This window comes from Nicotiana sylvestris, chromosome 1 (genome assembly GCF_000393655.2).
Source record: "Nicotiana sylvestris chromosome 1, ASM39365v2, whole genome shotgun sequence".
Taxonomy (NCBI): domain Eukaryota; kingdom Viridiplantae; phylum Streptophyta; class Magnoliopsida; order Solanales; family Solanaceae; genus Nicotiana; species Nicotiana sylvestris.
Window position 1 is genome coordinate 185,644,676 of NC_091057.1, and position 72,089 is coordinate 185,716,764.

Consider the following 72,089-nt stretch of genomic DNA (forward strand, 5'->3'; position numbering starts at 1 on the left):
TGATGCGGCCTCTGAAGTCATCAGAATACCCTGCAAATCTCGCCCTCTTATGCTGGCCCCTATCCTGCTCCCTAACTGCCCTCTGCTGGCGCTTACGATCCTCTAGGGTCTGGGCATAAGCTTGAATACGGGAAATATCCATGCCCTCCACCAAGGAGGCTGTCGTACACTCATTTATCAGATGTGGTCCCAACCCATTCACGAACATATGCACCCTATCACTCATCTCGGCCACCATATGGGGAGCATACCTTGCCAAAGAATCAAACTGCATACTGTACTCTCGCACACTCATATTACCTTGTCTAAGGTTCAAGAACTTATCAGCTCTAGCTCGTCGTATCTCAACTGGCAAGTAGTGACGAAGAAAGGCCTCAGAAAATTCCTTCCACACAGCTGGAGGAGGGTTCGGACCCCTGGATCTCTCCCAACTATCATACCAGAGAACCGCTAAATCCCGTAGCCGATAAGAAGCCAACTCTACTGCCTCTGTATCACTAACATGCATAACCCGAAGTGTACGATGAACCTGGTCAATAAAAGTCTGTGGGTCCTCCTTGGGGTCTGATCCGGTAAACACTGGAGGGTCTAAATTAATAAAATCACGAACTCTTGTACTAACTGGTTTCTCAGCAGCACCTGTATTCTGCCTCTGATCCTGAGCAGCTACCAAGCTAGTCAATAACTGTAAAGTACTCCGCATATCCTGGTCTGGAGTTCCAGACGGAGGAACTGGAGGTGCTGGGTGCCTTCTAATATCCTCTAGAGGAGATGGAGTAGATGAGGTATGAGAGGGCATCTCACTTTGAGCCTCACTTTGTCCTGCTCTGACTTGGGGCACCTGACTGGTACCCTCTCCCGCTACTGTATCAAGCCGTCTACTAATCGTTTGCTTCCTAGTCGAAGGCATCACTGAAAAAAACAAGGTGAATATTAGAGACGAACACTTACGACTCAACTTTACGCACGATCTAGATTCAGGAAGAAGGTAACAACCCTAGATGTCATGTAGCCTCCTGATTATAAATGTGGCGCGCTACACATCCATAATCAAGACTCTACTAGACACGGCTCATAGACAACCCCTAGGACAGACTTGCTCTGATACCAAGTTTGTCACGACCCAAACTGAAGGGCCATGACTAGCACCCGACCACACTTGCCGAGCACCAACGTACATTTCATCTAACCTTCATTATTATCTTTTAAGGCTGACGAGATCAATATAAATGGTAGACCTAGATCATGGACAACCAGCAATAAAATATGACGGCATGAACATACATAGCAGGGGATGACCAGACAATCAAGAAACTACGTATAAGGTATGAGCTACCACGCTACTATGAAAGACTATACAACAAAAACTAGCCGACAAGGCATACCAAACTATACATGAGCCGACACCTGTCTATGAGCCTCTAAAAGAACATAAGTGTTGCAACATAGCCGGAACAGGGCCCCGACATACCCATAATGTCTATAACAAAAATTGCATACCAAGACCAAGGCAAGTCCGGAGAAGGGATCTCGCCAATCACCGCTGAACTGGACAGTCTACTGTGGTGGGGGAGCTGCACCTGCCTGTCTATCAGGACCTGCAGCACGACATGCAGCGTCCACAAATAAAAGGACGTCAGTACGAATAAAGTACTGAGTATGTAAGGCAAGGAACCATAAATACGATCAGTAATGTAAGCAAGGATAGAGAATATACAACCTGTAACATCTTAGTACCTCTGAGGGCTACTTACATGAAATGCATGATACATATGTATAAATACATAAACCTTTAAAGCATTCGCCTCTGTGGGCATCATCATCATCATATCGTACCCGGCCATAATAGGCTCGGTAAAATCGTACCCGGCCACGTGGAGCTCGGTAAAACCCAACTGATCAGTGGTTGCACAATAGGTGTCGTACCCGGCCAACTATAGCGTGGCTCGGTAGAGTAAAATAGATACATATATATAATGCATGCTCGACTCATGGAATCACATTCTAAACCTTTCGGAGTGACGTAAGGTCGGTATCCTCTGTACACGTTATTAGGACTAACTCTTCACTATGAACCTTATAAGAATCAGGAAGTACCAACAACATTGATAACATAAGAATAAGAGAAGCAACATTAACATCAATCGTTCCATAAGAGGGAAAACAATGTAAGTACTGCTAGCTTCTAAGAGTAGAGTATCTTTGGAAGCTCGTTCATTACATTATGTACAATCGGAGTCGTGCAAAAGAAGGAAAGGGATAGCCTCACATACCTTGTATATACTACCCCAATCTCAAGCTATGCAATTGTCAAAACTCCTTAGTCTACAATAAGAGAAACGATACTATCGTTATCATTTAAGCGTCATAACTATTATGTATCGACCACAACCTATTTTACGATGAAACGGACAGCACCTCCCCTATATATATGACCTCACACCATTCAAAACAGTCACCAAACAGCCCAAACAACATCAATAATAAACGTATTGAGCCTCCCAAAATAGTCCACACACAGCCTAATCACTCCATACATACGACGACCACCGTAGTCGTGTCAAACAACCTGGAAATGTTACGAATAACTATCAGCCCATAACCCTACATATATATGGTGTTTCTCCACACCCTTACTCCTCCAAAACTCCACAAGATAGTAGTAAAATACACAGCCCAACAACAACGCAAAACAGTCCACAAAACAATAACATTACTACCAAACCTTTCGATATATATCTCACAAGTTCTAGCTTCAATGGCTTAGCCGCAACTTGGATAATATTAAATACATATAGAGTAAGAGGTTCCTTACCTTTATGCAGAAAGAACAACTCCAATTTGACCTTAAATTTCCATGAAATATCCCTCCAATGCTGCCACAACAACAAAAGAGCGAAACTAGCGATCAATTAGTGTTTTTCGGCACTAGAATCACTTTAGAAGGCTTGAAATCACCTAGGATTGATATTAAGAACATGAGGGAGTATTTACAGAACATAAACCCTTTAAAACAACCTCCCACACGAGCTGAAACGACACAAAAATGAGCAACAACAAGAAGAACAAGAGACTTACTAGCGCCACGGAATTCCCGACACTTGATTTGTGTTGTTTGCCCTTTTTTGGGTCTTGAATCTTGAGAGAACCTTGAGAGGATGTTCCTAGGGTTCTAAGGTCTGAAAATAGTGAAAAGAAATGACTTAAAACGGGTTGGAGTCATCCTATATAGGTCCAAATATCTTAAACCGACTTAGTGGGCCCCATAGAGAGGTGCTTGGCGCAGTCTCGCGAAAACGTGAATATCTCTCTACTCCGAGATCGTATCGATGAACGGTTTAATGCGTTGGAAACTAGACTCATAGATCTTTAATTTGGTTGGTAGATCACCCCGTAATTCCTTGTAAATTATGAGAAAAGATTAGAAACATTTGACCTAATGTTTAAGTAAAATTATGAACCTAAGTTGCGACAACTTTTGTCGACTTTTGTTTCATAACTCGTTTGACTTCAAGACTTATGATACGGATATTATATGATTAAAATACCTTCATAAATGACCTCTTGAGTGTATTAAGCACCGCTAGATTACCTGAAAATTCGAGTTACAACATCCTTGATTCGTTTAACTTCTAATACTGGTTAATCACCCTTATACACTCTTGTATCACTTAAGACCAATAGGATAGACTTCTTATCATCTCAAAGATAATTCCTTCTTGGATTTATGTTAACTAATATATGGCATGAACTAACATATGTGGATATGGGTTGTAACACCTAGTCTGCTGAATTTTCTCCTAGGATCAAAAATCTTAGTCTGGTGAATCTTTCTCCTAAGATAACAAAAAAAAGGACCTAGTCTGATAAATTTTCTCCTAGGATCAAAATCTTAGTCTGATGAATTTTTTTCCTAACATAGAAGACCTAGTCTGATGAATTTTCTCCTAGGATCAAAATTTTAGTCTGATGAATCTTTCTCCTAAGATAGAAGACCTAGTCTGATGAACTTTTCTTCTAGGATCAAAAATCTTAGTCTGATGAATTTTTCTCCTAAGATAGAAAACCTAGTCTGATGAATTTTCTCCTAGGATAGAAATCTTAGTCTGATGAATTTTTCTCCTAATATAACAAAAAAAACAAGAAAAAAAGGACTTAGTCTGATGAATTTTCTCCTAGGATCTAAATCTTAGTCTGATGAATCTTTCTCCTAAGATAGAAAACCTAGTCTGATGAATTTTCTCCTAGGATCAAAATCTTAGTCTAATGAATTTTTCTCCTAAGATAAAAGACCTAGTCTGATGAATTTTCTCCTAGGATAAATATCTTAGTCTGATGAATCTTTCTCCTAAGATAGAAGACCTAGTCTGATGAACTTTTCTCCTAGGTTCAAAATCTTAGTCTGATGAATTTTTCTCCTAAGGTAGAAAACCTAGTCTGATGAATTTTCTCCTAGGATAGAAATCTTAGTATGATGAATTTTTCTCCTAAGATAAAAAAGGGGGGGGGACTTAGTCTGATGAATTTTCTCCTAGGATCTAAATCTTAGTCTAATGAATCTTTCTCCTAAGATAGAAAACCTAGTCTGATGAATTTTCTCCTAGGATCAAAATCTTAGTCTGATGAATCTTTCTCCTAAGATATAAGACCTAGTCTGATGAACTTTTCTCCTAGGATCCAAATCTTAGTCTGATGAATTTTTCTCCTAAGATAAAAAACCTAGTCTGATGAATTTTCTCCTATGATAGAAATCTTAGTCTGATGAATTTTTCTCCTAAGATAACAAAAAAAAGGGACTTAGTCTGATGAATTTTCTCCTAGGATCTAAATCTTAGTCTGATGAATCTTTCACCTAAGATAGAAGACCTAGTCTGATGAATTTGCTAGTCAAATGTTCTTGGTTTTACTCACAGGAGACGCACATCCCAGTCAAGTCTTTAGTTTTACTCTCATCATTGCATCAATAACATAGGTGATTTACAGTTTTGTTAATAACTCACGAATCTTCCTAGTGCAAACTGGGGCAGAAAATTCTGTTTGTTTTGTTGTTTTGATTGCAGGCACCTACATGGAGAACGAGGGAAGACATTTCAGGGTTCATTTCAGACTCATTTCAAGTTTCAAGTCAGTAGCAGGCACCAACCTGGAGAATAAAGGTAGTCATTTCAGAATCCAATTCAAGTTAGAATTAGCGGAAGCTCGCGGCAAAAATGCGAATCAACGGTCCGAGATTATTAATAGAAGTGATCTCAATCCAGAATTTAAAAAAAAAAGGAAGTGAATCCAAAATACAGAAGCTGAGACAAGAGGTGGATTGCTCATGACATGACTAAAGTCAGAAGCATGGTGTGTCCGGTTTTGATCCGAAAAGCTAAAGAAGAATGAACTAGCACCCGCAACTAGCAAGCATCAAGGTTCAAATCTAAAGTCTGCATGAAAAACCATTCAAGACTCAAGATCAAGCTTCAGAAGACTTATAGATAGGAATCTTGTAACTCATAATTGACAGGCTTAGTTAGTCTTTTTCATTTTTTTTTATTTTGATGTAATAACAGGACCGCGGATCGGAACCTCAACGAAACGGCACCTCGACCGGCTCTCCACCTCAGTGTACTCTATCACCTCATTCACTTCTGAACTACATGTGGCCTGATTCCTTTATAGCCAAGGATATGTAGGCAACTCAGATACCAGGGCTCGGTCATATTCTCTTCATTTTTCTTAGTTTTTGATCTCTCTAAATAAGGGTCAGGTCAAAAAACCTGTCTAGTCGTTCTTTGTCTGAAAATACTTCGTATTTTCAGTCAAAGAGGGGCAGCTGTAGACATGTGATTTTTGACCTTCCCCAAGATTTTACATATTTTAGCCTTTAGATATTTAGTTTAGGCCTAATATCGTTATTTTACCTAGTTTTAACTATTTTACTTTATTTTGTCACAAAAACAAAAGTTACAAAAATATTTTCTTTTATTTAGGTTATTGATATTTTATTTTGTTACTTTTAGTTTATCTATCTTACATAAAATTCAAAAATACAAAAAAAATTGTTACACTTTATTTTCAAGGATATTAGTGTTTTGGGTAGTAATATTATTTTAATTTTGCAATAATTTTAATCTAATTCCATGTTTATCTTTTAGTATAGTATTTTGCAATAATGATGTGGTAAAGATGGGAGAAATAGTGGAAGAGGGGCTGGAGTCAAGCAAGATCATGAACTATTCTACCTTAAAAGCCACAACACAGGCAATTCAGAACGACGCGGGAAGCTTGCCGGGTCAGAAGGAACATGATGATGTTGCCAAGGTTGTCTCAGGATCACAACATGGCCTAAAGGGTCCGCCTCGCCAATATACTCAGCCTCGACCCCGACCCCAACCCCAATCTTATCCCCGAGCTCCACATAATCCACCTCGGTACTATCCTCCTAACAACGTCTTGTCCTTTGTCCAGCCACTGGGTCACCCCAGAAGGCGAGTGCCAGCACCGCAAAATCTCCACCAGCCTCCACGAAATTTTTCAGGTGCCCTATAACCCACATCCAAGCCAGGGGTATAGAGGTAAACAAATGTTGAAAGATAAATTACACCAATATGAAAGTCCTATGCAAGCTTGTTTGAGAAATTAAAGCATTATGACCTGATTGCACCTATTCCTCTGAATCATGTGGACCCGCGTGCAAGAAGCTTTGATCCTTCTAAAAGGTATGAATACCATTCCAATGCCTAGGGGCACATTTTCGAAAGTTGTCGGGATTTGAAAATAGAGATAGAAACAATGATTGAAGAAGGGATAATTGTGGTCCAGGACAGTGACACCCAAACATCGCACAAAATCCTTTATCTGCACATGATGATGCACACTTCATGGGGAGGATGCACGGTGACAGGGAGTATGAGAATCCTCTTGGAAACTTGCTGACTGAAGTTAATTTGCCTCCCACTATCCAAACATTCCATAAGAACCAAGTCTATGAATGTGACAATGTGCCTCTTTTCTTGCCTTGGCAGCACACATTTGTTAACAAATTCGAACAGCACTTTGTGGGGTGGCTTCATCTCATTTTTGTAAATAGCCTTGGGCTCAAGCTCTTCTTCATTGTCACCAAACTTCCTAGTAATGGCAAGGGAAGTAGGGAGATTCTCTAGACTTGGTCATTTGAGCTTCTTATAATCATTATACCCTTCAACAGGTAAACCTAAGATATCTTCCAGTTTTTTATCATGAAAGTTCAATGTCACCCCCTTTGACCACACTGGCGACCCTACTATTTTTGATCTCACAATTCGCCATGAACTCTACAATCTCAGTTCTGGCCTTCCATCTATCTGAAAGACCATGTCCTTTCAATCTTGCAACTGTAACTTCTCCAGTAGCATTAACATCCCTTCCTCCTCCAAGTCCCTGAGGAGTCTTCCTTTTAGGATGGTTCTCTTCCCAAACTTAACCATCTTGTTTTTCTCAACATAAGCTTTTTCTTCTTCTTCTCCACTTCATTCTTCTTCTTCAACTATTTTCACGTTTCTTGATTTTAATGCAGACCTGGTTCTTTTAGCCAGAGTAGATGGCTCAGCAGACTTTATTTTTGAAACAGACTTCTTTGTAGAAGTCTTGACTTTCTTAGATTTTGGAGTCACAACCTCCACTTCTTCTGTCTCATCTTCATCCCGAAGTACCAAGTCCATCTCATTAATTTCAACAGCCTCAACAGGCTTAACCACCTTCTTCTTTCCCTTAGAAGCAACTTTTCTCTTACTTTCTTCTAAGGTCTTTTCCAGTTCAGCCTTACTCTGCTTCTTCTGACTCTTTGTAGCTCTTCCTCTTGTGGGAGGAGTCTCTACAGGGATAGAAGAGGCAACCTTCCTCTTCTTGTTTTCCTAGCAGTGCCAGGGATTTTAACTCCTGAACTTCCTTTCTTTTTGGGATTGTAACTGTCAGTCACCTTTTTTAGTAGATCTGTGAAGGTTTCCTGTTCAGATGGAACACGTTATTCTACATTTTCCCCCAATCTAACTAACCCCTCAGCATCTTCTCTAGACCCACGTTCCCCTATTTCTCTCACACTTTCTTCTTCTTCATCAGATTCCTCACTCCATTACCATAGCACTTGTTTCTTTTGTCAAGCTAACAGAAGTGGGTGAAGATTCAGCCACTCCTTTTTTCACTCCCCTTACAGTACCTCGAACACCCTCACTCTCTTTTTCTTTTCTATTTTTATTTTTACCACCAAATTTTCCAGACTCAGTTGTTTCAACCCCATCCACAGTACCTACTAGAACAAACCTATTCTCCAAATTTGTAGCAACCTGAGTGATGATTTCAGAAGTAATATTTAGACCAAATATTACCTGCTCTGTTTTAGAAGAAACAGTTTCTTCCCCCTCAATAGCAGATTTGAATGATTCATCAGATTTTGGGGTTCTTCTTCTCGACTTGCTTTCAATTTTACATTAATTTTGTTGATTTGTTCTCCTCCAACGACAACCTTGCGAGCAATTCATCCAGTTGGAGAATGGCAATATTATTTGATTCCTGGATGGCAATGATTCTGCTCTCCCAAGTGATAAGCAAGACTCTAGTAAATATATCTTCGACCCTATCTTCTTCAGGAATAATTCTTCCAAGAGATTTCAGCTCATTTTTCAGTGTAGTGAACCTTGTGTATATCTCTTGAATGGTTTCTCTTTCCTTCATAGAAAAATTCTCATATTGAGAGTACAGTAGAGTTCTTTTGGATCTCTTCACCTGAGGTGTTCCTTCATGAGCCACTTGCAGTGTGTCTTATATTTGCTTAGCAGTGGTACAACCTTGGATTTTGCTGTACTCATCTGGACCAAGTCCACAAACAAGTCATTTCTTAGCTTTAGCATTCTTCTCTCACTTCCTCAAGTCTTCAGCAATGCAATCTGCTCTTGTCTTTGGAACATCTACTCCTTCAGCATTTTTCTTCAATGTAGCCAATGGACCATCGGTGACAATATCCCATAGCTCGTAGTCCTCTCCTATAATGTGATCTTTCATCCTATTTTTCCACCAAGAGTAGTACTGGCTAATAAAGAGTGGTGGCCTAGCAGTGGATTGCCCCTCCTAGTTTCCAGGTAGTGTATTCATGTTGATCTTCTCTTAAGGTGTAAGCCTCTTCAAGGATAACCCGCTCTAATACCAATTGATATTTTATACTTCAATACTTGACAAGAGGGGGATGATTTGTGTGGTGTCAAATTTTCGCGTGTACAGATTATAGAAGGACCTGGTTCTTCTATGTGTTCCTTAACCTACTATTGCAGAAATAATAAATGCAGAAAGTAAAGAACACAAGTATTTTTACTTGAAAAACACCCGGCTCAAAAGGTGAAAAAACCACGACCTACTACTCAGTAGAGTTTTCACCAACATTTTACTAAATACTGAGCCAAAACACCATTTACAAAAACTCTTTGTAATCCTAAAGATTAAACTCTAATCCCGTTGTTGCAACCTGCCTCTAACTGTTGCGACAACTTCAAGTTAATTTTAACTTGAATACTCAGAGTACCTAATACAATTGCTTCTAGATAAAGCTGAAAGGTACAAATCGAAAACACCTACTACAATTGAACTAGAATGAATGACAGGCATTTAGAACCGGTTCTTCTATCTGGTTCACGTAACTTCAGGTTTGCACACTTGAATCACACAAGAATTGCTTGCAAAATGCCTTGCTATTTTGCTCTCAACTCACGTTTAACTTCAACGTTTGTGCATCCCTGTAAAGTGAGAATATCCTGTAATTTATAGAGTTAGTAGAATAGGAAATAACTAGAGTCCCAATACTATACTCTTCCTTGGTGAAAGAGTTCTAGTTAACTCAACTTCTAACTCATTCCTTATCTTGAATAGTGTTCTCTTTGAGTAAGGAGTCATTCTCCTTATCAATTATGCAACCTTTTTGATCAGGAGATATCAGATATAATAAGTTAAACTTATCTCCCTCACGTGCATCCCTTATGCTTGAATCTGCCCGTGCCTTTGTACACTATGGAGGGACCCGATTTATGCTTGAGTTCCTTTGTCAATCTTCAAAACCAACTTCACTTGGGCCAACAAATTACATCTCAATTTGTCCGGTAAACTACTCGGGGCTCCCATGCAGGTTTAGTAAAAGGGAGGGGATCTTTCTTATTCATCCGGGGGATCATTCATTATGAACTAAAAAGTGGTTAGTTGATTAGTGAGGTCTTAAAAATGTCATAGAATTCATGCTGATGATTAAAATAAAAGATAGAACATAACATTTAGTTTTTTTCCAATTTGGATTTAAGTTATATATACAAATAATATCAATAATTTTTGCACTATCAGTGCAATATAGTAATGAACAGCTTATTGCATGTTGCTATTTGTTTTCCTGTTTATTATATAAGGTTCGCTGCGAAAACATATTGTTACAGGTCAATTTTATCTAATAATGTTAAAAACTTTATATATATATATAGAGAGAGAGAGAGCGAGAGAGAGAGAGTGACGAAGCCACATGATACATAGATAAAATACTACGTTTTAGAGGTATAAAGTATATAATACATACTGAACGCTCTTTGTTGGGAAATTTTTTTCTCTTCTTTTAAATTTGAACACCATTGGAGAAATTTCTATGTATATGGGGGCCGCACACACAACTTAAGCTCCTTAATAAGGGAGAAAGTTCACTGAATAGAAATTACGTATAATAGGTGCAACCACACTCATGGCCTAACCAAATTGTATTGAGGACCCAAGTAGGAATTAGTTATCCAATTCGTAAGATGTTCACTCTAATGAATCACGACTATTAACTCCTTGTTTGGTCTTTTACGTAAATTAAGGATTAAACCAAGTCTTAATTAAGACCCCTTACGTTTATGTCATGACCAATATATATGTCCTTTTGTTTAAACCACAGATTTCTGGAAATTTTTAAGGAATGGATTAAAGTAGGACTACATCATTAGGCTAACTGACTAATCATAATATAACAACAAATAGTAATCACGATTTTGTTGGAAAATTAGTGCGATAGCTCTTTGGTTTTCCATCTTCTTGCAACACTGGGATTCTGCTTATAAGCATAATATTTTTACTTATCCTTTTTGCTAAAATCACATAAATCTTATTTTTAATATTTTTAAAGAATGTGAAAAAGTTAATATGACAAGTAAACAGGATCAGTGAAGTATTATTCATGTTTGACCAAACTAAATTATTACTGAAACAACCTTCCACTAAAAGATTTTAAAATTTAAAAAAATAATAGTTAAGTCTATGATTAGCTATATACCTGCTGCACTAGGCATGCACAAGGAAAACAAGTTTAAAATATAATTAGTTAGTACAGGTAGATGGAGGTCCTTATTATAAATAAATGCTTCTAAAGCTAGATTGGTTTAAGACTGACATTTGGAGGTCAAATTTTATTCGTTTTTTGTGTGTTTAATTATATGATGGACATGGAAAAAGAATCTCAAACTCATTGATTGGTATAAAAATTATATATAATTAAGACAGAAGTAGTGATTTAGCTATAAGTCCAACAAAAATTATATTAATGATAGAAGGTATTGGTTCTCCATCACCAAGAAATAATACTCAGAAGCAGGTGCTTAGCTAGTATGTGTAGTCGTTTTCGTCCAAACTTTATATTTATTTTAAGAATTTCATTTAATATGCATAAATTATTAATTTGGAATTCAGTAAATTAAAAGGATTAAATTCCAAACCCTTAAATTTCAAATCCTAATTTGGCTTCCACCTGTAATCAAAAGTGGAAAAATAAGAAGATCGATTTATGATTTTATAATTCCTTAAATAGCAATGTTCATACATAATCTAGAATAATATAACCCAAGAAATATTAATTAGGAAAGGAATTGGACTATTCTACCCTTATTTATATCTTAAGATATAATCTCTCTTTATTGAATATTTATTCTATTTATCTGTTATCTCCATCTTTAAGGACAATTATTACTAACGGTAAAAAAGGAAAAAAATAATCAGTTTTGTCTTGTACTTTTAAAATGACAAATAATTTGAGACAACTATTTTATCATCTACGACTATTAATATGAGATGGAGGGAGTACTAATTAAGATATTTGCAAAGACAAATAGCAAAATGGCCAAGTATTATGGACCAAGAAATATAAAACAAAGAAAAGAACAGAAGTGGACTCTTTTGAAGTTTTTCTAGTAAGGGACCCCACTTGGAAAGTAAAAAAAAATAGTATCCCTCTATTCCTTTGCTCACCCAACCAAATCAACATCAATTATTTGTTTCTAGAAGCAAGAAGGTAGAGAAAAGATAGGTGAATTATTTTTTAATAATTTAAATGATTTATATTTAATCTATATCTATACTATATTAAAAGTACGAAGGCCACTAGCGAAATGTCGTTCGCCTTTTTTACCCTTTAAAATATAGAGTCCACATTAGATAAAATAGTAATTTGAGTATTTCATTAATATTTAGGAATAATTATTTAATTAATTCTCCTATAATTTAGGAATAACTATTTAATTATTCTCCTATTATTGACATTCTAGAAAAGTTAATAAAATTTTGCCTAATTTTTTTCCTATTCGTTCTACTCCCTATGTTGAAGAAGTTAATACCTTTAAGGTTTTGGAGACCTCTTTTGTAATTAAAAAAATTCTGCTTAGCCTAAATTTTCGTCCCTACGTTCAACTCCCTATGTTGGAGTATTAAATTTGTTTATTTTGTAGTTAATACCTTTTAGGTTTAGGAGATCTTTTTGGTTAAATTCTTTTACCTTAAATCTCACACACAATTTTCTTTTTGGTTAGGAGTCTTTTATTATTTGGTAAAATTACTTAATCTCAATATGTAAATATACTTACTAAAAGTTATATTCGAGTATAAAATAAAAGATTTAAATTTTGTAAATTGATGAATATTGATCCTATATATAGCTAACTCAATAAAGGAAGAAATTATACTTTATAAAATTCCCCGATCATCATGCAATATATTCAAATTAAACTTAGTTCAAGTTTTATATAATCAACTTTTCAATTTTAGCAAGAATAAAGAGTTTTTGAAGATGTAAGAGCTTTTCTAAAATAAAAATAAAAAAGCTATTTTCAAGTTCATTTTAATAGAAAGAAGACAATCCCCTTTTTTTTTCTTGGGAGCAAAATACATGTTGTTATATTTCTTTAATCAATAAAAATATATATCAACTATTATAAAAGCACAAAGCCTTAGAGCGAAATATTAATAAACCTTTTTACCCTTAAAATAACTTTCAAATAGGATAAAATTGACATTTAATTATTAATCCTAATATTTATAACTTTGAAATCAATTATAATATTATGATGAAAGTATTAACTTGATTGTCCATTGTTATTGATTACTACATAACGAATCATAATATAGATGGTTACTAAAACAAAAGCAATATTCACAAGATATTCTAATTTCAAATTACTAATAAATATTTTTTGCATACGTTAATTTAATTTTTACTTAAATAAATATTATTAGACAAGATCATGAATAAAATTCTTTGTATGTGTGTCAATATCATGATCAATGTTTATCATTTTGAAAAACTCAAATTTTTACTTAATATATTTTTGTGACTAAAACCATGCTTTGAATGTTTTATATATATATAGGTGTGTATGTGTGTGTATATATTTGAAATAATTCTCATCAATATATGGTACATGCGCAATGCGCATACCCTGAGACTAGTTATATTAAAATCACAAAAGCCCTTAGCGAAATGTCGTTCGCCTTTTTTACCTTTTTAAAATAGAGTTCACATTAGATAAAATAGTCATTTAATTATTTTTTCTAATAATTATAAATAGATATTTAGTGAATTCCCTACTATTTAGGAATAGTTATTTAATTACTCTTTTTAATATTTATAATATTGGCACACATACTAGGAAACATTTTCGTTCTCTACACAATAGGAAGTTTTCGTTCAACTTCATATTTACGAGTATTATTAAATTTTTCATTCTAATTTAGGAGGATATTTTTTAGTTAATAAAAATTTGTCTAATTCACACAAAATAGGAAGGTTTCCGTCTTTCTTTAGTCATATATATATATATATATATATATATAATAATTCTCATCAATATAGGGTATACGCGCAATACGCGTACCCTGAGACTAGTTATATTAAAAGCACGAAAGCCCTTAGCGAAATGTCGTTCGCCTTTTTTACCCTTTTTAAAATAGAGTTCACATAGACAAAATAGTCATTTAATTATTTGTTCTAATATTTATAAATAGATATTTAGTGAATTCCCTACTATTTAGGAATAGTTATTTAATTACTCTTTTAATATTTATAATATTGGCACACATACTAGGAAACATTTTCGTTCTCTACACAATAGGAAGTTTTCATTCAACTTCATATTTACGAGTATTATTAAATTTTTCTTTCTAATTTAGGAGGATATTAATTAGTTAATAAAAATTTGTCTAATTCACACAAAATAGGAATGTTTCCGTCTTTCTTTAGTTAATAAAAATTTAACTAACTCATATACGAGGAAACGTTTGATACTTTCAGCTATATTTAAATTTAAGAGTATTAAAATTTCAACTAAGAAAGTTTTGATATAATTTTTTGACACTGAATTTATTTTATAAATTATATTAGATGAAGACGAGCTCTTTGAGAATTTTTTAGAGTCGTTTTTTCTATTAAAAATTTTACAAATTTTTATATACGCATGTAATTCTATAAAAGAAGTTACAATTTTACCTTTTCATCATCATATTTTTGCCTTTCGAGCAACAACTACAAAATTAAGAGTTCTGGGTTCTCTTTCTTTGAGCAATTTTTTTTATATTAGTAGTTGAATTTTGCATTCATGTTTAATTTGCATGCACGTATTTAACAAATACATCTTATTTTGATTTTCTTAATTGTAAAGCTTGGTGAATAGTATCTTTTTGCATTAGACTATATGCTTTAACCTTTTGTCAAGTTAGTTCTTTTATTATTTTTTCGTGCTCTTATTGGATCTTTTTCCTCGTTTTTAGCCGCTTTTTATAGTACTTATATTGGACAAAACTGTATTAATTATTTTTTAAAAAATTTTAAGATTTTGTACTTTCCTAAAACTTTAGTTATAATTTTTTAATTGTTTAAACTAAGTATGAAGTGTTAATATTCACTACTCTAAAATCAATTAAGATTTTACCTTATATAAATTCTTTCTTTATTTGGACTAAAATACCTTTATTAATTTATTTTTAATAGCATTGAATTTAATAGAATAATGGAATACCAACTCTATACATACTCTAATTTAGTAACGGAATGTGAATAGATCATCATTCGCTTATGTTGAATAGCTATGTGGTCAATGATTTTGGTACTATGGGTTCATGCATGATTCAAGACTATTACCGAAAAATATCTAAGAGAAGATGAACGTAGTTTTTGGTTTGAATATTAAACCATTTACTGAATCAAAGTTCTTTGAAAAGAGTTTTTCTTTAAAAACTTTAAATCTTCAAAAGTTACGTGTTCTTGTTGAAACTTAAAAAGAAGAATAATAACTTATGAAATTTAAGAAATTAAATAATAAAATTGAAATATTAATTTGTTTTGTTTCTTGATTGGAATTTTTTCTTGTGGCAGCTTTTTCTTTATTAAGTGATGTGTATAAGATCAATATTCATCATTTTCAGGGACATGCACTTTTATTTTACAACTCAAGCACAATATTTTAATATAATATTATTACATTTTTTTTAAAAAGTCTTTACCACTTGAGATAGTATATACGCGCAACGCACGTAACATAAGACTATTGTGTACAAAAGAAGCATGACCAATCTCGGTCCTTTTTTCAGTAATCTCGTCATTATTTAATCTTCTTTTTTATCCTGTTATTGTTTAATTTTCATATTATAATCCTATCATTATAATTCGATTTTTTTAATCAACTACATAATATAGCAGAAAATAGGAAAATGAATAATTTTTTCAAAATCTTTTGGAAATGATAAGTTTAAGACTGTGAAAACTAGAGGTTGAAAAATAAGTACAGTATAGATTCGAATAGATTTATTAAAATATAAGGTCTCTATTAATGTTCTTAGTGGGAGAACACTTGGATGTGAAAGTAGAAAAACAATTAAGAAAATAGAATTAACAAAAAAAGAACGAACAATTTCATATGAGTATTAATTATTAAATAATAAATAAATTAAAGTCTTGAGGTCAGAATATGACGCTACTTGTAGTTGAAAAATAGTTACAATCCTAAAATTTCAAATGTCCCAAAATTTCGCTTATAGAATTTGATACTTTGAAATAACAGTTATTTTCCAATAAGAAAATTGAAAAATGGTTATTTGTGAACTTTTTCCTCTTTGACATTGGACAAGAACAAAGCTGGACTGGGCTTATGGGACCCATAGTGAAAAAAAGAGAGTGATGGGATAACGTTGAAATCTGTTGGGCTGGGCTTATGGGGCCCGCCGCCGCAGCCGCCAACTACCGCCCCCCCTAGAAAAGGACAGGAGTTAGTTGCTATTCTTCTTGAAATCACAGCTATGCCACTATCTTTAGTCTATTTACTCCCTCTCCCCCACAAAAAGAGTACTATATTTTTATTCGCTCCGGAAAATAATAACTGATAAAATATACTTTTAGTATATATATATATATATATATATATATATTACATACTTTTTAACTAATGAATATAATTATTTTCGATCGACCGGTTAATTTAATATTTTGCCCTAAAAGTATACATAAGGAGGGGGGAGGGGGGGGGGGAATAGAGGAATGAAAGGATAAAGTGGGGAACTGAATCCTCACAAACAAAGTAAAAATTCAGATAGTCAATCAATCGAGATACTAAGATTCCCTAGTTACCTATTTCACTTGTTTAACTTATAATTACATGTTAGAGATAAATCAGTCGAGCTAATGGACGTCAAAAATTCGAATAGCACAATAGTCAAGAAATCACAGTTCATATGGTAAAACAAAATATTTTGAATATTAGTATATTTTCATAAAGTATATTTATCAAAGTTTATAATTCTAATATTTTTGTGAACATAATTCTTCGTAATTTTGAAAGTTGTAAAGAAATAGAATGATCTCTAATATCGCGGGATGTTCAATAAAAGGAAATGCATATTACTCCCTACGGTTCATTTTAAATGTGTCGTTCGAGCCAAAGAAATTTGGCCCAAAATATCAAAAAAGGCATAAATCATCATTTTCAAATCTGTACTAAATGATTATGCATTTTTGTTAATTAAAAAAAGACTTCTCTACGGTTATTATTCATTTTGAGGAGTGATAAAGATTAATTTAGTCCAACATTTTTTTTGATTAATGCTATTAAATATATTTTTTTATGAATATGCTAAAACCTTAAACTAGGAGGTCGTATAATAAATTAAAGAAGAGATAGTAATAATAATAGCAAATACTATATGGGAAGTGGGAACTCCATCCATCCAGCGACTTTAGCGTAGGCTATTTATGTTGTTAGGTGAATAATTACTGCTAATCATGGTTTAGACATGTGATGCTTTATGGTGTAACCAATTTCTATCTTCTTCTATTATATGCTGCTTATATCGGTTGACCCTCTACCTGCTTTTGTTTTGTTTCTCATAAATAAATTACGAGGAAATTTTTACAACCAAACCTTTTTATTACTTTTCATATATATATTTGACCTTTGAAAATTGTGTCCTCTTACTTTCCTTTGTCTCCTTTGGGGTAGAAGCGGAGCCATGATTAATTTGAAGCTTATGAATTCGGAGTTTTAATCCTTTTAAGTTATTGAGTTTTAAATTATTAATAATGTGTACATATTCAATGAATTTTTTAAGACAAATACATGACTTGAACCAAAACGACTGGGCTCGATCAAACCCGTACTCAATGGGCTAGCTCCGCCCCTGCTTTGAGGGTGTCCTTTTGTAGGAAGCTTCGCAAGAAACTGAAGAAAAATTTTGTCCATTATGTAAGATGTTACCTAAGGAGTTTCCTATATCTTTTTCTTTGGACGTGAATCTAAACATTATTCTTAATATAAATTGGCGATGATATTTATATTACCTCACAAATGTGATCTGATAACACCCCTAAAGATTATGACATTTTCTAACGAAGTTATTAAAAGGAAAATATTGATAAGGAGAACGATAGTTCTTACAAATGGAAGGCAAAGATTGGATCAAAGAGAGAGGCTTTGGGTCCACACATATTTTAATTTTGCAAGGGGAGACGGGGTAGTTATGCATGTGACATTGTGACGTCGCAATTTGGACTTTTAAAGCTATATATATGAGGTAAAGAAAATTATGAGGTTATTGAGAGAGATGTACAATAATTAAATTGGTACCAACAAAGAATGTGGTATAATAATTAATATACTTTTATTCTTACAAAAAGTTTCGGGTTTGATTTTTGAGTATGAAATTACCTTGTTAGGAAATACTTTATATATCTATAATATGGAGCTTTATGTGGCGCAAATTTATATTTAATTGAGCCTCAATACGAATATCGGATACCGATTGAATACAAATAATTAAATTAATAATGTAGGATAAAACTGCGTACAATAGACCAATGTATCTGATCCTTTGTACCGGACTGTCTTTTTTTTTTTGGTAGGGGTAAGTAGTACGAACTTGGATCCAATTCTTTTTTTAAAGAGTGAGATGCAACAACAACAATAACAACAACCCAGTATAATCCCACTTAGTGGGGTCTGGGAAGGGTAGTGTGTACGCAGACCTTACCCCTACCCTAGCGTAGAGAGACTGTTTCCAAATAGACCCCCGCATCCTTCCCTCCAAGAACTTCCCACCTTACTTTTGGAGAGACTCGAACTCACAACCTGTCGATTGGAAGTGATAGTTGTTTATCATCAGAGCAACCCCTCTTGTCATTAAAGAGTGAGATGAGAAGAGGAAAATATTGTGTGTATGTACTTGGGAGGAAAAAAATATCTTATGGAAGCTTCTAAAGTCTCTACCTAACACATGTCATAATTAAAAAAGAAAGGAAAAAAGAGGATGGTAGATATAGGTTTGGAAGTGATCTATTTTCGTTGTGCGAAGAGACATTTTAATTTTATATATTTTTGGCTTTCTTTTGGGATTCCTTCTCCTTTTCTAGAGGAATATGAATATGAATATATATTGCTTGATTGGATTTGTCACACATGCCTTAGATTGCACTTTGAGATCTTGTCCCTATTTTCTTGCTTTGAAACATTTCGAAGAATTATTAATAGACATACCACGGTAACTAATTAGCTAGTTGATAATCATATTAAAAGTTGCACATATTAGAGTCAGAATCATCTACTTTATTTATTTAATATTGTATATTTTTTATATGTAGTCTGTGCTTCCACAATGCTTGAGAATACGGACTATAGTCTTTTTAATTACATGGGTTTAGACAATTTTATTAACCAACTTTTAATGTTGAGTTAGGTTCAAAGTTCATTATTCCTATTAACATAATATGGTAGCAAGTCCAAACAACCAACGAATATGATTCGTGCTCATGGAAATCTCAGGCGAAACCTAAAACGTTTTGGTTCTTCCAACTATTAGTACAAAAGTTCCACGTAATAAAAATACAGAGCGTTGAACAATTTTAAACAATTAATATATGCCGTGATTTTAAACTTTAATCTGATATATTTTACGTTTTGTCATATTCATGAAGTGGAAAATAATGACATTTCTGTACTAAACCTCGTGCCAAAAATCCCGAATTAAGCTATTAAACAACTATTTAAAAACTTTTTTTTTCCGGCCAAACTTTTGCCTTCATAACATTTCAGATAATTAAAAAAACATGAACTAGAATTGATCGGCACATGTTTTTTTTTTTTTTTTCATGTTTTTCTTTGGAGATAGTCGCACGTAATGACAGACATATTATTAAAGGACTCTACATTTGCTTTCTTATTCTTGCTGACTAGAAATAAACCTTCACAATCATGTTATGTCAAGGTACTATAGGAAGAAAAATTAGTATAATCCGTCTCAATTTATCGTAATCGATTAGTTAACATGTTAGTTAAACGTATTCTGAAACACAAAAAAAATTATTGGCTTTAAAGTTCTATTTTTGTTAAATAAAATTATTTTGTGAAATTAGTCGAGGTACGAGTAAATTAATACAACACGAGTACCGAGAGAAAAGTAACGATGACTTTTCCTTTTGTCGGTCTCGTTACGTTTGTGTGGAATTTTTTAAGTTTGAAAAGCGGCCGCTTGATATTTGATTCACTCTAAATTAGTTAAAAAAAAAGATAGATTGTGATATGTAAATGAATCATTTACCAATTTTGATAATATCATACTTAATTTGAATCCTTATCTTTAGAACACTCATCACAATCGCAGCCGTCTTTGTCTACCTTGTATTTTCATCTTCTAACTTCTTACCCTTCCAATTTTGAAGATTTCTATAAAAAGTATATTTTCATGTCATAATTCTTTTGAAAAATTCTTGATTAGTTCTTTTCCTAGATGACTTGGACATTTACAAGTTTAATTTTGCTCTGCCGTGAATTTTCAGAGTACTCTTTCCATTCAAATAATTGTTCTTTTCTCTTTTAGTCCGTCCCAGAAATTTTAAGATATATTTAATATTAAAACCCCTCAAGCAAGTCAAACTAATTTAATTTCTTTGTAAGATTTTAAAATATTATTTCAACACTTTTCTAGAACCTCAATTAAAATTTCAAACGTTTTACTCTGGACAATTGTACTTGTAAAGACAAACTACCTTGTTTTTAGGAGAGAGGGAGTAAATCAACGAACTTCTTTTCTTTTTTTCCTGAATGCATTGGGTATTCAAAATTTACTAGGTTATAAATTCACATTCGTGCATTGATTTGCCCACTAAAAAGGAAAATATTTACTATCAAAAAAAAATTCATTCTCCAAATTCGAATTCTAATTTTTAAAAATTAAGGTGTGCAACCCGATCCCATTTCATATGATACAGTTGCAGGCGTGCAACCCGCTCCCATTTCATATATTACCGTTGCAGTCGTGCAACCCCCTCCCATTTCATATATTACCATTGCAGGGGTGCAACCCGCTCCCATTTTATATATTACCGTTGCAAACGTGCAACCCGCTCCCATTTCATCTATCAACACCATCATAAAAGGATCCCGACAAGGGAACAATAGCAATATAACAACATCCCGGCAAGGGAACAATAATATGACAATAACATTCCGGCAAGGGAACAATAATGATAACAACATCCCGGCAAGGGAACAATAATGATAATCCTCCTATGAAGCGAAATAAACCACAACGGAGTCATAACAATTACAATACAAGACTCACGGGCATGCTTGACACCGACGTATAAATACTCGTCACCATGCCTTTACGTCGTACTCCACAGTTAACACGTAACAAATAAGACACGACTCCTAATCCCTCAAGCTAAGGTTAGACCAAACACTTACCTCAAACTTCCACGGCCAACTCAAGCTTCAAACACCGCTTTTTCTTTTGAATTTGGCTCCAAATCAATTGTATCTAGACATAATCGACTTAATAACATCAATAAACGCTAAACAATCCAATTCCAATGCTTAATTATAGATTTCCTATCATTCTTTCCAAAAAGTCAAAAATCGACCCGCTTGATCAAAACACGAGGTTCGGACCAAAACCCGATCACTCATTCACCCACGAACCCGAATATGTAATTAGTTCCAAAATCCGACCCCAAAACGAGGTTTAAATTCCAATTATACAAAAAGCCCTAACTCTACCCAAATCCCTAATTTTTTACCCTTTAGAACATGATTTAGGCCTAAATATCTAATGAGCGTTAATGGAAATTGAAGAAAATGAGTCTAAGATTACATACCTATGGATTTGTGGTGAAGTTCTCTTTCAAAAATCGCCCAATTTGGAGTTTGGAAGAAGAAGTTATGAAATTTGGGTTAAATCCCAAATGTTCTGTTACTGTTTAAAAATCACTGGGCGGGCCTTCATCGCGTTCGCGATAGGCCTGTCGCATTCGCGATGGGTCAGGCCAAGCTGATCATCGCGTTCGCGGAGCTTCAGCTCCTAGAGCCTTCGCGTTCGTGGTCAGATGGTCGCGTTCGCGTAGAACAAATGTGACCTCCCCCCAGGCCTTTAACCTTATGCATCCGCTTGTGCCTGGACGCGTTCGCGAAGGGTACTTCCCCCCATAGCCTCGCATTCGGGTCCCAAGCTCCGCGTTCGCGAAGAACAAACTGGCACCTGAAGAAATTGCCTTACGCGTTCGCGAGTGGAACCACGCGAACGCGAAGAACAAACCCTCTGTGCACTTGAGACAACAAAAACCTGCAATTTTTCCTAAGTTTAAAACCCTCCAAAACCCATCCGAGCCCCGGGGGCTCCAAACCAAACATTTATACTAACTCAAAAATATCATATGAACTTCTCCGTGCGATCAAATCGCCAAAATAACTTCTTAAACAACGAATTTAGCAGAGAAATTTAAGAAAAATCTCAAAACTTTCAAAGTATCAATCTTCACTACTACGTTTCCGAATTACCTCAAACGACTTCCGTTTCTTACCAAATTTCACTGACTCATCTTAAATCACATATAAGACCTGTACCGGACTCCGGAACCAAAATACGGGCCCGATACCATCAAGTTTTAAACACATTTCATTTTCAAAAACTCATAAATATTCCAGAAAACAATTTTCTTTAAAAATTCATTTCTCGGGCTTGGGACCTCGAAATTCGATTCCGGGCATGCGCCCAAGTCCCATATTTTTCTACGGACCCTCCGGGACCGTCAAATCACGGGTCTGGGTCCGGGTCCGTTTACCCAAAATGTTGACCGAAGTCAACTTAAATTCATTTTAAAATCAAAATTCATCATTTTTCACAGATTTCCACATAATAGCTTTCCGGCTACGCGCCCGGACTGTGCACGCAAATTGAGATGATGCTGAAAGAGGTTTTTAAAACCTCGAAACACAGAATTTATTTTTAAAACAAGTGATAACCTTTTGGGTCATCAGAATAACTCTAGCTAGCCCTTTTTCCTTTCGGGCGGAACAGATCTACTAATCGATCCCACCATACATGTTGGTGTTAATTAACAAATTTCATTTTGTATATGTAATAAGTAGTGAATACTGCAAGGAGAAAGTGAAATGATATAAGGGGAAAGATGGAAGTAGAAATTTAAATCTTGGCGTGGAGGAATGGTTGGTTAGGTCATGGCTAGGACAATAATTGTTAGGTTGGTGGAAGAATGGTACTACGGATATATAATTGTTTCTTAGTTTCTTCACGCAATTTATATTACTTTTTGAGATACATTTTTTTTTCTTATTTATATTATGAATGGAAGAGATAGGTTACCCACTTTTTTCCACTCTTCTTTTCTTCACATCCTCTCACTGCTTATCCATTGCTCCTACCCTTTATTCCACATTCTTTTTATTTTTAATTCAGTGTTCAATATTCGTATTAGAGCCTAATTAAATTTAGATTTGCATCGTCCCGTATTGAGATAAAGCGTTTCTTAACAAAAACGACTATATACCTAAAGCTCGAAATCAAGACCTTTAGTAAGAATAAAGGAACACTTGTCACTCTGCCACAATCTTCATTGGTACGCTTTACCCCGCATTCATACAGATGCTAAATACTCTCAATCCTACTTCTGACAATAAATCTTTTTTTTTTCTCTCTAAAAAGACAAAAGCTTACCAAGTCTATATTTAAAAAAAAAAAGAAAAAAAAAAGCGATGAACAAAAAATGTTATAAGTGAGTTTTCAAAATTCTCTATGTCAAATGAATAAACAAACTTACATAATTTATAAACCAAGTTTCATCGACATGGGGAACCATATACAAGGACAAAGAAAACCCTAATATAAACGAATTAGGCCAATCAAGAAAGAAATTAGTCTCTTGAAGATGTAAAAAAAACGCAACGTTCATATATCTTTTATATCTTAATGTATAAAAATTTATTTTTTAAATCATTAATCTCACTTTTTATGAATAATTTTATAATATCTACTTAAAAATAGTTAAAATTAAAAAAGAACATGTTATAGTAACAAAAAAGTATTGACTAAAAGAGTAAAGAAGTACAACAATAATCAACAAATTCCTCCAAAATGATACTACTAGTATAAATGTCGTAAGGTACACTGCTATACTTCTTTCAATTTAATATAATAATAATTCTTTCAATTTTACAAATAAGAGAAAATTCGAAAGAACTTAAACTAATAGCTCTTTCTTTCTCAATTCTCTTTTTCTTTTTTACCCAAATGCACAAGGGGCCAAAAGGTAATTCACTTAGTCTCCAAAGTTCTATAGTCCAAAACACCATTAGTCTTTAACCCTAAAAAATCATAACTTGCAATATTACCCATATTATTTTTACTGCAATTGCAATCTTTACTATTTTCTATGCCCAAACTGCATGCAAAACACCTTGGACTCTGTTTCATATCTTGGTCATTTTGGTAATTTTGCTGATAAGGAGGGCTAATTCTGAGCTCAAGATTTAAGTCAGGACACAGTAATTCTTGAAATTGGCTGCTGTTGCTGCTAATTTCATCTTCTTGGCTAAGTCCAGATAATTCACCTTTAACATTAATCATCTTCTGATCTTCTTCATCTTTAATATTTCGAGCGGTAAAAGAAATTGTTGTAACTTTTGGAGTTGTGTTAGGCTCGTTAACGGGCCTGTGTGTAGTAGGATCAATGCCACGACTCAATAGTTTCCTTCTTATGTGTGTATTCCAGTAGTTTTTTATTTCATTATCTGTTCTTCCCGGTAATCTTCCAGCTATAAGTGACCACCTGAAAATTAAGAAGAAGAAGGTAACTAATAAATGCCATGTTACTTCACATTTTAATTAATTGAACTTTAGTGATGAAAGTTAAACAAAATGACAAAAAAACAGTTCCTTATGCTTAGGGGTTGGTCTAAAATAATCCTTAAATATTCATTTGAGCACTTTTAGTCCTTTTCGTTATATTAAAACACAACCCGGCAATTATTTTTCACGGAATTAATTTGAAGAAATGCAAGTACAGTTTAAATTGAAAAATCATCTAGACAAATTTCTCCTGATTTATTTCTTCCAATTATTTAATCTAGTTTTTTCGAGCACTTTGGATTTTTCTTATAATTTCTTCGGTTTAAACAGCTCACTTGCTTTTCACAAGCGAATTTCATGAATATAATTATCACCTTGTGTTTTAAATCCAACGAAAACAACAAAATGCTTAATCATAATGAACTCCAAGGACTAAAGTTGTCCAAGAATATATTTAAACGACTATTTTAAACCAACCCTCAATTGTAAGGGACGATTTTTGTCATTTTCTCGTAAAAGTTGAAATGTTTAAGCAAAATAAAGACCAAAAAGGGCAGCCTGGTGCACTAAATTCCCGCTATAGGCGAGATTCGTGGAAGGGCCGGACCACAAGGGTCTATTTTTTACGCATTATTACCCTGCATTTCTGCAAGAGGCTGTTTTCACGGCTCGAACCCGTGACCTCCTACTACTGATCACATAACATCAACTTTATCACCAAGGCTCCCCTTCAAATTAAGTGAAATGACAAAGACTTACTTGTTACCAAGAAGGCTATGGAGTTTGATAATGAGTTCATCTTCTTCTTCAGTAAAATTACCACGTTTAAGATCAGGCCTCAAGTAATTAATCCATCTAAGACGACAACTTTTACCACACCGTAAAAGTCCAGCAGCTTTAGGAAGAGACCTCCAACAACCTTCACCATGATTTCTAATATAAGCAATTAGCCTTTCATCTTCTTCTTTAGTCCATGCTCCTTTATTTGTATGTGCTTTTTCACAACATGGTGACCTTCCCATGACGGATTTTCCTCTTTTCTTGGCTCTGCTCGCTCGTTTACGCTCCGAACCAGCAAGTAATAATAATTGAAAAATTAAACCAAGAAATTAAAACTCTTTAATTTCTCCTTCTTTTTTTGAAGTAGTATGTAGCAGTAGTAGTAATAGTATTAAGAAGGTGGAAATTATAATGGAAGTTTTTTTGGCTTTGGTGGTGCTATTGAGAATCAAAGCCGGCTTTTTTGCAGGAATTATATTGTGGTGGGATTTTATAAGCTTTTGACTCCATAAAAAAAAAAATTAAAAAAAGTGGGACCCACTGACGTGGGGATGGTAGGGTTGGAAAGGGGAGTGGGGGTGGGGGGGCCAAGTGACCTTATATAATGCTTCTAGATGCGAGTTGGTAAGACAGGTTTGAGAGGAGTGGCTGGTGTCCATTCTTTCTTCTTTTTCTAATGATATAATATCGATTTAAAAAAATATACATTAATAATTTAAAAAAGTGATTGGTGTATTTTATTTGTTGTAATTGATGTTTGCTACAGATCGATGTTGCATGTTTTTGATTATTAAATACCTAACTATATTATGCAGTCTATAGAAATATATGTACGAATTTGTTATAAAATAAAGACTATAAAGTAAAGACAAGTATAGAAAGAAACTGATATATTATTCGAATTCAAATTGATGTACATAATGAACTGAAATCTCTTCTATTTATAGAAGAAAGGAAGTTGTTGTGTAAGCTGCTACTATACCAGATATGGATAATCTTCTACTGAGAGCAATGTTTATCCATAACGGAGTACTGAAAGGATAAGCTTATTATACCCGATATGGATAATCTTCTACCGGGGGTAATGTTTATCCATAACTGGGTACTGAAAGGATAAGCTTATTATACCCGGTATGGATAATCTTCTACCGGGGATAATATTTATCCATAACTGGGTACTGAAAGGATAAGCTTATTATACCCGGTATGGATAATCTTCTACCGGGGGTAATGTTTATCCATAACCGGGTATCGAAGTGATAAGCTTCTTCAGGAAGCTTATTTCCAATAGAGTACTTAAATAGATAAACATATTTACGGTGGAGTCCCATATGGATAAGCTTCTTCAGGAAGCTTATTTACAACAGAGTACTAAATGAACATCCATAATATAATATATTTATAACACTCCCCCTTGGATGTTCATTAAAAGATAATGTGCCTCATTAAAACCTTACTAGGAAAAACCACGTGGGAAAAAATCCTAGTGAAGGAAAAAGAGTACACATATTTAGTAATACGCATTGCTGGCTGCCTCATTAAAAACCTTATAAGGAAAACTCTGTGGGAAAAACCTTAGTAAGGGAAAAAGAGTACAACGCGCATTTTTCTCCCCCTGAAGAAAACCTTATTTCAAATATTTGAGTCTCCGCATTCCAATCTTGTATACCATATTCTCAAAAATTGATGTTGGTAAAGACAATCTGTTGGATTGTCACTTGAACTAATTTGATGCACACCAATGTCACAATTTTCCTGAAGATCATGTATGTAGAATAATTCTGGTGAAATGTTCTTCGTTCTATCTCCTTTTATAAATCCTCCCTTTAATAGTGTTATGCATGAAACATTGTCTCCGTATAATATTGTGGGTCTTTTATCACATTCCAACCCACATGTTTCTCGAATGAATCACTGATCTCAATCATATGCACTCCCTGTTTGCCGGTTTGAAATCGAGCTTTTTGGGTATCGTATAAATAACCTGCATCTACATTACCAATACGATATGCACCACTTTTGTTAGCATTAGCAAGATAAATAAGTGCACCATCTACACCGAGATAGAGTATTTCAGGACCAAGGAGCTCTTCATCCTCTTCTAGAGGTTGGAACGGATCCTTATTCACTTCAAGTGATTGAATATTCATTGGTGTACTTAATGGGTACACTTTGTCCATGTAAAAGTATTTTTAAGACCCTCTTGGAGCTCTTCCGGAGTTCCAATAAGATTTATGTCACCAACATAAACAGCAAGTGTAACAAATTTTGATGACATTTTCTTTATAAAAATACATGGACAAATAACATAATTTATGTAACTTTCTTTCAGCAAATATTTACTGAGGCGATTATACCACACGCGCACAGATTGCTTTAAACCGTACAAAGATCTTTATAATTTGATCGAGTACATTTCTCAAGACTTTGAATTATATGCTTCGGGCATTTTCAATCCTTCAAGGATCTTCATATAGATTTAGCCAAATAAGTCATATAGGTTAAGACTTGTATCTAAATGGTATGACATCTTCAAGTGTCTGGACTGCTAGTCCGATCCTCACAATCTTTTACAATATTGTGCACTATATTGTATTAAATATATTGTCGACGATCATTTTGTGTTAGTTCCGAAGCGACATAACTTGTGGAGATTTCATCACTTTCTTTATTTTCAGGTACCTGAACTTTTTCGGGAGTTTCATGAAATGTTATGTCGTGGGCTCTTCTAGAGCTTATTCCCTCCTCATTATGATCATTTTGATCATTAGCTCCTACTATTTTTCAAGGATTGTTACCTTTGGAACCGATTGGTCTACCATGCTTCATGCGTACAGTAAACTCTATCCTTCAGGGACTTTAATTTTAATAGGAGCATTTGCAGCTGAAATATGATATTTAATTTTGGATCAGCAAATGCTTCTGGCATTCGACTTGAATTATCTTCTAAGTGAGGATCATGATAATTCGATTCATATAGCATATTTTTCAACTGTTTATTCCATCCCCCAAATGTTAGAAAAACTAACATATATCCCCAATCATCTTTGGGAAACATATCTTTGTGTATTATGGTAGAGAAATTAATCATATACCACACAACAAAAGATAGTAAAAATATTTGGTTTCTGATCCTAAACCAATTGTGAAGGGAGGACTTATCATATATTGTTGATCTGATGCATACAAGTGCTGCTATATGCAATTTAGAAAATCTTAGACCAACACATGAAGCTTTGTTCTCATAAGCAATGGTTTAGCCATTAATAGGAGGTATTCAATGCTAAACCAGCTTGGATATAAACCAGCATTATCAAGATGAACTGTCTTGATTTCATAATCTGAAAATTATGCTCTTAATCGAGAAAAGCAATTCCAAATGCCAAACTGCAGGTTGACAATAATTACACATGTAACCATCTCATATATGCACCTATAAGTGGTTCACATGATAGGTGAACGGGCCCATATTCACCTTTTATATATTTCAGAATCAGGGGTCTTAGTCCCAACTTTAGCTGGTATAATCAATTCATTATGAGAACAAGCAACACATGAGAATTCCTGAAGAATCTTCTAGTTCTTTAGTATATGCTTATCTGAATTCTCAAATAGCTCATTTAAAAATGGCAAATGAAAACTTCAAGTTTATCATGTCATGTGTTATCTCTTAGTAAACTTCTGGCATAAACTTTTGCTTTAGTAAACTTCTGGTTTACTGTGATACATGATATAGTACAAATTAAAGAATAAGGCGGGTAACTTCTCACATACATATTATTTTACCCCCTATGATTGTGGAAACATGAAGATTATCAATCTTCCAATCATTTGTAGTCTCAATATGATAGCCATTTGTATTAGTAAACTTCAGGTTTACTACAACATATGTTTTGACCATAATCATATAATATGAATGACATATTTGTATATAAGCTCTTCGAGAGCCTTCATTTATTATCCACAATCTAATATTTATCTGGCACTACTGGTGTCATGTATTCTTTAGGCAAACATTTAGCTCTTCAGGAGTTGTTGATACATTTTGTACTATCAAATATTGCTCAGACACTGCTGGTGTCATGAGAGAAAATCACAATCAAATAAACAATGTAAAACAATTGTTTAAGCACACGAAAACTCCTCTTCATAATATTTTTCCACTTCAGGAGGCAATTTCAATTGTGTTACTTCTTCAGGAGCAAATTTAAAATACGAAATATTGAGTATATATTCTCTCAATTATATTAACTCTTCTGGAGGTGAATTGTAATGTATTCACATCAAGAGCGCGTTCATATTTACCCGACTTATTAGTATTGTCACATTCACTTCAGGGAATGGATTAATATTATCAAAAGTTCTCATCCTTCAGGAAATCGAACATAATTATCTGAATGCGCATTAATCACATCAAATTGTGATGCCTCAACCTCTTTTAAAATATTTACTACTTCAGGAGCAAATCGAGGCGTGCATTTAATATAGAGAATATTTATGTAGCTTATCTTCAATTGTAACCATAGAAAGCCTAAATTATCACTTCTGGTGATCATAGACATATACCACTTCTGGTGGTTAACAAAATATAATTACAATGAGATATATGAAATATAACTACTTCTGGTGGTTGTATATTTCTTGCAAACTCTGCTAGAGTTTAAGTTGATCTAATAATATTATCCATATTCTTCAAAATGACATAAATAAGATATATTATAGTAAACATCATTATCAAATCATAATTTTTTTCTTTATGTACAACAATTACATAACCATACTATCTATTACAAACAACAAAAATTAAAATATTTACATTTCTATAGATTCACCACCGATTACATGACTTGTTTCTCCTTCTGGGAGTGCAAGGTAATCAGTTACATCCAAATGCATGAAATCTAAATTATCTTCAGAAATAAAATTTGCTTCAGCATTTTCTCTGTCTTCTTTAGGGAGGCTTGATAAAGCTCAACCAGGTGCTTTGGCGTACGACAGGTACGTGACCAGTGCCCTTTTTCTCCACACCTATAGCATGCATTTTCTGCATTTGGTGCTTGCACCGCTTCATGCTTTTGTTCCTTCCTTTTCCACTGCTGGTGGTGAGGAGTGTGCTTTGGTGCATTATTATTACCATGATTAGAGTTTCTTTTCCGACCACGACTGGGGCCACGACCTTTTCCACGTTTAGCCTGGTGGAAGTTCGTCTCATTCACTTCAGGGAATGGACAAGAACTAGTAGGTCGACTTTCATGATTTTTCATTAATAGCCCATTATGTTGCTCGGCTATAAGAAGATGTGAGATAAGTTCAGAATACTTTTTAAATCCCATCTCTCGATATTGCTGCTGCAGGAGCATATTCGAGGCATGAAAAGTGGTGAAAGTTTTCTCCAACATATCATGATCAGTAATATTATCACCACATAACTTCAATTGGGAAATAATTCTGAACATAGCAGAATTATACTCACTGATAGATTTAAAATCTTGTAGCCTTAGATGAGTCCAATCATATCGTGCCTGTGGAAGAACGACCATCTTCAGGTGGTCATATCTATCTTTCAAATTATTCCACAGTATGACTGGATCTTTAACAGTAAGATATTCCATTTTCAGGCCCTCATCAAGGTGATGGCGTAGGAATATCATTGCTTTGGCACGGTCTTGGTTTGATGCCTGATTTTTGTCTTTGATGGTGTCTGCCAGACCCATCGCATCAAGATGAATTTCAGCATCAAGCACCCAAGACATGTAGCTTTTGCCCGATATATCCAGGGCTACAAATTCAAGTTTAGAAAGATTTGACATTATTTAGGAAAAGAAAGTTCTTACCTCAGATACTTTCAAAATATTTGCTCGAGATGGCAGAGTCTCGTGCTGATAACGTGTTATAAAATAAAGACTATAAAGTAAAGACAAGTATAGAGAGAAACTGATATATTATTCGAATTCAAACTGATGTACATAATGAACTGAAATCTCTTCTATTTATAGAAGAAAGGAAGCTGTTGTGTAAGCTGCTATTATACCCGATATGGATAATCTTCTACCGGGGGTAATGTTTATCCATAACTGGGTACTGAAAGGATAAGTTTATTATACTCGGTATGGATAATCTTCTACCGGGGGTAATGTTTATCCATAACTGGGTACTGAAAGGATAAGCTTATTATACCCGATATGGATAATCTTCTACCGGGGGTAATGTTTATCCATAACCGGGTATCGAAGTGATAAGCTTCTTCAGGAAGCTTATTTCCAATAGAGTACTTATATAGATAAATATATTTACGGTGGAGTCTCAAATGGATAAGCTTCTTCAGGAAGCTTATTTACAACGGAGTACTAAATAAACATCCATAATATAATATATTTATAACAGAATTTAACTTTTGTGAACGGTACAAAAAATTACACTATAAAATTATCTAAAAGATAACTATACATGACTGTGTATAAAAGTGAAATATGCAATCTGAAAAAAGAATATAATCTACCAATAACATATTAAAATACATTAATAATATAAAAATTATTTGCATTATCAGCAGGGGCGAAGGTACATAGCCCTAAGGTTGGTCAATTGATCACCCTTTGTCGAAAAATTACACTGTATATATACGTAAAATATTAAATTTTAATGGTATATAACATATATTAAACACCCTTTATCGGGAATTTTTTTTTACTTATTTTAAGTTTGAACACCCTAAATAAAATTCCTGACTTCGCGACTGATTATCAGTATATATAAGATAAAGCATAACTGGTATACTATTGCTAAAGGATATCCAACAAAAGAAAATGGAAAAAAATGGACTAAAAAGTGGAGTTGATTAACAAAAGGTAAACTTTAGGTAGGTGCAAAGTGAGGTATTAAGGATCCAGTAAATTTAGGACAAAGAAGAGTCTTGTGATCTAATCTCACTTCTTAATTTTTTGAATTTTTTTTGGGTTTGTCACTAAAACTCTGAACCACATCTTAAAATAATTTAGCTAACTACTATTCAAAATCTTCCCAACCAAATGGACGACATGTACCCGACACTTTTCTTGCAGACTACTAATTTAGAAATAATAATAGTATCATTAGCGCTCTTGTTTAAACTAACAACCTTAATTAGATTTGCGGTGTTCTACAGAAAATGTCTTAACAACTGGTCAAAGTTAAACCAATTTTGTAAATATATATATACATGATTATGTAGATTTAACTATTTAAGTTATATACACAGACAATATAAAGATAATTTTAAATAGTATTATTGACTTTTATTAGGTTAATTACCTTATAAGTAAGCTTATTGTGTAAATATTTTTGACACCATCATTGTATAGAACTTATAAAACATATTTCTATTTTTTTTTTTTTTTAGTAATACAGTTAGACCTCTCTATACCAGCATCTATATAAAAATCATTCCTTATAAAAGTTTAAAAAAAAAATTGGAATCGATTTTTATGTTATGTTATAATATATGTCCTTTATAACACCACTTCACTATAGCAGCGAAAAAATAATATTAGAACGAACAAACGAGGCTGTTATAGAGAGGTTTGACCAGTGATGGATGTACATGGACACTTATGGGTGCTTGAGCACCCATTACTTTTAACCAGATTTAATAAATTTGCATTAGGCAATTATAAAAATAGTTAGATAAATTTAGAGTGAGCACCCACAACTAAACTTTTTTTTCCTCTTCTTTCGAATTTTTTATCGGCAAACACCCATCATTTTAAAATTTTGGATCTGCCAGTGGGTTTGACTGTACTCTATAAGATGCAAAAGGAAAAGAGTGGCAGTGAAAACTGACTGTAATTCTCTTGGTTTTTTTAAAAAAATATTTTAGCTAGGTTTCTGGTTAGTTGTAGTGGGCATTAGGTGAAAAATTGTTCAGTACTTTAGGCTTACATATTTTTGTTGTACAAGTAAGATGGTGTGGTGAGGAGTTTTTCTGTATTCTAGTGGTTCTCCAGCATGTAAGAAAAGGTAAAACTGGTGTATATTGTTAGAGTTTCTAGAAGAGATGGAGGTTGGAGAATAATGGAAGAAAAAAAAAGAGAAACATTAGGAAATTATGGAAAAATGGATGTGGGGTGTGATTGTAGTTTTATATGGGTTTTGGTTCACCTTCCACTTCTCTCTCTTTTTGTTTGTTTCATTATTAAAGAGAGAAGGGGAATGTTGGCGTGACGGGTAAAATTGTTGTCATGTTACCAGGAGGTCACGGATTTGAGTCATGGGTTGTAGAAATACAGCCAGCGTAAGGTTACGTGCGATAGACCCTTATGGTCCAGTCCTTCTCAGGACCTCACGCATAGCGGGAGCTTAGTGCACCGGACTTCCCCTTTATTGAGAGAGAGAGAGAGATCTCGTATTCCACAAGCCTTGTGGTTCAAGATAATTTAGGCAACAAAGTAGGGTTGCATATGGTAAGGTTGATTCATCTTTTTGTTTGCTAAGGGAAGTTAAGTTGGAAAGATTGGAAAAAAAATAATCTTAGCATAAGATAATACTCCATTATATTTTGTAAAGGATGTATAATTTATGCAGTGTTTGGTTGCTCGTATAAAACAGAGTTCACATTTTATGCATTGATTGTGTATAATTTTTTACACTATCAGGTTAAATTGGCTTATAATAACAAGTCTATTATAGTAAGTTGAAAAAATAGAATATTTAATTATGATCGATCAAACTAAGTCGATGGGATAAAAGTTTTTTATATTGTCATTACATATAACTTATATCCATAAAAATAGTCATGCATCATTATATGTAACGTTTGATTGACAATATTAAATATTACTTACATTAAATTATATGAGAATTTATGTATTATTTTACACGGGATATAATAAGAAAAAAGCATATGAATATTAACAATACAAAAATTCAAATGTTTAAAGAAAAAATATGCTTTACATAACTAATGCATGCATAAAATTTTCTTACAATAGCATAATAATTCCTTTATTGTGTAACTAATTCCTGCATTATCATCCTGCGTAACTAACACGAACCAAACGACTAGTTATGATTATGCACCTCCAATTTGCAGAGCAATTTTACTGTTTTTTACCCACCACCAAAAAACCTTATCTTATTTTCCTCTTTTTCTCCCTGAAAACAACTGTGATAACAACTTGTGCCTACAACAACAACAACAATCTAGTATAATTCCATTAGTGGGGTATGGGGAGGGTAATATATACGCAAACCTTACCCCTACCCTGGGTAGAGAGGCTGTTTCCAATAGACCCCGGCATCCTTTCCTCCAAGAATTCCCTACCTTGCTCTTGAGGTGACTCGAACTCACAATCTCTTAATTGAAAGTGGACGGTAAGAATCTCTTAGTTGAGAGTGGACGGTGCTTACCATCAGAGCAACCGACTTGATAACAACTTGTGCCTATGGTTCATGATATACTGAAATCTATCAATTTGGCTTTGATGACTCGAACGAGATTTGTCCACTTGTATAATTTCATGTGTGTGTGTTTACCTACCTTTTGTCAACTTTTTGCATTCTCTTGTGTCACGTCCAAAAAAATAGCTCCCCACCCTCTAAAATTTTGATGTTGAACTACGGCACGGTTTTGGATTTTATTGCCACACGTAATTCTTCATTTTATCACATCCTAAAAACCAACCTTATAAGCTTATCCATTACCTTCTCCAACATGTTTGGCCTCCCTCTTAATATTACTACCACCACGAAAGTGTTTAAATATCACACTCCATCCTTATCTTTTAGTCCGACTCAATGGTTCAGCTAATTGTTTGGGAGGGATTCAATTGAATTCTTTCGTGAAAAACTGTACTGTGGAATAGGGATGGCAAACAGTCGGGTCGAATATGGGCGGATAAAATATGGGTAATGTAAAAAACGGATAAATTATTCGACCTAACCCATATTTAATACGGATAAAAAGGTGTTAACTAACAGATAATATAAATATCCATATTATCCATGGCTTCTTGAGTATACGGATAATATAAATATCCATATAAATATCATCACTTTTGGGAGAATTCCTATCTCCCAAACTTGAGGAACCCCAAAATATTGGTAGATTTTTTGCAAAAATAATAAAAAGCTTATCTCTTTATAGTTTTGATGAATTCAAAATTATAATTTAGTAAAAGAAATATTATATTATTTAATAAAAAAATTATATTACAGTGCACACTGGGTTGTTGTTGTTGTTGTAATAAAAAAATTAATCAAATATTACAATAGAAAAGAATGTACCGAAAGAAGGGGAAATATTAGGATATTTATTTTTTAATTCAATTAAATATAATAAAAGGTACATAAATAATACTCAAAAATATTATGATAAATTTTGAAAATTAAAGAATTTTGAACATTATAATATAAGTTTAAAAAAATAAAAATATTCTTAGAGTAAGAAAATATATATCTATGTTATATTAAAAGAAAAATAGTGACAAAATATTTGGACAATTGACAAGTTAATAAAAAGTCACATTAGTAAAAATGAATAGTACTTATAAGTACTTGCTAATTTAATAAAGAATAAAATAAGGACCAAACAATTTATTTGATTACCATATAATGCGTATCCTTTAATTTTAGATAGATTTTGTTATATTTACGCACACTGCATTAAAAATAAAATAGCAATTAAATTTTATTAAAACAATATGATATATCATATGATAATTTCATTAGACTAATACTCTTTCAAAATATTCGCTCATCGTGCGGGTTCTAACACTGGTGTAAAAATTAAACTCATTAGTTATTCATTGGTTATCCATTTTCTAAGTGAATAATATAATTTTTATCCATATTTGAGCCGTTTTTAAAAAGTTCATTATCAACCCGTTTTTCAATGAATAGTATGGGTGAATAACTATTTTTTTTAACCTTATGCCACCACTACGGTAGAAATAGGATAAAAATAGAATTGCTATATGTATATAAATTGTTTTTCTTTTTTGAAATGGTAACAAGATTCATTAAAATAGATCTCAATTTGTATATAAATTATTGAATTCCCTTAACATAGAAATATTTTAAAAATATAATGACAAAGGTGATTTGAAAATTACTTTATGTATACATGTTAATTAGAATCTCAATTGTGACATTTCTTGTGCATTTAATTATCATGTCCCACACACACCGGCCACTAAAATGAGTTAGGTTTTTTTAGAGACCTACTCAATATGAAACCCCACCTATGTTACTCTTTCCTCACAAATGGGAACCAAAACACCAGTCTTGAGATATCCGAATATAATATGTATATTTATAAACGAGGGCAGAAGTTCAAGGAAAAAATAAGAAATGTAGTGACATAGAGGTTGTTAGTTCAGTGTAATTCACTTTCACCTTCAACTGATAGGTTACAAGTATGAGTAGCGCCTAGCGGTACATAAGTTTGAGAATATTATTCCGATCCCTTTTTGAGTATAAAAACTAGGAAGAAAAAAGGGGAGATAAATTATTGGAGAGGATTAAAACATAATCATGATATAGAGTAAAAACTATATACTATAAGTTAAATCCATAATGAACGAAAAATAATTGGTACATTACAACACGCTAAAACATAATAATAATAATAATAATAATAATAATAATAATAATAATAATAATAATAATAGTAATAATAATGTAAAAATTTGTATATATAAGTTAAATCCGTAATAAAAGGAAAATGGTTGGTGCATTAGCTATAACATGTTAAAATATAATGATAGTGTAAGAAAATTTTGACATGATCAGTATATATTAGTTAGATCCATAATGAAAGGGAAATGATTCCGTCAGTATAGTAGCCATTGATAGTATAAAAAGAAAAATTTGTATTGTCGGCATATATAAGCAGGGGCGAAGGTAGAGTATCACATATTAGACGGACCTAGTAACTCTTGCTAGACCATGTAATTGTATTAGGAAATTCATTAAATGTATATAAATATTTAATTGCGAACTTAATACGAGTTGCGTACATCCTATCTTCCCCAGACCTCACTTGTGGGAATATACTGGAATGTTGTTGTCGTCGTTGTTGTTGAACCTAAGATGAGATATGAATTTGTATATAACAAGTTCGTAACCCATAAACTTCATATCCTGATCACTCTAGCTATGTTATCCTTGTATATAAGTTAAATTCATAACGAAAGGGAGATAGTAGGTAATGGGTAGGCGATATTATTATGGGAAGAATAAGGTGAGAACTCAACTCATGGGCTCGTGGAGATCATGTGCTTAGGTATACAGAAGAAGACTTGTGGGACTGTCCTAAAACACCATTGTTTACCTACCTCTTTAGTCTCTATTTCTCTTCCCATGTGACATCCCCTGCCTTTGCTATTCTTGGGTCTCTGTCACTGTCCCACGTTTGCTGTTTGGTAGATAAAGCTTCAGTAACTGCTGCCTCCTCATTCAAATTATTGATAGAAACACCTCTCTATGTGGGATATAACATATACACATTCGGAGCTTTCCTTTGTAATATTAAATGTGTTTGAAAAGGATTAAATCAGTGAGAATTTATATGACGGACTACAAATAATTTGAGCTTCAAACATAGTTAATTTAGTGATAGATATTTTATGGAATCGCACCAAGGGCGGATGTAGTCTTCTACAGGTTCATCTGAACCCATAACTTTCGACACGGAGTATAAATATATGTAAAAATCTATTGAAATCACAACAAATATTAAATCTTTAAAAGCTGAATTCATACATTTAAATTTTGGATTTACCTCTCATCGTACCCAAAAAGAGATCCAGCCGAGGGCTGTCCCTTCATACTCTCTTTTCCCAGATATGAAACTTGAGTCACGGAAGCTTTTTTGGCTCTGCCTGACCCACTCATCTTAAGCATCTGGGCTTCAAAAGGAAAACTCTCAATGGTAGTTTGGTGGCCTATTTTCAGTAGGGGGCTTAAGTCTTTTGATTAAAGTAAGAGTTGCGAGAGAGTGAAACATACCGTCCCACCATAGTTTTGGGATTAGTGTTAATAGTCAATAAAGTTGAAACAAAATACAGTACCGCACACCCAAAGTTCGAATCCTTCTCATAAGCGTTTAGAAAATGAAACATAAACCAGACTGAGCCACTCAACATGAAAAGCAAAATGTTTGTGCTTTTTCTGCTTCCGTACCCTGAAACACACAGTAGTAAAGCGTCTCTTTCTTAGCATATGCTTGGGGTAGGTGTAGGTGTGACAAGTGCCAGATTCAAACAACATGACCCAAAAGATTGGGGCAAGAAAACTTTAAAAACTGGGAAAAAAACATAATTATCTTCTTATTTTGGCGACAACAATCACTGACGACGTTAGGCAAGACAAGCAGGTATGCCACTCAATAATTCGCACATGGAACGTGCAAACAAATGAATGGTATATAAATCTCTGGTAGTAGTCTATTATGCTCTCTTTGTCTTTCCTTGTCAAACTCCTAACAGGATAAACTCAACAAGCATCTGATGCAAAGACAAAGCCAACTCAGATTGAAATCAGAAACCTTCCAGAAGTACGGGAATCAAATATAAACATTAATTCCATGATACAACCGGTTTACGATATTTTTGTATTAATCCATTTAGTCGACACTAGAGGGTATTATTTGAAGAAAGTGTGTAAAACCATAAAAATAAGGTACAGTTCATCATTAATGGTACGAGGTTGAAAATATGGCAGTAAGAATGCAATCTGTAGTTGTCCAATTCACTTCATCCTTTTCCGCACTTCATACCAGTAACTCAGTGCCACCACTGCAGCAGCCACAACAACTCCTACAGCACTTTGTGCTAATATAGTGCCATCCCTCACTGTAGCCTTGGAACCAGAACTTGGGGTAAACCCTAGCTCAGATAGTTTCTTGTGTGATATGGCGTAATCCCTAAAGAAGGCATCTTCATCCTGCAATATTTAATAAATACGACATGAATCACTCAAGTTTTCCTACCAATAAGCAAATAAATGGCTCATTGTAATGGAAAGAATAGCATGTGCGCAACTTTCCTTCAAAGCAAGAACTAAGTATCGGTAATCATGTGCAGAAAGGCTTTCAAGGAAATGCATGTATGACCAATAATATGAACCACTGAAAAGTATAGAGATCTAAACAGTAAGGATCACATTCATTACTTCACACTTTGCAGAGACTTGCAGGACAAATACAAATGGCCCAGTTGGCCTGTACACATTATAGTCGCAGAATGTCTAACCAATATTTCTGACACACAGAAAACCAAATTATCTTGAAATGAATAGAAGAGATACTATCTAAATCATACTAAATGTTGTAGGTCCGTTTGAGATTGAAAAAGTAGAAGACAAAAAGTCAGTCTCGATTAAACTGTCAAACCTGTTCTTTCTGTACAATTTCCATCCAATTCAGCCAGTTAAGAACTTGTAAATTAATAGAAATCCTGAGGAACAACACCCTCCAGCTTCCCCGCATCTTTCAACTTCTCATGTCTCGCAAAAGTTCCATTTCCTACTGTCATTAATAAGGCTCTCTGACCTTTTGCATCCTACATATGTCCTTTGGTTCTATTGCTTTCTTCCAACATATATACCATAGAGTTTCAATTTAATTTCTATCCATCCTAAACTACCCAAAACTTATAAACATCGTTGGATCCCCGTACCATGCTACTTTGGTTCTCATCATTATAGGAGAGTATTTCAAATGTACCATGCTACTTTGTTCTCATCATCATAGGAGAGTATTTCAAATGCAGTTGCCTTCCTTCATCCTAAAGTGGGAAATAGCAATATGAAATACTTGGATTTCTTACTTTACATACATGTCTGAAATTTTGTGTATTCTTTCATTCCTTTCCACTCTATGCCAAAGTTAATAGGCTTGGAGTCCCTGGAATGTTCCTCCCTGCCCCTTCCAATTTAAAAGAGGGCAAAGCAGAATTCTAGGTTGTTCAAGCCCCTTCCACTGTCCATAGACAATCTGACGAATTTCCTTTGTTTTTTCTACATTTTAGGTAAGATAATCTCACGCCATTTCCTAATAGCATTTAGTAACATATTTGACTTTCTAATGCCCTTAGCTAGACGGACTGTTCAGAGCCTACCTAGAAGGCATTGCTGAGATCATAATATCATCTCTCTCAAATGTACTAACTAGGGTGCATGACTTGCATGCTCACTCTAACACCAACACCTAACACGTGCTTAGTCTGCATTGTCCACACCTATTTCTGAACATTAGAATCTAGCTGTAACCATTGATTGACTGTTTGATTATTGCTCCCAATAGCTTGAAAGCATTCATTGTCCAATTTGATTTTTGGATCTCCAATGGCAACAGCTCCAGATTTTCCAAGCACTGCTGCAATCTTTATACAAAATATCTTTTACATTTTATCCAGAGCATCCAAAACCTAAACTCAGATTAATTTTTTTTTGGGATTGCTTTCTTGTCTTCAAATCTCTTCATGTCAACGATACACAATCTCTATTTCACCTTAGCCTCTCCACCTCCAAAAGTTCTCTCATCTCTCAGCTCCAGCAGAAGCTCACTAAACCAGTAGGTTCCTCTTTATTTGCAGACAGATCCATCACCTTGTCTTGACCTCTCTAAACAGTATGAAACCCAAATTTTCAAAGTTTACCAAACTTTTGGACCATAAAGGTCTAAGACCCTACTTAAAATAAGATCTGCTGTAGTAAAGTCCTAATCATCCTCGTATAAAGACAGAAGAGCAGTCATCATTATTAGAACAACACGCAAAGCTATAAAGCAGGAAATTAAAATTCAAAACACAGTTTTAAACTAACACTTGGAGGTTATTATTCTGGAGCAAAGACTATCGACTCATATATGCATAAAAGACAGTTGATCTCAAGCACTCCCTTCTAGAAGATTAAAATCTAGAGAAGTGTCCTGTTCATCTTGCATTAATCTAGTTATAATGTGTTAGTAAACTCAAAATTGGCCTAACTTCGCAAACTTGAAACATTTAGACCACAAAAAACTTAGGTCATCCAGTTGAATTAACTTCTTCACCTTAGCATACAGCTCAACATATTGCCTGAACTCAGGATCATCCAATAAAGCTATGTCTGTGGGAAGTTTCAGTAGGCCCTCACTTTCCCCCTTAAGCAGCTCCCTGGATTCAAAAGAACGACAATACTTGTCAGCAACCGAAAAGATATTAACATTGGCATTCCCCAACAAAAAGGCTTTTGGATTTCCTTTTAAAGAAAAAGGTCATAAGATCAAACAACTAGCTTATATGCCCATATTTCATACAAAAAATATGAATTGTCAAATTTCAGCGGCTCCTTTGTCCATGGACCATCAAAGCCTGATCTCTCTGGATGTGCCCTTCCCTGCAGACAATATCAAATGAACCAATTGGTATGTGCATGTCACTTGTGGTTCTTAGTGCAACAGTAGAACAAATAAAAACTGAGAACAGAATCAACAACTAGGGGAAGAGAAGGTTACTTACCAGCGTATGACCACCAGATAGCGCCACTATATCTTTGTCAGACAAACCCATCCTATAAAATACATCTTTCAGATGTGGCACACCTACCATCAATCGTAAAATAATCAGAGAACCTCAACCTTCTACAAGTTCATTTTAACAAACAATTGACAGATCTAAGAGCCTGAATCTTGTTGAGAAAACACCGCAAACAGAAGAATGACTTCCGAGAAAATACTAGTGATTTTATCCACACTAATTAGTAGGTATGCCATATTCCCACTGGGAAAAAAGATTTTGCAGGTCACTGATGAAACTACTTCACGACAGCATATTAATAAAAGAAAAACAGTTCATGAAACCTTGTTTAGCATCGGGTAACCGTCCTTCCTTTGGAGAAACACTGGAATCCTATGGAAAATAGAGAGGTACAAAAACGTTAGCATTTCATGAATATCATTATTAAGTGGTTATGAATCAACAAAGGATAAAAAAATTGCTACCTTCCTACCAGGGACAAAATCAATGGTCGGACCACCAGTGACCTCAACTGCAACAACTCCTGCAAGCTAAACATGGAATGGATTTTGATAAGAGTTCAGCTCCCCTCAACTAATGTGTGCATTAACAGATCTTAATAAAAAACATAACTACCAACAGCTGAAGTGCAACATAACATGAGAACTCTCAGTTATTCATGAAAAGATCTAGGATCCCGTTTCTGTATAATATCATCGCTACAACGTGTCTAACCCAAAAAAGAAAAACACCCAGCTTGCACAAATTTAAGGTGCATTTTCATCATTACATATGAATTTGACTTTCATGTGCCATGTCAGCAAGACATCACCTGTTGTGTCAGTTATATGTTATAACCACTCAGTAAATTGTCATGCCAGCAGCATGGGAAGTAACACAGTTAAAGTGACTATTTCGTATTTACATTATTCACTCTTTCTCCACATATTGGTGTGTATAGGTCAAAGGGTATGTCCTAACTAAGCGAGGATTTCCTTTAATCTAAAAAGTAACTTCTGTAAAACGAAGAGAATTATCAAGAAACAAACATTTCCAGAAAATCTCATTTGAAATCTAAAGCTTACAAGGAAGAAGTACATTTTCCTCTCTATATACTGATCTACAATATAAACTATTGGAGAATCGCCTCACTCTTCATTAGCCACTCATTCACGTAAAGAGATAATCAAGTTGATGATCATCCTTTCTAAACCATATGAATACCACGAAAAGCATTTCTAGAAAAAGAATAGCGGAGCCACCTGGTATAGATCTGCATACGTAATCTTTGGATGTTTAGACTTCACTGCTTCTGTAACGAGAAACACAACATGTTAAAAAAGGAAATAATAATGTCATTTACAATTTTAAGAGAAACCTACATCAAATAGCGGTTTCTGGTGGACACTCACACAATTTTACATTCAAGTTTGAGACATTAAAAAAAATCATTTAAGGAAGCTAATGGGATCATTTTTCATCTTTTAGAGTTAAATTCAAAGAATTGACTGCTTTTCACTAGGGTCATTACAAGCCCATCAGTGCTTGTAGTGCCAACTCTCGTCCCCTTCATCCTTTGAGTTAGCTAATTACAACAACAACAAACCCAGTAGTTTCCCTTTCATCCTTTGAGTTAGCTAATTGAGTGAAATAATTATACCTATTCAAAGTCACTCCCCTAATCCCCTTGTCGCTCGACCTAATAACATAGTCTAATAGGTTCAATTTTATAGGCATAATCGAAAGTAAACATCAGTTGTTCTATTTGCAACACTCATTTCTGAATTCTATTGGCAACTTCTCCCCGCGCTAAACCTTTTCGAATTTAGCTATTTAAAAATAACCTACTCTAAGAGTAAAATTCCAGAAATCAATAAGTAAATACTAGTACAAGCTATTCCAAAACGATTTCAAAACGCCAGGTAGATGAAATTGCAAAAATATACCGATACATTAGTCAAACCAATAAGCTTAATTAACAGCACAACGAATGAAGCTGAACAATCAAAATTCAGTGGTTTCGAAGAAGAAAATATTACCGCAAAAGTCAAGAGCGATTTTCAATCCATTATTAGCACCGTGACTGAACTCTTCCTCATTTCTGATGGAACCATTCGGTCCACCAGTCTTCGACTTAGCATCGTATGTTCCTGCATCGTGCCATCTGCGCAGAAACATAATTGAATAAACCTAAATATAATATACACATTTTAGACATATATTATATGTGTAGAGAGAGAAAGAGAAATTACGCTAAGCGAAGCATAATAGGAGCACAGTTTTTGCTGGAGATGAGAGCGCGGAGGTCGCGACGAGCTTTCTCAATTTCTTTGAGGTACTCCGTGTCGACGATTGGCTTCGCCATTGATGGAGGAAAGGTGAATGAGGATAAGATTTTTAGGAAAACGAGAAATGGAGGCACAGACTTTGCTGTTTGTATTTGAGGCTTCAATTGGTTGTTGGAACTTGGAGCTAAAAGAGGCGGGTCAAACTAGTTTAGCCCATTTGGCATTTGGAAAATTATCCTTTTTTTTCTTTTTCTTTTTCTTTTTTTTCCTTTTATATGGACACTTATAGGCATAATATAAGGAAAGAGACTACAAAAATTAGTCTTCATTAAATTTAGTCTTCAAATTTTTTAAATAATTCTAAATTTCTGACCAGACTGATATAATTTCGTGGAATGATACTCGTTAGGGCATCTCCAAGGCTAGCGCCATTTTTTGCACTAAATTTCACACTAAAATGGTGTAACATCAAATTTACTCCAACCATTACACCATTTTTTACACCAAATCTTCTCACTCGTCTATATTATATTATTATCTTCTATTTACTTTTCATTTTTTATTTCCTTCAAACTAATACTATCTTTTTTCTTTTTTCCATATTCATTATATATAATTCACATTCACCACTTATATAATCATTTATTACAAAATTATTTTAAAGGATAAATTAACTAAAAGTGAAATCATTGATAAAAGATAATTAAATAAATATTACATCATAGTCAAATTTAATTTAAGTACCACATAAATATTTAACTTTCGCCTCTATTCTCCCATAAATGCTCGATTAATGCATTACGAAGTGCGAAATGCGCATCTTTATCCTTAATTTTTTTGTGTCGAACTAAAAATTGGTCAAATCGGTGATCTTCATCTACTACCATTTCTACCGTAGTAGCTGGACATTCACGTGCATCTTCAATTGGTGCATCAAGATCACGCTCGTCCTCAATTATCATGTTGTGCAGTATAATATATGTGGTCATTATATCATGTAGGACCTCTTTTCTCCAAAAACGTGACGGACCTGCAACAATTGCAAAACGCGATTACAAAACTCCGAATGCACGTTCAACATCATTTCGAAGATTACATGAAAATGATGCAATCGGAAAATAGTTGGCTTGTTGAGGCGATGGAAAAGTCAAGTAACTCAAGAAATGAAGCTTCGAGACAAAAAGAATACAAAGAAGAAAATAAAAATTTATTGACGATCCAAATCTTCGTGAATTTTTGCGACAAGAACAAAAATAAATAATCGATAAAAGAAGTCAATAATTTCAACAACCACAACCACAACAATCTTCTACCCCGTTCTCTCAGTATTTTGGTAATTTTGGTACACCTGGAAATGACATATGGGATTACTAAACTTATGTTTTATGTTTTTAATGTAATTTCAATTTTAATGTATCCTCCTTTTAGGTATCTTACATTTGCATTTTTTATTTTTAAATAATGGTTATATTTCTTTTTATACAATTATAATAATAATAAAATTAACTTATAATTTTATATAAATATAATATATACAAAAATTAATATATCAAAAATATGATATAAAATTAAAATTATAAAGATCTTAATATAAAAATTAATTATATACACAATATATGATAAATTAAAAGTTCACAAAATAAAAGAATTGAATAAAATAATATTAAACCAAATTTAGAGTGATGAATAGTGTTGCACCAAATTTGGTGCAACACTAATTCATACTCTATAATAGTGCAAGAATTAGTGTTGCATTGGAGCAAAAAACCATTATTTTTTGCACTAAATTTGAATTTGGTGCAAGAAATAGAGTACCCTTGGAGATGGTCTTAGTAACATCACTCATGTGGGATGTCTTTTACTTAATAAATTTATTTATTTCTCTACTCGAAAAGTTGTTTGAGAAACTATTACATTCATAATTTGTTCGAGACATGTATGATGTACCACCTTCATTACTAGATAAAAGCCCATTAATTTAATAGTACTCCATTACCTTCTAACTTCTATTTCAATTTTAAATTCTTAGAAAAGGACAATTTCTATCACTTCAATCTTATGGACTTGCTAGTTGCTACCAGTGTTTTAAAAGGTGTTTTTGGGGCGAGCCCCAGGGAAGGCGTACCAAAAATGCCGTGGACGATGGTGGGGACGAAAGTCCCAAAAAGGCATACGCTCGGGCGGTTTTTTGGTTGAGGCGTTAGCCCAACAGACATCTTTTTAAAAAGGAATTAAAAATATTAAATTTAAAAGTAAACTTTTTAATATTGCTAAAAACTCTAAATTAGAAGTCTTTCCCAATTCTTTCCGCTAGTCTGCCTCTACCAAGAGCAATGATTTATCACTTTTTTTGCAACAGAAAACTTGCATTCTTCTCCGTACATCAAATTCAACATGTTTTTTTCTTCCTCCATATAAAAACATTATTATTTTGAACTCATTGCTTTCATCTCTTTTTATACATATTTCATTGCTAGTTTGTAAATATGTATATAATTAATTTTTTAAGTTCAGTGCTTCTCTTGCTCTCTTTCAAAATATAATATGGAATTATATATATATGTGCTTCTATATGTATTGATTATATTTATATATAATTTTACTTATTTATTTGGGATTTATAATTTCATTAGATAATACGGGATTTCACTTATATATAATTATTTGGGATTTATATATAATTTCACTTTATTTGGGACTTATATGTAATTTCATTAGATAATATGGGATTTATATATATTTACTAGTCTAGGGTACGCGCTTTGCGCGTGTACCTATATCAGAAAATATTTAATTTTTAAAAATTACGTAAATATTGTGTTTGACATATTGAATAAATATTAAAAATTACCTGAAAATAAGGAATGTTAATCTCACTAAGCTAGCTCTATTAATAATTTTACTGAGCTAGCTAAGTGAGATTAATATTCATTATTTTTAGGAATTTATATTTTTTAAATATTTTTTCAATAACTCAACTATATTATTTAATAATATTTACATATTTATTAAAAATTATATATTTATTGATATAGGTACACGTGCAAATAATAGAAGATATAAATTATTTTTGAACTTTTTTCCTATTCGAACAACATATTATTTTCTTTATCAAATTTGTGTTATAATTAAAAACTATATTAATAATTAAAATATATAATTAATTAGGTACCAAATCTCTTACTTTTAGTAGTATGAGGATGTTTGGCTAAGCTTATAAACTGGTCAAACTGGCTTATAAGCACTTTTTGGCTTACTACGTGTTTGTTAAAATTAAAAGTGCTTATAAGTTAAGTGCTTATAAGCCAAAAATAAACCAAAAGCTATAAGTTGGTCTCCCCCAACTTATCAAATTCTAGCTTATAAGCACTTTAAGTTTGACCAAAATATTTATTATTCTATCCCTACAATACTTCTTTTTAAAACAAAACTCTTCGTATACCCAGTTCTTTAGCTGCATATTATTAATTTCAGCACTTTTATCCAAACACATAACTGCTTATTTTTTAAATCTGTTTCAGCACTTAAAAGTATTTTTCAGCACCTAATGCTTATCAGCTGCTCTAAATCAGTTAAGTCAAACGTATCATTAAGTAGATACGTTTCTTGCCTCTTATTTAAAGCCCCCTGCTCTGCATGTTTTTCCTTCAAATTAAACACACAACCCTCTACACTTATTTCAGTCTTTTCCTCTGTTACATATCTATTTATCAAAGTAATTTTATTGGGGAACTTCTTATAAGTTCCCCAATATAAGAAGAATGAATGTGAAACGTATTTTTGTTGAAATTTATCGTTGGATACACCAGGAAAAGAAACGTTATATTAATACCTACCTTAGAGTCCTTAATATTAGAACTTCTTAAGTAATTCAAATAAGGAAATATTTAATAATAAAAAAACAAATTAATTTTAAAGTCCTATATATTAGGATAATAACCAAATTACAATTTTGTCTAATGTAAAGTTTATTTTTAAAGGGTAAAAAAGGCGAACGACATTTCGCTAAGGACCTTCGTGTTTTCAATGTAGTATATATATATAGTTTTTTTCAAAATTTAATGCAATTTTATCTATTTAATAATATTTTTATAATTATATTATTATATAAAATATTAAAAATTAAATACCCATGGGGCTTACGCCCCACTGAGGCATATGCAAAACGCCTCGCCTTAGGCCCGCGCCTTTTAAAACACTAGTTGCTACTAGGAAACTTTCCCTCAAATTCTGTCCTTTTCAATTCTTGATATGTTGCTCTTGAATTGCCTTTGCGACCAATCTTCAATTATGTCACTACTATTGTTGGCTGCCATAGGTTGGGTGGGAAAATCGATTAGCCAATGCCTAGGATATTAAGCATTACCATAAATCTAACAAGCTATAGCGTGCGGAGCGGCCCTCGATTTAACATGCGCCAAGAGGGGGAATAGATTCTATGCCTAAAGCCTCTTCAAGCTGTTAAAATAATACTCTACAAGACAAGAGAAAAAGGCAAACTAAACAAACAATTTTGTTACGTAGTAATGTACAAAACAATTGCAAAGATTTTTCCAACGTGAGAACTGAAAAAGGAAATATTTTTGTTTTCACTCCCCAAACATCCATCGGACAATCGAAAAACAGAATAAAAGGAAAATGAACAGGTTTTCAGGCATGGAACTTGCGATTAGATCATGATGCAGTTCTCCATTGCAGCTCAACTTGAAGGCGACCGTTCTTTGAATCAATGAGGTGGTACTTCTCGTTGATCCTTTTGTTGTTAACAACATCGGAAAGGCTTATATCAATATAACCCAATACCTCCTGAGTTAAGAAGAAAATTACACCAGTATAAGTTAGCTTCAGTGATATAAACAATTAAGTGAGCTTCATTTTTTTATAGATCGAGTAAAGTGAGAGCTTCAACAAAACAATGTCAAACACAAAACCAAGATTGCAGGAAGAAACACCATTTTATTCCATCGCCCTTCTGGGATGACACGAGAGTTAACAATGTGAAAATTAGCATTTCATATTACCTTGAAAGGTGATTAACTAAAATAGGATGCATACCATTTTATCCTAACGGAGTATTACTGCAGTGTAAAACAGTAAATAACAGATGTGAGTTTCACCTTTTGAAACGGAAGCTATATAAGATGCACCATTCCAATTACTAATATCTGTTGTTACTATTGTATGGTGACACTTCAACTGTTCAACATCATATTCTAAAAGGTCATCTCAAGTTTCCAGAGAAATACTACTTGCAACAGTCCGTTGTTCCTCCCTTAAGGCATAATAAATATTAGAAAAAGCAATTTCTGTACCTTAGGATGTAATAGGCCAATCCTTGTTGAGGTGCTGACAACTTCCAAATGCAGCCTATCATTCACAGGAGGCTCCTCCAACACAAAGGTAAAATCCTCTCCCCATCTTGGATCTCTGTTCTTCTTGACTTGCTGCAATCAAGGTGGATAAATCAAGTAAATGAATGTGAGCAAAATTAGACATAGTGCAGGAAATTTCTTGCATTTAAGTCAAAGTCAGACTAAATACATACTGCAGATCCAGAAAAGCTAAATAAACAAAATTATAAGTAAATGAACCTCCAGCAGCTCATGGATTTACTATGAGGGCAAGAATGCAAATCAAATTTGCACACAACCTTATTATGGGGAGATTTATAGTAACAGCAGAATGAAGATATACTACATTTATATTAGCCAAAAAGGCTGAGAACGGTATACAGCAGAATAAAAGATATGCAGCTTTTTAATTCAAGAAACAAAAGAATAGAAAACGAATTTGTAGTCTCATTGGAAACACAAACAGCATAGTTGCTGAAATTATAGGAATCCATCATGCACTCATAAGGATTTTGAAGACAGAATGGAAGAAATTCATCCAGGGAGTGGACAGAATGGAAGAAATTCATCCAGGGAGTGGACCCCTAGAAGCAACCTTTGATACTGCAATTTTTCTCGGAAGAACTTAAGTTTCCATAAGACATTCCCTAAGAAAAGGACGTTTTTGTGCAAAATCTATAAAAAATTTGGAGCTCCCTTACAAGAGAAGATGAAGATTCCTGCACAGCCACATTAACTCAAGCAACTACTTAGTCTGACCTAGCAAGAATCTCTTATCCTAACTAGCAATGCTTTATTTTCATATAACCCAAAAATGAAAAAAGAAAGAACGAAAAAAAGAAGTTACCGCGAGCTTTTCATGCTTCAAAAAGTCGAAAAATGTTCTATACAACTTAGTAAAGTAAAAGGTCCCAGGAAACTAACATGCTTGATGGAATGGTAATTGAACTATACGTTATATCTGTGAGGCCAAGGAAGGAGATCTTGGGAAAGATGAAGTAATAATATCCACACCCAAATCTGATTTTGTCTTTTGATCTATATAATAATCTCATGATATAGGATATCACTTCTTCATGGTGACTTTTTCCTCGGCTGCTTAGCCCCTCCGTCTAACCTCTGTGATTGATGTCTCCATCTCTCTAGCTTTCTTGATACACGAGTCTCAAATTTGAGCATTTGGTAAACTTAGATAGTTTGGAAAAGCTTATAAGCTGATGAAACTAACTTATAAACACTTTTTGGCTTATATATGCGCTAGGTAAACATCAAAAGTATTTATAAGCCAAAATCAACAAAATATCATAAATTGATCACCCCAGCTTATGCTTTTTAAGCACTTTCGACTTGAAAGAGCGCTTCACTACTTTATCCCTAATATTATTTGTAATCCTCGAAATAACCTTCACAAAACAGAACCTCCAACTCCCTCTCCGTTCTATTTTCAATGTCCATCCTTCTCCATGTTATTTTAAACCAAACACATCAACTGTTTATTGTCATATCAACACTTCTGTCCAAACACATAGTGACTTATTTGTAAAATCAGTTTAAGCATTTAAATGTGCTGTTACCACTTGATGATTATCAGCTACTTTAAATCAACAAAGTCAAACGGGCTCTTAGAAACTAAGCCAATGCAAGTTTATGATGAAGTACAAATGCCACCACTGTCCTGGTTTAGGTGGCATAACCTGACAAGCATAAAGGTTTAGAATTATTGTATCAATAGGTTATCACATCAAAATTATCAATTTTTGTTCTTCAGAATGTGGTCAAGTTAGCAAGTAATATCGAAAGGAGGGAGTGCATTCTAGAGAACTTGGATACCCAGGCTAGCGTAAAGCCTAAACACTTGTGAGGTAGAGGTATTGAGGTTGAAAGGTTGAAGATGAGTGGGGAAAGAGTTCTATAATGTCCTACCCATTTCTATCATTGTCTGTCAAGGAGAGAACAATGAAGGACTAGAAACAACAACAACAACAACAACAACAACCCAGTATAATCCCACTAGTGGGATCTGGAGAAGATAGTGTGTACGCAGACCTTACCCCTACCCTAGGGTAGAGAGGTTATTTCCAAATAGACCCTCGGCATCCTTCCCTCCAAGAACTCCCCACCTTGCTCTTGGGGGTGACTCGAACACACAACCTCTTGGTTGGAAGTGGAGGTTGCTTACCATCAAAGTAACCCCTCTTGTCAATGAAGGACTAGAAAGAAGAGGCAATTTTGTACCTTAGTTTTTTTCTCCTCCCCTTTGAAAATAATCCTGACATATGGATTAGTATGGTGCTTTCCTTCAACATCTTGAGCTTCGTGGACCGTAATCATAAGGACGCCTCCCCCTGGTGGCGTTCCTTCTGGAACTTTTTGTACTGCATCTGACTCTTCAAATTCTTTCGGTATCTGGTCCTCCTTAAATGGTTTGTAGGTTAATTCCACCATGATCTGACCGCGGTCCTTGTCATTCTGAGTATCATTAGAATCCATGTTCTTTAGGAGATCCAGTGTCATAGTTTTCGATTCATCAGGGGTCAAATCTTTCAGAGGAATAACGTTCATACCCATCTTATCATGTTTGCCAATCTGAATAAAGAAGGGACTGAAGCTTGAGATAGCACAAAGAAGGAAAACAATAATGAATGTGTATCAAGAAACTAGAAAAGTTACCTGCTCCCAATCATAAACAGAGAGCTCCAATGCTTGTGTTTCTGGATCTTTAACGACCATATTAAATTCCTCATCCCACTCTGGATTTAAATTCTTATGCTTCACAGTGGTTTTCTTTGAAGGAAGTTTTGACTCAGTGAGCTTAACTTTTACGTAAGGATCAGATCCACCCATTAAATCTTTCTTTCTCAGCTTCATTGCCCTCAGAATCTTCACATGCAGGATCCCTACAGGTTTTTTCATTGCTCTACATGTTCGCAAAGTGAAATAAAATGACACAATTAATTGAAAGTGATCGCAAAACCTGAGACAAAGAATATGATAACAAAATCTAAAAGTAAAGAAGACATACTTGGATGGATCCAAAATCTGCACTTCTAGAGTTTTAGGCCACAGATACATGTTAGCAACCTGATCTTTAATGGTTTCCTGTTAAGAGAGTTCCACAATATTAAATGACACTTATAACAATAAATGACACTTAAGAGAGTCTGATCATGACTACGACAAAAATGTTATCCCCTGCACATGCACTTATAACAGCTGCTTTGTGTCATTAAACTCAAATCTCTATACACAAAATTTTGGTAAGAAATTCCTAGTATTCTTAACCTTAGAAGCTAAGCAACAAATATGCTTACAGTCTTCAGCAAAATACAGTAAAGGATATAGACTATTTTTCAAAATAGAGCAAATGAGAAGGCTAGAAGCATAAACTGTTCCAAAAAGAAATAGAAGACAATGGACCACCAGAAATTATAGTACCTGGACAAACCTGTACAAGCCAGGAATGGACATCAGATCAGCACCCAAAAGCTTCAAGCCAAAGTCAACATGTGGCTGTAAACCAATAAGAATCTAATAAGACAATGTTTTTGTTCATTTTTGGTGTAAAGAAAGCTATTTAGAAGATGCAGAACCTAGAAATCATAGAATACTTGTAAATGATAGAACAAGGACGTATCATTGCTTTTTGAACTGTAAATATGGCTTAAGCACAGCCTTTGCGCTGACACTAGTATACTGTTACCTTTCACAAAAAATAAGAATCTACTAAGATGTATGTCAGCAAATGCAAATCCGCCCTAATAAATTGAAATGAGTCCATAAATCTATAATATCAAGGGAAGACGCCAACCATGGTGTGATAAACTAGGGTAAACTATACGAGGGATGACAGAGGGATCATGTGGATAGAGGACTTCAGAAGGGCCAAACAGGATTGGACTTGGAGTGAGATGATGTTAAGGAATTTCGCAGCAAATATATCAATAGGAGAAGATGGCATGGCCAAGATGATATAGAGGAGGTCAAGGGCGAAGTCAGTCATGGTAAATCAGTTTAATTGGAATTAATAGGAAGGGAAAAGATGTAGTTGAGTCAGTTCAAAAGAAAAGAAAAAGAGGTAAGTTTGGAAGAATTTACAGAGTACCAATGCACTGTAAAAGTAGCTATTTCCACTTAGTATGCATGCGGGATGCAATTTTAACGGCGGATAGTCCATAGAAGTGGGGCAAAACATTGTGAGTTGGAGTTCCTCGTGAAAGGAGCATGGATAAGACAAATACCTCATGTTGCAGTGCAGCTTTACATCTATGTTATGCACACTGGTATTCTCTTGTCTAACATTTCATGGGTGCTACCAAGGTCAGTGGATAAGCAATGTTGAGGTGGAGTTTACAAAAGAGAAAAACAGCTTGGAGGACAAAGATTTAGGACACTGACTGAAAGTAGGGAGATGGAGGAATGAAACATAAATAGATTAATTTTGTTTTCCCAATATTTTTGGTGTAATTAGAGAATTTTTTATTTAAAAAAAAAATAAAAAAAATAGAGGAACATGGGGTAGTTTCATACATATACATGCCCCACCCCCCTCCCTTTTTTAGTTTTGATATAGTTAACCGCCACTTCCCATACCAAAGATTGACCGACCGCGCTCCTTCTTCACTTTGTTCCTTTGGTGACTCAAACCCCTGTCTTATCATGGGAGATGGAGGGTCCTTACACTAGGCAATCCCTCTCCCCATTATCTATGAATGACCCATATCCATAAATTATTCGTATACCAGCTACACGACCATAAAATACATTCTTGATTAATCAAAAAGAGGAAAGATGCCAACCCTATAACCATAGGATTATACAAGGAAACAAGACAACAGTTTGGCTTTGAAAATTTTGCTTGTTCTTTTTTCTTTCGCTCCAAACATATAAACCTCCTCTTAAAACATGTGCCAGATGCATAACCTACCTTTTCCATGAGTGACACCAGGATTTTGGCAAAACATGGAAAGCTTGGAACTAGAGGCTTCAAAGTAATACGTGGAGCTGCAAAAACCTGCAAGTCCACGACCTGAAACATCCACTCAAGCAATTAATTTTGGCCATTGTTGGCAATTGGCATTCTTTTGTCAAATCTCATCAAAATGTAAAACACCAAAACACGTAATGCAAAACCTGAACAGTTGCTTTCAATCCGAATGCTTTGACCGCAACAGTGACATTAGGATTTGCTGCCCACTTTAATGACGGTTCCATGATCAATTCTTTTTCGTCAGTAACATAGACCTTCATCCCTGCCAAGTAGAAGCATACGAAAAAATTATGATGAATTTAAGCGAAAATCAAACACAAAATCTAGTATTTTAAACCATTATTACAAAGATGAATAAGAGGCATTTGACCAAAGAAATCTACGAGGCTAGTTGATAACCGAATCCAACTCAGTAAACCATATCTTAGAGCGTGACCAACATCAATTACAAGACTACAAGAGTCCTACTTGATATAATTGCCTGTGTAGAATATCATTTCTTAGAAAAAGCATGCAGTTACACATCCCAGAAACTTATGGCATAGAAAGCATACACTACTAGGTTAAATGAATAAATTTGCAATATAATTTTTTCACATTTAAGTAAATATTTTGGGGACAGTAAAGAGAAAATAATCATATTCAGGGGGCAGATTAAACAATTGTTTTCAAAATTCTCAATCAAAGGACAGCTAGCTAACAAGAAGCTGATCCTTTAAAGTTCAAACTCCTCTAACTTTTCTCCTCTCACCTCCAAGCTGTCCAAGGCCTTTGATAGTGAGTTTTTTATCCTTCTATTAAAGGTATACGCTACATTAGTCCAAATTCTATGGGACTTCCCAGTGATGCGATCAATTTTATCCACGTCGTACAGAAAGTAATTCTGAGTGAAAGAATGACAATAACTGCGTGCTCAACTGCTTAACCCCAAATTAGATATGAGCATGATTTTCAAAAATAAATGGATCAGCAACAAAGTGACGCACACAGTGTCAAATAGAAAGAGCACAATCAGTTAATCAAATTCTTTTCAAAAACAAATACTATGTCATTTAAGCAAAATATAACAAATGGCATGCTTCATATCTTATGCTACGCATTATTTTTCTACAGATCTCAACAACATGTAAGATAAAATAGGAGCAAATAAAATTTTTTGGTCGCCATAGAAAAGGACTAACCCTGGAAAGTAGGAGGTAAGGACCCCAAAGTTAGTGTTTCAAATTCAACAGAATCAATTTTATATTTTGGTATTTGCTCAGCAATAATTGGTGCCGCAATATCTTTTGCAGTTCTGCAAATTGCCTGCTCAAAATAGTTGAGCAATAGTTAGTTCATTTCCCTTTAACAAAGATATAAAGGAGATAGATAATGCAGAATGATGTTCAGAAGAGTACCTTGTCCAGGTAAGGCCACATATACTCGAGAAACTTGTTGAGCCAGTCCACCTTAAGTTTAGAAAATATAAAGCAAATAAAAATATATTCATTGATAAGCTACTTTAAATGCAGTTTAGACTTCTGAATGTACATACACGGTCATAATCCGGACATTTGATCCAAAGAGGAATTTCAGACAGTATCTGCTGCAAGCTTTTAGTATCTCGCTCAACCAATGGACGAATAACAGGGTCCTGATAGTTTACAGGAAATGCATTAGCTGTTCAGCCACAAAAGGAATAAAAAACACTGATTGGGTACAATTAAAAAAATGTAGCCGTTGCAAACAGATGAGGAAAAAATGAAACACCCTGAAGAATAAGTGAAACTGTTTAAATGACATGGGTGCAACCAAGTAAGTTATGACCTTTTTCCTCGGATTGGTAGTTAAGTTATGCCTTTTTGTCTTGTTGATAAACAAAGGTATTATCATTAGTAGTATAAGCTGAGCAACAAGCTGGTACTGAAACAAGGTACAATTAATCTGGTAGTTGTGGCCAATGTTCTAAAAGGCGGGGGCGTGAGGCGAGACGTTTTACCTCTGACGAGGCGAGGCGTAAGTCCCACGGATCTTTAAATTTTACTAATTTCAAGAATTTTAAGATAGCATAAAATAAAAAATAATTATAAAAATTACATTAAAATTAGAAAATTATAAAAAATAATCTATTTAAAATATTGATAAATTATAATTCAACTATGAATAATGCAAAAAGTATGACATATATCATAATATGCAAATTAGCTGCAACGTCGTTACAACTCAAACATCAAAAGTAATTCGATATGAAATCCTATATGTATCTCTTAAGGACGATATTATAATTTTATATTTTTCTTAAAATACTCCTTGTATTTAATATGCTTTCTATTTGAAAGAGAATTTATATAAAAACATAATTCACAATTGAAATATGATTCTCTAGCATCAATTATTTTTAAGTTTCAACAAGTTAATAAAGTGACACAGAATTCACCATATAATACCATGATAACTAATTATTTGTAAATAGTTACTAGCTGATAATGAGCTATTAAATTAATAAGTATTGTATCTTGTAAACATGATAAAAATAATTATAAAAAAAAATTATGGACCATATTATATAGTAAAGACGTAACAAAAGTTAATAAATAAATACTTTTTAAAATGAAAGAATTATTTAAAATTAACTATCATAGCAGTCTTAGTGGATAGTGTGTAATAATTTTTATTTTAATTATGACATAAAATACTCCCAACTTAATGATTTATGACTAAGAAAAAGTAATTTTGAATAGTCAACGATTTATTAAGAAAATTTAAGGATTTACAAGGTTAATTACATACAATTGCATAAAGTTCTATTAGGCGAGCCCAGTACGCTGGGCGTTGGGCATGTCCGGGGCGTAAGCCCCGATGGCCGAGGCGTAAGTCTCGCGGAACTAAGCCCCACGCATAAGCCCAGGGTGTTTTACGAGTGCTCCACCTCGGGGCGAGTCCCGGACGAGTCTCAATTCTACCTTTTAAAACAGAGGTTGTGGCTTCAAAACAATAATTAAACAGCATTTTGGCATGGCCACATAAAACAAGTACTTACTGGAGAATCTCAAAAATCCGAAGACCTGGCAGAGCAATTGCCAACTAAAAACATTTGATAATCCTGTGAAACTCGTGTTCATTTACAAATCTCACAATTTTTTTTACCAAAATAGAAGTCAAATTATCTACATACACAACGTTGAAATTACAATCCATAGTGCACTTTTTGCTGAACCAAACAATTAAACCTTAGGGCAAATGTGCAGCTCCAGTATACTAGGTCAACTAGTGGTTGACTTAGCCAGTCAGATTAACCCAATTCCCAACAACAACAATAAATTGCGGTGCAGCTATTCTTATGGTGATACTAATTTTCAATTTATCAGAGACATCGCCTAATGAAATGCCCAATACACATAAATAGCAAAGGAAAACACACATAACACAGTAAAATAGAGAAATTCTCAATCCAAGTACAACTTAAACCCACAATTATAGTGTGATAGCAAGAGAAACGCAGAAACAATGACAGAAATAAAGCAAAGAGTGCAACACCTTAACATCACAAGGCTGGAAGTAGATGAACAGATAGTATCCGATCACCAAGCCAAATGAAATCCCAACTCCAAATCCACAGAAGCCTAATATAGTACTCACAAAACCCATCTCTCTAAAAAACCACACCAAAACCCAGCTCAAAGTTAGCGTTCAACAAAATTTGTCCATATGAATCTGCTCCACCTTCTCTCTTACCATATATACCAACGCCATTGATCAGGATAAATTAATATTTAGAGGAAAGGACAAATGTGTCCTCGAGGGAACTTCTTCAGTGTCAATTTAATGCCTTGGGAATTGTGTCCTTTGTCGTCTTTTCAAATTTAGATATAGATATTTCGGACAAGCTTTAGCGCAAAGGACGCTCCGGGTTAAGTGAATAGTGTCCAAATTAACTGACTCCTGAAAGGCGTAAAATGGAAAGAAAATGCACGTTAAATTTTTGAAACGCACGCGACACACGTTATGATTTATAAACTGTATTTTTGATTTTTATTAACGGGAGGTCACCGACGTTACTGCAGGCCCCAGGAATTAAAGTCACCAAAACTTTTCACTACTAACCAAGTGGATAACTTTTTCTGGCATTGTACTTAAAATGTTAGCCACTTTACGAAATGGATGAATTTTCGTTTTGACTTTAAACTTAGGACAATTTATTTATCTAATTCTGAAAGAGGGGTCTTAGTTTGTGCAAATCATGTATCATTTGGTTTGATTGGTATATTAGTTAAGTAATTTGAATTCGAGATATCGCATAAATATTAAGATGTTTGATTGATAGCATAATAAAAAGAAATTATCTTCGCATATTAATTTTATAGTTGATTGATTGAATCAAGAAAAAATAAATTCAAATAATTAATGTAGAATGTGGGTGTGTGGTAAGGTGGGGTGCGCCAATGGAGTTGGGCCGGTGGGTAGGGGTGGGGCAAGATGGGGGTTGGAGGGTAGAAACCAATTTAGAGGCGTATTCACTGTTTTATGATATGTGTGCACCTAATACGAAAAGGTGAATCTAAAATTCACATTTGACGGATTCAATATTTAGGTTCTTTGTATGAATTCATTAATTTTTTTGAAATTATAAGTTTAATTTTATTTTATTTTTGCAATTTCAGTGAAATTTCACATATGTATATATACTCTGTGGCGAAAATATTGAAATCATTTTAATTTATTGACTATATGATAAATCCTCCATTGGTGCTAAATTTATTACATATATTTTTATAGAAAATACATAATTTAGTGAACAATGACTTAAAAGGAGAATAAGGATTTTAATATGTCGAGCTTGAAAATTTTGAAAGTATAAATCAAACAAAGAAAAAAATGCTTAATTAAAACGTTAAAGGGGCACGCCAAACATGTTAATCCCCATGGGTGGACCCAATTATAAAGAAAGAAAGAAAACACAACAAAACATACATGTGATTTAAACCTTCGAGCTCAATTCTAAAAAAAAAAATAACAAGACAATCATGCGATTTGAAATCCCGACTTCGCTTAAAGGTGCCATAATAATGTAATACCCTATATTTTTAATAAGGGTATATTGGTCATTAGCAAAATAATAATAATAATAATAATAATAATAATAATAATAATAATAATAACAACAACAACAACAACAATAAGAAACTAACTATAAAAAAAATCAAAAAAGGGGGAGGGGGGACAAGGAATTTAAGACAAAAGGCCGAAGCCCATAACAAACATCTGCCCTAAAATATTAAAAAAGGGTTAGGGGATGAAGCAGAAGCTTAAGGAAACGGGAAAAATACAAAAGCAGGGAAGGAAAGAAAGAGAAAAGAAGAAAAGAGAGGATGAAGAAGAAAGTTTTGGACAGAGGCTTTAAGAAGAACTGGGGGTTGAAATTGAATCCTTCGGCTCAAGAGGTTAACCTTCTTCTTATCAGTTAAATTATTTTACTATATCTACGCGATTTCATGTAGTACAAAAGAATTACATATCAGTTTTTTATAAATAAATAAATAATTACTATGGACAGTAAGGCCATAAAGGTTTGGTTTAGGTACTGATAGGTCTAATTTGGAGGAATAAAGTATACTAAATAGTTTGAAATTGATAGAATTATGGACTAGTTCTATGATTAAATATAAATACCTTTTTATTTACAAGATTTTTGGACTAATTTAAATTACTCATAACATGGGTAAATATAAATCCACAAATTAAGACTCAAACATGAACCCCGATGATTGGATTTTCTAAAATAGCTATGAATTAGCCTAAATAAGGAAATTAACACGAGATCGATATTATGTAATTATAGATTGATTGGAGGAATTTGTACGCATTGCTCGAGGTGAAACATTTGGTATTTCGGCACGAGTACTGTGAGTAGTAATCTTGCCGAAATTTGTGTTTTCATAACTTGCATGATTTATACATAATTTTTAATATGAATATGTTACTGATTATTTTAAGTTGCACGTGGGACAAGTCTTTTACTCGATATGATATCGAAATAGTTATTTGAGACCGTTGTTTTAAATATTTTCATTGTCACTAGATCTGTTTTACCGTTACTTGAATTTACTGTTATCTAAAAGAAATTATATGATTTGATAAGAACCAAAATGTCCTATATTGTTTTAAAATATTTTCTATGAGTATATACAGATTATAGAGATACGTATAAATGAGAGTAGACATTGAAGGATCCCGCAGCTAACGGCGGGTTCGTTAGACCTGGTGCACCTTATAATTACATATTACTGTTATAGCTCTCGCTAGTGGGAAGGTAGAACTAGCATACCGTTACCGATTTCCCTCGAGTAGGGACTACCTTTATATTTGACTTTTTGCGAAGAAGTCCACAGTTATACCGATTACATGATCCATTCATTGAAACCTCCCAAATGTGAATATCGATATTAGACAGTGATTACCGAGCTTATTACCGAACTGTTAATTGTATTATACTACAAGAAAAGCATGACGAGACTGAAAATTATTTGTTGTTTCTGAAAATGGCATTTTTATGTTATTTTCTGTTTGATATACTAGCATGTTTTCTGACTTGTCCCCGATAAGAACGGTTGTGGTTAAGTGTTATTACTCACTGAGCTAGCTACTCATTCCCCGCTAATTTTTTTTACAGAGACAGCAGTTGACGCAGGCGAGGATTTCGTTAATTAGAGCTCACATGTTGATATTTTTCGGTGAGCCTCGCACTTGTTCGCGTGGGCAGAGATTTTATTTATTGTTATGGTCTTTTCATTGAACTCTTAGAGTCGCTCCATAGTCATTATTTTAGTGCCGTGAGTATTCTTTTATTATTATAGTCTTATGTTGAGTATCGTTCCCATTTATCAAAGTTGGAGATAAATTAGTATTTCTAGTGGTTAGTTGGTGGTTTAGTTATGGTGGAGACTTGTATTGGTTAATGGACAAGTTGTCAATTGTTTGGTATGATATTAGGATGTTTGGTTGTTGATTTGAGACAGAAAATTTTTTGGGATGGTCCAAAAACAGGGGAAACTCTGTCCGATTTTCTGTAAAATTACCGATGAGGCTTACTTGGGAGCACTTGCTCATAAACACCGGTCACAATCCTAAATTGGATCGTGACAAAGTTGGTATCAGATCTTAGGCTTTAAGTCCCGAGGCATGGAGCAATGTTTAGTAGAGCCTTGTTCATGGATATGTAAGTGCTCATACTTATGATCTTGAGGCTACTGAACATCTAGGAATGGTTTCCCTTCTTTCATTCTTTGATCGTGCGTTGAGATAACTTGATATTGACTTTGGAATATTTCGTTTGCAGATGGCTAGGACACATACACCATCATCTGCTAGACATGGTGCTACCCAGGGTGGCGGTCAAGTTGGGGTTCATCAAACTAGAAGACAGACTGCTCCTCAACCTCAAGTTGGGAACATGGGTTAAACCCAAGCTGTTATGCCAGATCAAGTGCAAGAGCAGTGAGTTCAGAACGCTCAACCACCAGTGTCAACTGTTGTACCTACTGTTGCCTTACTTGCAGATACAGTGACAAGGTTATTGAATGTGTTAGAGGCGTTGGTGCCTACTCAGGGAGGAAGTTTAGCTCCTCATGCTACTTTACAGACACAAGCACCTGCACAGACTCGGACTTTCGGGAATAAGGAAGTATCCCTATAAGAGTTTCTGAAATTGAAATCACCAAAATTCACAGGTTCCGATAATTTAGCAGATCCTCAAAGTTTCTTGGATGGGACACTTAAGGCATTACGTGCTCTTGGATGTTCTAGTGAGAGAGCCGTGGAGCTCGCAGCATACAAACTAGAGGATATGGCCAACACATGGTATGAAACAGTATTGCTATGAAGGCCAGCAGGAGCACTACCATTGACATGGGACGAGTTCACTAAGTTGTTGAAGAATTATTTTCTTCTAGATAGTCTGATGCAACAATATGCTAGAGACTTTGAGAGATTGGTTCAGACTCCAGATATGAATGTGTCAACATATAACACTAAGTTCTATAAGCTGGCTATATATGCTCCTCGCTTAGTGACTACCGAAGAAGCTCGAGTTAACAGGTTTGTTGATGGATTGGTTGGTTGTCTATATACTACAATAGCCCCACAGATGAAGACTTTATCCTACTCTGATGTAGTCGACCTTGCTAGAAAGATTGAAAATAAGCGACGTGAGGAGCGTGCAGCTAGTGATTTACGTAAGAAGGCCAAGACATGAGGGGCTTTCAGTGGTGGGTTTAGTGAAAATAGAAGAGCAGGAAATTAGGGACAACAACAACAACAAGGTTCTCAGATAGGGACACACATGTCTTCATAGTCCACATACAGACCACATTACAGACAAGGTAATAGGGGACCATCATCTTTTGGACATCGTAATTCTGGGCAGATATATTCCACTACTCCAGTTTGCCAGACTTGTGGTAGATCACATTTGGGCCAATGTCGTGTTCTAACTGGAGAGTGTTTTTGATGTGGCCAGTTGGGACATCACTTGAGGGATTGCCCTCAGCCTCCGAAAAATTTCAACCAGGCTTCTATTCAGTCAGCTGCACCGACTCAGACTACTCGTAATACTTCAGGTGCTACAGGTACAGGAAATAGAGATCGAGGTGCTGGAGACCGTTCTGCTGTGAATCAAGGACAAGGCAATGTTGGTAGAGGTTAGGCGAGAGTTTTTGCATTACTAGACAGGATGCTCAGGCCTCGAATACAGTGGTTACAGGTATTCTTTCTGTCTGTTCATTTGATGCACTTGTGTTGATTGATCCAGGATCTACTCACTCTTATGTGTCCTCGTACTTTGCTTTGAGATTTAGTAGACAGCCCGAGCTATTGAATGATCATTTTCTAGTTGCTACTCCTGTTGGAGAGTCTTTATTAGCTGAATACGTGTATCGTGCTTGTCAGATTCGGGTTGAGGGTAGAGATACTCTTGCTGATCTTATTGTACTTGATATGATTGACTTTGACATGTTGATGGGAATTGATTGGTTATCTTCTTGCTATGCTATAGTCAATTGTCATGCAAATATAGTTAAGTTTGAGATACCAAATGAACCCAATTTTATTCTAAGAGAGAGTCAGGTCCCAGAGACTTGCAAAATTGTATCTTTTATGAAGGCTCAACGACTTCTGAAGAAAGGTTGCTTGGGTCTCTTAGCTATTGTAAATGACACAAGAAAGGAAACAATTAGTATAGAAAATGTACCCGTAGTGAGAGAATTTTCTGATGTATTTCCTGAGGATTTACTAGGATTGCCGCCAGTACAAGAAATAGACTTTGGTATTGATTTGCTACCTGACACACAACCCATATCGATACCACCATATCGAATGGCACCAACAGAGTTGAGGGAGCTAAAGCAATAGTTACAAGATTTGTTAGATAAGGGTTTTATTAGATCTAATGTATCACCATGGGGTGCACCAGTACTGTTCGTAGAGAAGAAAGACGGATCCCTGAGAATGTGCATTGACTACAGGCAGTTGAACAAGATAACAATACGCAATAAATATCCGTTGCCTCGTATAGATGACATGTTTGATCAGTTACAAGGAGCTACCCACTTTTCAAAGATTGACCTCTGTTCTGGTTATCATCAACTTAGAATCAAAGATGAAGAAATTTCTAAAACTGTTTTCAGAACTCGATACGGGCACTATGAGTTTCTTGTGATGCCTTTCGGACTAACAAATGCTCTAGATGCATTCATGAATTTAATGAATAAGGTGTTCAAGCCGTTTCTGGATAGATTTGTAATAGTATTTATCGATGACATACTAATATATTCTCGTAGCCAAATAGAACACGAGAATCATCTCAAGACTATGTTGCAGATATTGCATGAACATCAACTTTATGCTAAGTTCTCAAAGTGTGAATTCTGGCTAGACTTGATAGCATTTTTGGGGCATGTTGTATCCAAAGATGGAATTATGGTAGATCCTAAGAAGATCGAAGTTGTGCAGAAATGGCCCAGACCTACTTTTCCTACAGAGATTCGCAGCTTTTTAGGCTTAGCAGGCTATTACAGGCGTTTTGTGCAGGATTTCTCCATAATAGCAGCACCGCTGACCAAGCTAACACAGAAAAATGCAAAGTTTCAGTGGACGGAGGAATGTGAATAGAGCTTTCAGAAGCTCAAAACGTGTCTGACAACTACACCAATATTAGCCTTACCATCAGGTTCTGGAGGATTTTCAGTATTCTGTGATGCCTCGAGGGTGCGATTAGGATGTGTTCTCATGCAAAATGGTCGTGTTATTGCATATGCTTCGAGACAATTAAAAATGCATGAGCAAAACTATCCTACACATGATTTGGAGATGGTTGCAGTGGTATTTTGCTCTAAAAAATTTGGAGACATTATCTATACGGCGAAACTTGTGAGATTTATACTGACCATAAAAGTTTGAAGTATATCTTTCAGTAGAAAGATCTAAATATTTGGCAGCGTCGTGGCACATATAGCCCTTGCAAATAGACTTTTGGCCAAAGATATTCAGAGACTAAAAGATACAGGTATCAGATTTAGTGTTTGAAATTCAGAGGCATTATTGGCTTGTGCTCAGGCTAAGTCTTCATTAATTGAGCGCATTAAGGCCACTCAATATGAGGATGAACGATTATGCAAATACAAAGATGAGGCCTTAGCTGGTAAAAGCAAGGATATAATTGTTGAAAGTGATGGTGTTCTTCGAATGGGTGACAGACTATGTGTAGCAGACGTAAATGGGTTGAGACATGGTATTCTTAAAAAGCTCACAACACTAAATACACTATACATCCTGGATCCACAAAAATGTACCATGACCTGAAGCAATTTTATTGGTGGGAAGGTATGAAGAAAGATGTTGATAACTTTGTTTCTAGTTGTTTGACTTGTCAGCAAGTCAAGGCTGAGCATCAACGACCCGCATGACTACTACAACAAATTGAGATTCCAGAGTGGAAATGGGAAAGAATTACTATAGATTTTGTCATCGGGCTACCACGAACCCTTAGAAGTTATGACTCGGTATGGGTAATTGTAGATCGACTGACGAAATCAGCACAATTTTTGCCGGTAAAGACTACATATGGTGGAGTCAGGTATGCACCGATATTTATGAATGAAATTGTCCGACTTCACGGAGTTCCATTATCCATCATCTCTGATAGAGGATCACAGTTCACTTCACGCTTTTGGAAATCTTTTCAAGAAGCATTGGGTATAAGGGTAGATCTTAGTATTGCATTTCATCTACAGACAGACAAGCAGTTTGAACGTACTATTTAGATCTTGGAGGATATGTTGAGAGCTTGCATTCTTGAGTTTGGAGGTAGTTGGGACACTTATCTACCTTTAGGTGAATTTGCTTACAACAATAACTTCCAGTCCAGTATTCAAATGGCACCGTACGAAGAATTATATGGTAGAAGATGTCGTTCTCCTATCGGATGGTTTGAAGCTAGTGAGACTAACTTATTGGGACCCGACATAGTACAAGAAACTATGGATAAAATCCAGTTGATCAGACAGAGATTGCTTACAGCTCAAAGTAGACAAAAGTCTTATGTTGATAAGAGAAGAAGAGATTTAGTGTTCACAATTGGAGACAAAGTGTTCTTACGAGTCTCTCCCATGAAAGGTATGATGCGATTTGGGAAAAGAGGCAAGCTGAGCCCCAGGTTTATAGGACCGTATGAGATACTAGACCGAGTGGGAGTTGTGGCTTATCGTTTGGCACTTCCTCTTGAGTTGTCCTTTATTCATCCAGTTTTTCATATCTCAAATTTTAAGAAAATGTATATCAGACTCATCTCAAATAATTGAAGGCCATACTATATCGCTTGATGAAAAGTTGTCTTACGAGGAGGAACCGATGGCAATTGTTGATAGACAAGTAAGAAAGCTACAGTCAAAAGAAATTATGTTCGTTAAAGTTTTGTGGAGAAATCATACCATTGAAGAAGCTACTTAGGAAGTAGAAAAAGATATGCAAGCGAAGTATCTCCATTTGTTTCAGTCTATAGGTACGTACTTGAGCTAAATTCGGAGACCGAATTTCATAAGGTGAGGAGGATGTAATACCCTATATTTTTAATAAGGGTGTATTGATCATTATCAAAATAATAATAATAATAATAACAATAAGAAACTAACTAAAAAAATCAAAAAGGGGGGGGGGGGGTGTCACACCTCTTTCTTTACACAATATTCCCGAGGAGGGCGTAGTGTAAAAGGAGTTTTTCCAATTAAAGAACAATCGAAACGAGATTCCTTATTAATTTCAGAGTCGCCACCTGAGAATTTTATGGTGTCCCAAGTCACCGGTTTTAATCCCGAATCGAGGAAAATATGACTCTGTTTATCATTCTGCGAACCAAAAATCCGAGTAAGGAATTCTGTTAATCCGGGAGAAGGTGTTAGGCATTCCCGAATTCCGTGGTTCTAGCACGGTCGCTTAACCATTTTTTTTATACTTGGACTGATTATCTTGATTTACTAAATACATTACTTCTTGTTGCATGATTTTGTTACCGCTTTTGGTTAGATTGTTCACAATTATAGACCTTCTTTGAAACGAATCACGTTTACGTATATTCACATTTTTTTTTTAAAACGTAAAGAATCGTGTCACGCATACGTGTACACAATGAGATCGATAGTATTATTTATATTTTTTTATAAAAAATTTATGGCCGAAATTGCGCGTAAAATAAAATTACGAACATTCGTCACTCTTGTATGATTAAATAGTGAACTGCACATCTCGGGTTATATGAAATTAATTTAATATCCTCCGAAGAACCCTCTTTTATTAAAAAATTTGCTCGAAGTTGCGCGAACGCATAATCCGAACTGCTTTTAGAAATGTAATTAGGTCACGCGAACGTATCCCTAATTACACAAAATATTCTTGATGGTAATATAAAATTTCTACAAATGTTTATTATATCCATTTATTTTTAAATATGAAAGTCATGGGAAATCATTGATTGAGACGCCTCCAAATTTCTTGAAAAGAAATCAAAATTTATTAGGTGTTGACCACAGGTTATATTTTAAACGTATGAATTATATACCTCAAAAACTATTTAAATTTAAAGAATTAATGATATGAAAAATAAATAATGTGCAACTAAATTTACCATTTTTATTCGTGAATACAGTATCCGTATTTTTATTTATGTATTTTTAGTACTTGATAATTATATGCACAATTTATTTGTTATTTTCCTAGGCTTAAGACTAAGTAAATATGTTTGAAAATTTACCAAAAAAAAAAAAAGAATTACGTGCAAAACTAGGAAAGAATTAATTGATAAGCAAACTCATAGTTTTCGAAGAATTTTCATTGTTCTATTCAGAGCGAACTCTAGTTTGTATATCTTTGACTTAAATGTTCCATTTTAGTATTTATAAATCCGACCTTCTTCTACACAACTAGTTTTTAGTCCAAAGGTCAAATTATTTGGTTAATTTGCTTACGATGATTGAATTTGGGATAGGTAAAACTAAACCAAATTTTTTTTCTCGGCTTATGCAAGCTACTTACAAATACTAAATCTACACTTTGTAAAATCATTGACATTATTTTATATACTATTTTTAATAAATGAGTTAATCGCATTCCTAAAATAAATGGGCCATTTGTTATTAAGAAAGAGAACTAATCTACAAATTGATTTAATAAAATGACATTTACATGTAACGTAATTATACATCTGAACCATCTGTAATATTCCAATATCTTAAACGTAACAGATTATATCAATTCACCTCTCACCTATAGTTATACACATAACCGTTATCATGCCATATACGAACAAGAAACAACTTACATCCTCTAGCTTTAAACAAAAATCGGATGCTTGACGAGATATAATAGTAATGTGGTTCCTTGATATTTCCATACTATCCTATACTTAGCCAACAAGATTACAAAATTTAATTAATGGTCAGCTTTCTACCGTATTCCCTATCTTGACAATTCGAAAATAAATGTTACCACTAAACTTCAGAATAAATAAGATTACAACAGAGTTTATACTACTCCAAAAGGCCAGTTGGCTAATAGCTACCATGTCAAGTATAATACTACATTAGCTAACTAAAAAAAACTGAAACTTAACTAATAGATTTAAATGAGTAGAGGACATAATTGCAATTCCAAACTTCATTTATTTGCAATATTAAAGCTTTTCATGACATGAGTCTACAGATATATACCTGGAAATGAGGGTAAAAGAGGTAATATTTCCGCAACAGCAGCAACAGAAACCCAACAGCAGAAAAATGCCAATCAATTCAGCAGATTTGAACAAACCAGCAAGACCCGTGAAAACCAGACGAACAGTAGCAGAAATCTTAGGAAATTTCAGATTCAAACCAAACAATATCACCAAACAAACCCGGACAGATGCAAGGAAACAGTATTTCTGATTTTTAAAACTTAGGAAAGGCAAACTGAAACTCTCAATCTCCCAAAATACCTTAACACTAACTTCTAATGTAAAATTCTGTTTTTACTTTTCTGATTTTCTCCCTTTCTTTTTCTCTGTGTGTATATTCTGTCTCTCTTCTCTATCTCTCTTCTCTCTTTTTTTGTATCCCCTGAAATCAGTCCCAACACCCCCCTCTTATACAACTTATTTCCCCTTCCTTCAGCCTAATGCCCGGACCCCCTTTTTCTTTTCAAATCAGTTTTTTTTTTCATTCCATCCGCCACTATAACTGCTTTTTCTAATTAATCAGCCATTAAGGACAACTGTCCCCTTAATTTCAGCCCCCCCATCTTCTTTTGTTCCCCAGTATTCTTTGAACAAACACATTATTGAACCCTACCATTAGTTGTCTATTATCTTTACACAAACCCACTTAGGAATGTCTCAAATCAGTCCACTAACAAGTTTGAATATTCAGCAGCCCTTAAACAAGTATTCATGTAGTTTATTTTCCCCAAACTAACCTTAACTACTTCTGAAAAATCTCAAAATACTGCCCCTAATACAAAATCAGAATCCAATACAAAACAGATTTTATAATCTGTTCAAACTTAATTATCAACACTAGTTTATGATTGAACAACTATAACCAAATCCTAAGATTTTAATGCAGAAAAATATTAGATTTCCAATTCAGAACAATATTTACAGAATTTTAACTAATCGGGTAATTAACAATCAGAATTAAAACCAAACAGAATGTTGAATGATTTAGTCTATACAGACAGACTAATCAATAAAGCTTAATCAAATGATTGCATATTATAGCTGACATTGATCAGCAAACAATGAAAACAAGCAATTCAAATAATTTCAGGATTATTGCCAGAATCAAGGATTTAATGGAAACTAATTAACCGACACCACTTATTAATCAATTGCACATTACAATTGACACTTAAACAAATTAGTAACAAAGCAACTATCAAACAGTGTTATTGACGAATTTATAGAATAACAGGGAATTAAGTAAGCGACACAATTTAGGACTCGATTTCACCATTTATAACACATACAGTTAAGACGACTATAAATAACAGACAAAATTGGACCAAATAAAAGGTCATTTGAAAATAAATAGAGTCAGTGTGACTTAACAACAACCAAAATCAACATAGTAAATAAACAGATACGTAAATAATGAAAACAAACACGAAGGAAAGAATAAAAATACCTCATAATAACAGAATCAATACGGACCCAGTCTTTGAAACTCTGATTCGGACATTTTGAAATCAAACAGACCTTAGTCGAAGTATTCTCAACTGAAAATACTTCGATTAAGGTCGATTAGACCCCAACCTTCTATTCAATTTGGGCAGAATCCAAAATTTGGGATTTTAGGGTTCTTGAAGGTCTGATTTAGGGCTCAACCGTTTCTGGTCAGATTCGAACCAAACCAAGTTTGGTTTGGTTACGAGTGAGGTTAGGAGAGTGACTGGTGTGGGTTTGGGGTGCATTAGGGTAGGTTTGACGATGTAGGGTGATTCGAGGTGAACAACTAACAGATCTGTAACGAGGGCGGTTAGGGGGTGCTATGGTGTTAATTAGGGACTGGTTGGTTTGGATCTGAGTTTGGCTCGAATCTTCAAATGAAGATTCGAGAAACTCCAGGAAGATTCGAGCTTAGTGGTTACCAGATTTGGATAGATGATGGTCAGGTGGTCTTAGGGTGTTGGTTTGGTGACCGGCAGCGTAGTTGCCGCCGGGTTTCAGGCGAGGGGGAGCTAGGGTGGCTAGGGTTTAGGGGCATCGTCTTAGGGATGATGATGAACAGGAGAGGGAGGGGGGGTGTTTGGTTAGGGGGCTGGGGTATGAATTTAACTTATGTAGGGGAGGGGTGGTCTGATCTCGTCCGTTGGATCAGGTAAGATCTACGGTCGGGATCAGTTCATTTAACTAAACGGTGCCGTTTTGGTTTTAGTGGGGATTGGGTCGGTCTCAGATGCAGGTGGGTCGGGTATAGAGGACTGACCTGGAACCATCAAATCAAAATCCAATGAACGGCCCCGATTAAATTCAATCATACGACGTCGTTTGGTTTAATTAAAGATCTGAACTGGACCGTTGGATCTATTTGATCAACGGTTCAGATAAAAAATACCAATACGGCGTCGTTTGATTGTCTGGAAATTACCTGGATGGGCATCATCAAAACGATGTAGTTCTTGCCCTATACTACGTCGTTTGATGGTTTTTTTTGGGTTGGGAGATCTGGGCGGGGTAGGAGGTGTAACCTTTGGGCCTGATTTTCTTCTAAAAATTGGCCCAATCCGAATCCTTCTTTATTTTTTGAATTCTTTTCTTTTTTCTTCTTTAATTTTCTGATTTAAATACAATTTCTAATTAATTGTAAAATCTAACTACAAATATTAATTAACACTTACAATAATTAACATGCAAATCAAAGAAAATGAAATCACATAAGGGCACATTTAAATGACAAAATTACAACAATTACATATTTTTGTGATTTTCATTTTTGTAAAACTTGTTAATTCCTAAATTGAAAAACTAAATCTTAAATGCACATGCAACACATATTACATTATATTATTTTTGTATTTTTAAATGCATTAATAAAATTACACACGCAAACAAACAAGAAAACCGTACAATATTTCCACATAATTAAAGAAAAATTTCGGGAGTTATTTTGGAGTAATTCGTATGAGGCAAAAATCACGTGCTCACCGGGGGCAAGACATTTAGGATAAAGGGCCGAAGCCCATAACAAACATCTGCCCTAAAATATTAAAAAGGGTTAGGGGATAAAGCAGAAGCTTCAAGAAA

General features: G+C 34.4%; 4 protein-coding genes across 4 annotated transcripts; all 4 read right to left on the reverse strand.

The window, feature by feature from the left end:
* Window positions 1-7,221: 7,221 nt before the first annotated feature.
* On the reverse strand, window positions 7,222-9,021 carry LOC138878089 (uncharacterized). Its single transcript, XM_070157748.1, has 4 exons — window positions 8,882-9,021; window positions 8,100-8,283; window positions 7,543-7,877; window positions 7,222-7,417 (listed from the first exon to the last, which is right to left on the reverse strand). Exons 1-4 carry the CDS (start codon window positions 9,019-9,021, stop codon window positions 7,222-7,224), a joined length of 855 nt encoding a protein of 284 aa, XP_070013849.1.
* Window positions 9,022-24,185: 15,164 nt separating this feature from the next.
* Window positions 24,186-26,154, reverse strand: LOC104249655 (MYB-like transcription factor 4). The gene is made up of 2 exons (XM_009806130.2): window positions 25,669-26,154; window positions 24,186-24,889 (listed from the first exon to the last, which is right to left on the reverse strand). Exons 1-2 carry the CDS (start codon window positions 25,929-25,931, stop codon window positions 24,376-24,378), a joined length of 777 nt encoding a protein of 258 aa, XP_009804432.1. The 5' UTR covers window positions 25,932-26,154; the 3' UTR covers window positions 24,186-24,375.
* Window positions 26,155-39,197: 13,043 nt separating this feature from the next.
* On the reverse strand, window positions 39,198-44,627 carry LOC104249656 (L-ascorbate peroxidase 3). The gene is made up of 9 exons (XM_009806131.2): window positions 44,417-44,627; window positions 44,204-44,328; window positions 43,427-43,476; window positions 42,650-42,715; window positions 42,509-42,557; window positions 42,168-42,250; window positions 41,966-42,045; window positions 41,720-41,822; window positions 39,198-39,609 (listed from the first exon to the last, which is right to left on the reverse strand). Exons 1-9 carry the CDS (start codon window positions 44,527-44,529, stop codon window positions 39,415-39,417), a joined length of 864 nt encoding a protein of 287 aa, XP_009804433.1. The 5' UTR covers window positions 44,530-44,627; the 3' UTR covers window positions 39,198-39,414.
* A 4,325-nt stretch (window positions 44,628-48,952) lies between these two features.
* Window positions 48,953-58,506, reverse strand: LOC104249657 (synaptotagmin-1-like). Its single transcript, XM_009806133.2, has 12 exons — window positions 58,307-58,506; window positions 56,325-56,423; window positions 56,188-56,238; window positions 55,972-56,095; window positions 54,934-55,052; window positions 54,728-54,829; window positions 53,239-53,313; window positions 52,826-52,902; window positions 52,474-52,720; window positions 52,039-52,389; window positions 49,765-49,896; window positions 48,953-49,258 (listed from the first exon to the last, which is right to left on the reverse strand). The coding sequence occupies exons 1-12, from the start codon at window positions 58,415-58,417 to the stop codon at window positions 49,127-49,129; spliced, it is 1,620 nt and encodes a 539-aa protein (XP_009804435.1). The 5' UTR covers window positions 58,418-58,506; the 3' UTR covers window positions 48,953-49,126.
* Window positions 58,507-72,089: the final 13,583 nt, after the last annotated feature.

Bases quoted from the DNA above. Each gene is read 5' to 3' on its own strand.
- LOC138878089 (XM_070157748.1), bottom strand. From the start codon at position 9,021: ATGAAAGATCACATTATAGGAGAGGACTACGAGCTATGGGATATTGTC. The intron at 8,284-8,881 runs GTGAGAGAAGAA...TTTGGAGAATAG, and splicing joins ATTGCTGAAGACTTGAGGAA to GTTTGTTCTAGTAGGTACTG. The intron at 7,878-8,099 runs GTAATGGAGTGA...TGGCACTGCTAG, and splicing joins CAAAAGAAACAAGTGCTATG to GAAAACAAGAAGAGGAAGGT.
- LOC104249655 (XM_009806130.2), bottom strand. From the start codon at position 25,931: ATGGGAAGGTCACCATGTTGTGAAAAAGCACATACAAATAAAGGAGCA. The intron at 24,890-25,668 runs GTAAGTCTTTGT...CTTAATTTTCAG, and splicing joins CATAGCCTTCTTGGTAACAA to GTGGTCACTTATAGCTGGAA.
- LOC104249656 (XM_009806131.2), bottom strand. From the start codon at position 44,529: ATGGCGAAGCCAATCGTCGACACGGAGTACCTCAAAGAAATTGAGAAA. The intron at 44,329-44,416 runs GTAATTTCTCTT...GTTTCTGCGCAG, and splicing joins CCTATTATGCTTCGCTTAGC to ATGGCACGATGCAGGAACAT. The intron at 39,610-41,719 runs GTGAAGAAGTTA...TAAATATTGCAG, and splicing joins ATGTTGAGCTGTATGCTAAG to GATGAAGATGCCTTCTTTAG.
- LOC104249657 (XM_009806133.2), bottom strand. From the start codon at position 58,417: ATGGGTTTTGTGAGTACTATATTAGGCTTCTGTGGATTTGGAGTTGGG. The intron at 54,830-54,933 runs GTTTTGCATTAC...TGGATGTTTCAG, and splicing joins GATTGAAAGCAACTGTTCAG to GTCGTGGACTTGCAGGTTTT. The intron at 53,314-54,727 runs GTAGGTTATGCA...ATTGGTTTACAG, and splicing joins TGGTGTCACTCATGGAAAAG to CCACATGTTGACTTTGGCTT.